This window comes from Centropristis striata, chromosome 7 (genome assembly GCF_030273125.1).
Source record: "Centropristis striata isolate RG_2023a ecotype Rhode Island chromosome 7, C.striata_1.0, whole genome shotgun sequence".
NCBI classification, from domain to species: domain Eukaryota; kingdom Metazoa; phylum Chordata; class Actinopteri; order Perciformes; family Serranidae; genus Centropristis; species Centropristis striata.
Genome location: NC_081523.1, coordinates 34,251,712 through 34,323,800, shown reverse-complemented (window position 1 = coordinate 34,323,800; position 72,089 = coordinate 34,251,712). Strand labels below are relative to the sequence as shown.

At 38.8% G+C, this 72,089-nt stretch overlaps 4 protein-coding genes and 1 pseudogene across 4 annotated transcripts in view; 4 read left to right on the top strand and 1 right to left on the bottom strand.

The window, feature by feature from the left end:
* LOC131974830 (GTPase IMAP family member 5-like) overlaps positions 1-13,280 on the top strand; it is a 16,149-nt gene extending 2,869 nt beyond the window's left edge. The window contains exons 2-5 of the mRNA XM_059337312.1: positions 5,769-5,841; positions 12,284-12,337; positions 12,447-13,094; positions 13,198-13,280. Of these exons, the coding sequence (XP_059193295.1) occupies positions 5,823-5,841; positions 12,284-12,337; positions 12,447-13,094; positions 13,198-13,280 (804 nt within the window). The 5' untranslated portion in view covers positions 5,769-5,822. The remainder of the gene's footprint in view (positions 1-5,768; positions 5,842-12,283; positions 12,338-12,446; positions 13,095-13,197) is intronic.
* A 559-nt stretch (positions 13,281-13,839) lies between these two features.
* On the top strand, positions 13,840-17,548 carry LOC131974829 (GTPase IMAP family member 8-like). The gene has a single exon (XM_059337311.1). It carries the CDS (start codon positions 13,852-13,854, stop codon positions 16,480-16,482), a length of 2,631 nt encoding a protein of 876 aa, XP_059193294.1. The 5' UTR covers positions 13,840-13,851; the 3' UTR covers positions 16,483-17,548.
* A 13,204-nt stretch (positions 17,549-30,752) lies between these two features.
* On the top strand, positions 30,753-47,657 carry LOC131974927 (GTPase IMAP family member 8-like). Its single transcript, XM_059337434.1, has 4 exons — positions 30,753-31,029; positions 38,670-41,254; positions 46,033-46,136; positions 47,504-47,657. Exons 1-4 carry the CDS (start codon positions 30,753-30,755, stop codon positions 47,655-47,657), a joined length of 3,120 nt encoding a protein of 1,039 aa, XP_059193417.1.
* Positions 47,658-52,763: 5,106 nt separating this feature from the next.
* LOC131975231 (actin, cytoplasmic 2-like) lies at positions 52,764-57,721 on the top strand (annotated as a pseudogene).
* A 10,341-nt stretch (positions 57,722-68,062) lies between these two features.
* On the bottom strand, positions 68,063-71,298 carry LOC131975323 (actin, cytoplasmic 1-like). The gene is made up of 8 exons (XM_059337957.1): positions 71,173-71,298; positions 70,956-71,084; positions 70,577-70,687; positions 70,348-70,432; positions 70,059-70,220; positions 69,714-69,905; positions 69,202-69,383; positions 68,063-68,470 (listed from the first exon to the last, which is right to left on the bottom strand). The coding sequence occupies exons 1-8, from the start codon at positions 71,293-71,295 to the stop codon at positions 68,327-68,329; spliced, it is 1,128 nt and encodes a 375-aa protein (XP_059193940.1). The 5' UTR covers positions 71,296-71,298; the 3' UTR covers positions 68,063-68,326.
* Between the last annotated feature and the right edge of the window lie 791 nt (positions 71,299-72,089).

The window sequence follows — 72,089 nt, the reverse complement described above, 5'->3', positions numbered from 1 at the left end:
ACCACAGAGATGAGTGCATAGCACAGTGAAACCAAGAAAGACACAAGGGCAGAGAGACAGAAAGCAACTGACAGACAGTACTGATTATGGGCCATGCTGCTGTCTAAATTCACAATATTAATCTCACACATATCTTCATCACCCTCTGGCACTCAAAATTTTGGGGCTGAAATGTTGTAGTTTTACATTGTTTTGTTATGTTTTGTTGTGTCACAGTACATACATGCAGAAACCAGCACAGTGTACCTGGTGGATCCAGCGCAGAACAAAACAGAGCTGAAGGCCTCAGAAACTGCTGCTAAAAGAATCCCGTAGAGTAATTTTAAGCTACTAATTTTAAGGTAAAAAAAATGATATTTCTAAAATTGTATGGGAGGAAACCTTCTCTATTTTGCTAGGTGTTAACATAACTGTCTGTGTCTTCCTGTTTCTGTTACTAGTGACTAGCTTACATCAGTTCATAAAATTGAAGGACCTTAATTTAAAGAGTATGATGAATATAAACTTTATTCAGGGAGTACTTCAAGATGAGGAGGACAAGTCATGGAAAAATGGAATGGGTGGATGTCAAATGGAAAGGGGGGGTTATGTCCCATCCAGTCCAACAAGATGGAAGCAGCTGTGGTGTCATTGTTGTCAAGGTAAGCCGAAAAAAAATGTTTTTTCATTATGTGAGGTGGGAATTTTTCTTTTGGAAGAAAGAAAGAAAGAAAGAAAGAAAGAAAAATTATAGTGTGAAAATAATTAATTTGTTTAATAGTGACCATGAGTGTATGTCATTTATTATATGCTCCCACATTATTGTTGTAAGTACCTGCATTTGATATTGTTTAGATGGCAGAAGGCCTGATGAAGGCTTTCCCAGAAATCCCTGCGATGGATTTCAACACAACAAAAAAAGAAATGAAGAAGGAGAGGAGAGATCTGGCTCTTAGCATCCTAGATGCCTCTGGTAAATGCAAATTAAGCATACAAGTAAAAAACAAGATACAGTAGATAGTAGATGTATTAAATCAATGTTGTTGTTTTTTTCAGTCTTTGATGAACACAATTATTGTGCAATGTGTGCCACCTTTAAGCCACCAGGACCAGGAACTGCCATTATACAATGGGTGAGTAATTGAAAAACAGTTATAGACATCTTGAATTGTCATATAATCATGAAAAAGTATAGTAATGTTTAGGTGTCAAATAATGACTAATTAATTAATTAACAATAACATATAATTTGTTTTCACCTAAACAGATACAATGTGATGACTGCGACAGGTGGTTCCATAGCACATGTCTGTCCATGGAAAGCGAGGACATAGAGGATGCCAAGAACAAAACATGGAAATGTCCCTTATGCCACTGAAACAAGGGACATGATTCAAGAAGATTAACCCATAAGAACCCAGACCCAGAAATCCTTAAAGGAAAATTATGGGGGATATACCACAGACCAAGTGGACCACATTTCAAGTGTGACAAGTTGACAAGTGTCAAAGATCTGTAATGTGACATATATGTCACATTGGGCGTTTATGGTTTTTATGTTTATGATATTTCCTATTTTTAAATGAATAAACTAGACACATTTTCTGCCCTCAGAGACATAAATTTGCCTTTTTCTTTGCATCTCCACAACATATATCAAAATTACGACATTAATGGTGCTGTTTAACAACAAATTATTTTTCAGATTTGTTTAAGTACCAAAATAATTAAAAATCAATAATAAATAAAAATGAATAACGATTTGCCTTTTTGTTTTCATCTCAATAATATATCATAATTTTGACTTTAATAGTGCTGTTAGACAAGAAATTCCATTTCAGATTTGTTTTTAAATAACAAAATAATAATCAATGATAAATGAATATAAATAACACTGCCTCATTTGGCGGCTTCTCAACAAGCTAATGTAGCTGTAGAACACTGAAAAACACACCTATGTACTTGAGAAAACATAGATGGTGCTAAAAAAACAAAACATGCTGAAGGGAAACAAAACTTTTGTATGATCAGCACCATGTTTGAACAATTTTTCTCAGTTCTTACATCTATTAAGCATCTTCGGCAGTTTAGCCTAGGCCAAAAGGTAAGATTTGAAGCAACTTTTTTTCCTCAGTGAAGCAAAGGGTGATGATTGCATTAATTTGAGAGAATTTGCAGCGGTCACACAAATTTTACAGGCCAGTGTGCAACCTGGTCGGTACGAACTACATCTGAAACTCCGACACAAACTCTCTGGGGCAGTATTGGAGGAGCTGAGGCGTCAAGTGATGGGTGGCCAAACAATGAGGCTAGTGCAACCTCTGGAAGCTCCTTTGTTTCATTGGCTTTGGGACACTATATATATCCTTTATTTAACCAGGTAAAATAATAAAAAATTAAATTTAAAAAATCTCTTTATCTCAATAGATCCCAGGTCATGTCATCAATTGACTAAACATTAGTGTTGGATCATAGCACTCCACTGGCAGAATGAGACACACCTCTTTTTTTTACATTTGAAGTCGTTCATATTTTTTTTATTAATATTTATATCTAAATATTAGCATTTTATCTCAATAGATTCCAGGTCATGTGACCTAATGACTCAAAACCAGTGTTGGATCATAGTACTCCACTGGCAGAATGAGACACACCTCTTTTTATTGCAGCTTAATAATCTTCATATCTTCTATTAATCTTTTAATGTCAAAAAATGTATTTTCAACAGCTGCCAGGTCATGTGACTTAATGACCCAAAATCAGTGTTGGATTATAGTACACTACACTGGCTGAATGGGACACAGTTTAACACTGTCCATATTCTATATTATTTTTTTAATGTAAAAAACACATTTCATATGACGTAATTTCTCATAACCAGTGTTGACATCTCTTTTTATTGTTGTTCATTTCTCAACACTTTATTTTGAAAAGAGGAAGTTGTTACACACTGTACTTTCTCAGCGCTAACGGTCCAGGTATCATAGTATAATTCCTTTTTTCTGTCCAAACGAAAATACGAAAAAAGGAAAACAGTGCCCCCTTTTCCTTTTTTTGTTTTAAACCAAAAACGAAAAAACGGATTTTGCTATCAGCATCAAAAAATGAAATAACCAAACAACCTAAATGAAATAACGGCCGTTATTTGTTTTTTGCAAATTCATTTTTCCTTTTTTCGTTTCTCATTTATTGATATGACGTCGGACACATCGGAAGCGGAAAAATAAAAGTCCCGTATTAATAAGTACTTATTATCAAGCATAAAAAGGATTAAAAAAACGTATAATCGTACACTAGTATAAGCTACTGTTCTCTGAACCATGCATGGTTCACATTTATTAACATAATTATTATTGATTATTAATTATAATCATAACTAATGCCGGCGGGTGAGCCAGGCATTAGTTATAGTAGCCTATACTGTGTTCACTAGCATAGGCTACTGTTCTCTGAACCATGCATGTTTCACATTTATTAACATAATTATTATTGATTATTAATTATAATTATAACTAATGCCAGGCCTAACGCCATAAATGAAAGCTATCGCTATGAAAGAGTTTTTTTCAGAACGTTGTCATATCATTTAATTACAGCCATAGGCGGCGGGTGAGCCTGACGTTTGGGAGGCTATCTGACCACATGTTATACAGCCCGGTCGCCGGTGCTGATCGCTTCTGAAGTAAGGTACTTTTACTTTGTTTATCTCATCACCATGGCAACGCAGCAGCTGCGTCATAATAAATCCCTGGAATATGGGGGAAGCTTGCTCGCGATCGCAGCTCCTTTGATGAGAACGCGCACAGAGCACAAAGCTCAGAGCCGGACAATAACCGGAAAATAACACCAGTTAACTCTAACCGGGGCTAAAGGTTTTGTTGAGCCGGAACATGAACACAGAGCCTGGTTGAGCCTCTTCAGTTCTACTGTTCATGTAATAACTGCGCCACCCTGTGGCTAAACATCAGCACTGAAGCGATAACTTCACAAATTCTCATTTTCAATAATTATTATGTTTATAATGTGTGTGAGGTTGTCGCTGCAGCTGCTGCCCGTTCGTCACTATGCTGACAAGTTGCCGGTGACAACGCGTTGCCATGGTGATAAGATAAACAACATAAAAGTACTTCAGAAGTGATCAGCACCGGCGACCGGGCTGTATAACATGTGGTCAGATAGGCTTCCCAAACGTCAGGCTCACCCGCCGCCTATGGCTGTAATTAAATGATATGACAACGTTTTGAGTGGGCTAATCAAAGGGAATCTTTTAATGTCCTACTTCATTTATCTTGAAAAAAACAAAACTCTTTCATAGCGATAGCTTTCATTTATGGTGTTAGGCCTGGCATTAGTTATAATTATAATTAATAATCAATAATAATTATGTTAATAAATATGTTAATAAACAGTAGCCTATACTAGTGTATGATGTACGACGTCATATCAATAAATGAGAAACGAAAAAAGGAAAAATGAATTTGCAAAAAAACAAATAACGGCTGTTATTTCATTTAGGTTGTTTGGTTATTTCGTTTTTTGATGCTGATAGCAAAATCCGTTTTTTCGTCTTTGGTTTAAAACGAAAAAAGAAAAGGGGGCACTGTTCTCCTTTTTTCGTATTTTCGTTTGGACAGAAAAAGGAATTATACTATGATACCCGGACCGCTAACGCCGTCTCTACCTATTTACTTGTAATACGGGCGCACTCGAAATGTAGGAGCGGCTGACTGGACCGAGCAAAAAGAAGAGACTGCTGGCATGAACGCAGTTGGCTCGACCGCAGTAACAAAACAGAGGTTTACCCGTAAGCGAATGTCTGTCGAATATCCAACTTCAAACTAACTTCACCGCAGTACTTCAACGGCTCATTTTATCTTTCATCACTTTTTATCCAACAAGGTCTGGACAACACTTTGTAGATTTACCATCACCATATATATGGAGTATTGTCAACAGGATGAAGGAAGTGTACATTAACATTTTACACCTTTTATCTCCAACCAATCTATATTGCTTCAGATTCTTAGAGTTTGATAATAAATCTAGTTTTTGCAGTGATGATCCTGAATCTTGTATACATTCAGTTACTTTCTGGACTCGAATGATTATAAGATTATATATTGTGTAAAACTAGTCAGTAACATCAATATTGACTCTAAAAGTGTCGTTATATATTTGAAACATTATATTTAACACTGTAAATCTGATAAATGTATCATAACCTAAATTACCCCCAATTTCATTTGATTTCATATTTGAGTTTAAAGAATATATAGACTGTTCAATTTGTATACATATATATATATATATATATATATATATATATAAAGATTAAGCTGTGACAGTGTATAGCGATCTTGCAGAGGAATGATATGTTTAATTTTTTTATTGTAATTTAAAAATCCATTTACTTCATTTCTATTGTTTGAATATATTTTCTATTAATTTGTCAATGTAAAGTAATTATCTTGTTTATTTGTATTATTTTATTGAGCACATATCTGTAATGTTTATATATTTGAATTCTGTATTTCTAGTTACATTAAAATACCTCTTAATGATTCACAAAAATAGAAATATCTACCAAGATCTTTAACGAACAAGTTAACCCTGTAACCCTGAGCTTTAAGTTCGGCTCAGGACATCTCTAATTATTAGGCTTTTATTATTATTAATATTATTGTGTGTGTGTGTGTGTGTGTGTGTGCTGGGAGGTTTACTGATGTTTAATGAGGCAGCCTAACAGGTAAAGACAAGTTAACAAACATTTGATGCCGTCCTCTCTTTAGGTCGTCAAACTCAGCAGTTGAATGATTGTGTGATGTTTCCAGCAGAGTGACATCATGGCGTCTGCATCAACAGGTGAGTTCAGTCACATTTCATCAGTCTCAATAACTCACTGTCTGCTCCTGATCACTGGGATGTTAACTGCCTCAAATATATCTTTAAATTCACGGTTGCTGTGTTTTTCATATACTTTCAATAGTTCCATAATTTCTTCTCATTTGATATGTATTAATGACAGAAGGTCAAAAAATTACAAATGTAGTTTTACTTCAATTTAAGGACAACTTAACTTTATCAACAATCCATAACTTAACTCATCCTCAGTACAAGAACTACTCAGTGTGCAGGAATGAGTCAAGAGCAGGTTGGCTAAACCTGAAACAGTGTAAAAGATTGTATGTTTTAGGTTTTATAATATATTGCATCTTTCAAAGCGAGGAACCATTTAATTCAAATCAGAATATAGCTTTCCCTTTGTTGGTCCAGGCTGAGAATAAGTCTAATTGCTGCCTTACTGGACTAGATGCATGAGTGAATCTGCCATGTTGTGAAATCAATTCTGGTCATCTCCCGACGTATCCGAGTTCTGGGACAAAATTTATAAGTAATTTTCAGAGATGTACCATGTTGTTACATTTTCTTCACATGTTGTGTTAATCTGAGTTTTGCCTCTCTTTAGACTCCCTTGTCAGGGCTGAAGGCAGGACGTTTTTCTTTTTTCCCCTTTTATTAAAGATTACATTTATATGAATAAATGTTTGGCTTTGTGTACTGGAATTGGTCTTACTTGATCAAACTGGTTGATCAAACTGGTTTCTATGTTATGGCCAGCAGCTCAGTTTTATCAGACTTTAAAGCAATAAATTCAATATCCAAATGTACACAACAGAAAGGATTTTCATGTAAGCATTGGTATAATCAGGAGATAAGAAAACAAGTGATTTCAGTCATGTTTAACATAAACTAATCTAATCATATTTCAGTACAGCTTTAGTAAACAGTGATCTGATATTATATAAACCAAATGTAAAGGTCTTGTAGGCATGCGGTTTTCAGTTATAGGCAAATCTGTAGAAGTGCTGTGAGTGACAAAATGTTCTGAGGTTTCTTCTGTAAAAACACTTTTGGAATAAGTGAATAAGTAAGATAATTTAAATATAAATTATTCTTCCTTCAGGTTCTTAAATTGGTCTTCAGTTGAATTTGTCATGTCTTGAAACAGGTACTTTATGGTACCTGTAGCATCAGTTGAGTCTGTCTTCTCTCTCTGTCCAAACATTATACAGGTGACTAAAGAGCCATGCCCTCAGAACTGTAATGAGAGACAGTCACAGCTGTAGTCAATGCTCAGTCATGATTTTGTCATTACGTAAACCAATAGTTATCTTGTATATAGTCTTTTCTTCACTAACTGACAGTCTGTGCTTCATTGGGGCAGTTTTTCAATTTTAAAATTATATTGATCCCTGACAGGACCTCCAGTAATCTAATATTAACTGTAGAGAGATGTTGAGGCTGCCACATAGTCATGCACCCCGAGCAGAAGAGGGTTCAGAGCCTGGATAATCTGAAGTATACAAGAGGTGAACCGACACCTCTCCAGGTACCAGTCCACACCAAAAAAGCAAACCTAAATTTCCCTGACTTGGCTGCTACCATCTTGCATTGCCGTCATTTGGAGCCAGAGCTTGAGCTGCTGTATCAGCTTCCCATCCGAAAACCCACCCGATCCAATCAGAGCGCAAAGCGAGCTGTTAATCATGGTGTTACACTCCTGTTTTATAGCATAAAATATATTTATATTCAAATCAAAATTAAAACCAAACAGAAAAAATGACATTTGAAAAGACATCAGTGTGATAAGAACCTTTAAATTACAAAAAGTATTGTTGGGTTTCCAAGTCAATGTCTGAGCTGCTGAAGACCCAATGCAAGCCAGGCAGTGCAAGCGTTTGACTTCCACCAAAGATAGATGTGTGTGACCTGTAAAATATATGTAGGAGCAATTTACTTTTTCTTTTGTTAAAATGTACTCAGTCCTAACAGTGAGGGGCAGTTGACATTAAAAACAAGTGTCTACCGTGCCTGGAAACAAGAGAAGACGGGAAAAATCCTGCGCTTATTCAATGCCTCTGTTTTTAAACTGGAGTGGTAGCTAAGCTATGAACACCATCTAACAAAACAAAACATGAACAGCATTAATACAATAACTAATTACTTTCAAAGCTCAGGTGTGAACTAAATGGATCTCAACAATGGTGAAGAGTTAGAAGAGGAGGGTGATGAACGTATGAAGTGTGTTTAAGTACAGCACACCCGGCTGAGTGATGGTCCATTCCTGGGGAAAAAAATTCACAAGTTTCATTTTAGGATTGTAGTTCCATCAAAAACAATCCATGACGTAAGAGCTTGTGCCCCTATCAGCCAGGTACTAGACAACTTTACTTTACATTATCCTTTCAAAATAAAACCATCCGTTTTAATAGGACTAAAGCAACACAACATCACCTATTTTAATAATTTACTGTCTTGCAAATTAAGTTTCACTCACTCTCGTTCGTTGAAGCAGTCTTCTCTGGATGTTGCAATGAACTTTGTGTTCACTAATCCAACTTTTGATGCACAGAACAGTCTGAGAGAGAGAGTAGGTTGCAGGATTCCTGAAACCTGAGTAGGAGATCTCTGCAGGAGGTGGGGAAAGAGGGGGGGGCTTTGGTCCCTGGAGGACCCAGACCTGTGTCCCATCCTGAGAGGAGTGTAGAGGTGTTGTTGCCTTGGCAAGCAGAGGAGAAAGAGGGAGATAATAGGGAGGCTCGGGTTCTTTACAGTAGACCCCATGTGGTGTCAGAGGTCTCCTGACCAATGAGGTGATCACACATCTGTGGGGGCCGTAAAGAGTTTCTTGCCAGAAAATCAAAATAGAGCCTTAGATGCCACTTTAATAGATGGATGGAAATGCTGTGCATTTTAATCCACATCAGTTCAAATCCACAAATGAACCAAAGGTCATATTTGGCAAGATCCCAACACTCTGGACTGTGCTAAAGGTAATTTAAGTCTTACAAACTTACATATTATAATAATAATACATTTAATTTGTAAGCGCCTTTCTAACACTCAAAGACACTGTGCAATAGTTTGAACAAGACATACGAAATAAAACAAAAACACTGTGGTGCGGTGCGGTTACGGAAAATAATAAAACAAAGGAAAAAGAAGTGTGGTGCAAAATCTGTGGATCATTTGTTCTTTCAGTTTTCGATTGGCAATCAAAAATCAATTAATGAAAAATTGACTGGTTATTTTGTTATTTGTTTTTCTATTATAAAACAAAAAACGAAGAAAATGTTTGTTTTTTCAGATTTCAATCTTAGGCTCAGATCAAAAATACGAAATGGAAAATGGGCATCAGGAATGAATATGATTTTAATATTTAATTGGTCTGGTTTACGTGTCCCAGAAGTTAGACTGCGGTCAAGTGAGCCGTCACTCGCTTCTCCGTAGTCAAACCAGCCGTCACTATATAATGTAGTGCGCCTATATTGTGATATTTATGGTAAATTTCATTGGGACTGCTCAGAGGGAGCTGACATGAAGGATAAACACTTTACTGTTATTCTTTCTCACTTTTTTCCAGTATAAAACTCTTACTCCACAGAAAACACAACACGCAGAGAGGAGATGAAGTATTAACTTTATATGAACACACCACGTGAAATAATTAAATTGTGTCGCGCCGAAAATGTATTTGTTGCGTCGACGTGCGGTTGTCAGTTTTCAGAATAAAGTGTTACACAACCAGGCCCAAATACCAGATAAATATGGAAATAAGATTAATTGCATGATATTCACCGAACTGTTCAGTGTGGATTTTTTAAAAAATAAAACGCCTTTGGCTATAGACTGTACAGTAAAATATTACATTATATTAAAATTCATAATAAAATGCACTTGAATATTTACTATACAATAAATATTCAAGTGCATTTTAAACTGATATTCCACAGTGAAACCTCCTGTAAATTTGTGAGAAGATACCTGAGGTCCTCTAGAATGTACCTGAAGTTGAATTAGTGACTGGAAACTGACATTTTAATTTTAATAATTTCTTAATATAATGTAATATTTTACTATACAGTCTATTTCCAAAGGCGCTATGAAAAAAAATCGACAGTGAACAGTTCTGTAAATGTCAGGCAATTAATCTTATTTCCATATTTATCTGATATTTGGGCCTGGTTGTGTAACACTTTATTCTGAAAACTAAAAACCACACGTTGACACAACAAATACATTTTCGGCGCGACGCAATTTAATTATTTCACGTGGTGTGTTCATGTAAAGTTAATACTTCATCTCCTCTCTGCTGGTAAGAGTTTTATACTGTAAAAAGGGAGAAAGAATGACAGTAAAGTGTTTATCCTTCATTTCACCTCTCTTGGAGCAGTTTCAATGAATTTACCATAAATATCCCAATACGGGCGCACTACATTATATAGGGACGGCTGGTTTGACTACGGAGAAGCAAATGACGGCTCACTTGACCGCAGTCAAACTTCCGGGTCACGTAAACCCGACCAATTAAATATTAAAATCAAATTAATTCCTGGTGCCCGTTTTTCCATTTTTGTATTTTTGACCTGAGCCTAAGATTGAAATATGAAAAAACAAGCATTTTGTTTGTTTTTTGTGTCATGATAAAAAACAAATAACAAAATAACCAGTAAATTTTTCATTATTTGATTTTTGATTGCCAATTGAAAATGGAAAGAACGAATGATACACAGATTCAGGACTGAATTTGATTTCAATATTTAATTGGTCTGGTTTACGTGACCCGGAAGTTTGACTGCGGTCAAGTGAGCCGTCTATATCTTATCTGTAGTCAAACCAGCCGTCACTATATAATGTAGTGCGCCCATATTGTGAAATTTATGGTAAATTCATTGAAACTGCTCCTCTCTGCGGGAAAGAGTTTTATACTGAAAAAAAGTGAGAAATAATGACAGTAAAGTGTTTATCCTTCATGTCAGCCTGCTTGGAGCAGTTTCAATGAATTTACCATAAATATCACAATACAGGCGCACTACATTATATAGGGACGGCTGGTTTACCTACGGAGAAGCGAGTGACGGCTCACACGATCGCAGTCAAACTTCCGGGTCACGTAAACCTGACCAATTAAATATTCAAATCAAATTCATTCCTTGTGCCCGTTTTTCCATTTCGTATTTTTGATCTGAGCCTAATATTGAAATCTGAAAAAACAAGTATTTTTTTCGTTTTTTGTGTTGTACAAAAAAGTAAAAACAAAATAACCAGTCAAATTTTCTTTATTTGATTTTTGATTGCCAATGGAAAGAACGAATGATACACAAATTCAGAATCCGTGTATCATTTCTTCTTTCCCTGTTTTCGATATCATCCAGTTTCTGTTTGAGCATTTCAACCTCCTCTCTGGTCGTGGGGGGTTTCTCCTGTAGCTCCTGATTCGCTTCCCCGAGAAAGGATAGCTGGGTCTCAACGTGATTAAGACGCTTTGAGATCTCTGTTAGCTTATTTTCAACTGCAAATGTGGACCTCTTGATGTCTTCAAGCTTCTTATCTTGTGTTTCGGAGGTGTCTTTTATCAGCCTGGACATGTTGGCAAGCTCTCTAGCAACTTCGCTATCACTGGCTGCAGGAGCGTTGCTTGCTGTTGGCTCCTACATAGTCACGTCCACGTCAGCTTTATTAGCTTGTTCGTTAGCCCTCGTGCTAGCAGCGGCAAAACTCGAAAACAACTTCCGGTTACCAGCTTTTTTTGTGCTACCTTGGGGCATCTTGTCCTCCTCCGTCACAAAGTAAACTATGGTCAGACAAAAACTGGTTTTCACAGTGCCATTTAAAGTTTGACCGTCAGGGCAGGCAGAGCAAATCCTTCAAGCAGCCATCACCATCACTTGTGTTACGTGACTCCCAACCATTTCCATTAACTCCAGCGTGTTTGAATGTAAAAATTTATAAAAATTAAAAACATGTTTTGATTTTATATAACATTCTACTTTAATCAATTCTATTTGTGGCATTTTGTCTTTCAAAATAATATTTTCCCTGCGCCAAAAACTGTTTGCTATTTCACTGGTGATACACAAAGATGAGGCACACACATGTATTAACTGGATGGTCTCGCAGCAATCTAACAGCACCAGGAATAACATTTATATTACCAAAATAACAATAAAATAAGATACAATAACAAAATTGTATAAAAATAAAAATAAACAAACATTGTTACAGCCCTAGATCAGATCAATTGTTATTGGGTCTGATCATCCTATGGTCCATTCTGACCAAGTCTGACTGTCCTCAGGTCACTTTTGGAATGGGTCTCTTTTTGTTTGTCAGGTTTTTGATGGGTTTTTCAAGTGTCTGTTTCAGATCTGGTCAAACGTCTTAAAAGATTGCATGGATAATATCAGTGATATTGTTACTTCTACGAGAAAGTCTACTAATTGCTTTGTTCTTCCAATCACAGATGATCCACATCCTCTGAGGCGCAGTAGCAGCTATGAATATCTACCACCTTACAGTGAGTCAAACTCAACTGTGTTATCTTGTAATTTAAGAATATCTGAGTTTACATTAGTTTACAGTATTACTGTACATTCAGTTGTCTTTTTATATACATTTTTTTTCAGTGTCTGAGCTGAGAGTTGTTCTGCTGGGGAACAGCTGGTCTGAGAGGAGTTCAGTGGGGAACTTGATACTGGCAAAGGCTGTGTTCAGCACTGAGAAAGAACCAAACCGCTGTCTGACAGTCAGAGGACCGTTGAAAGAGAAAGAAATAGTTCTCATCAACACTCCAGATCTGCTGCATCCCAACATCTCTGAACACAAACTGACAGAACATGTAGAAAACTGTGTGAGACTCTGTGATCCTGGACCTCATGTGTTCCTGCTGGTCCTCCAGCCTGAAGACTTCACTGAGGAACACAAACTGAGACTCTGCCGAGTTCTTGAAAAGTTCAGTGAGCGATCATATGATCATTCACTGGTTCTGATATCAACACCCAGAAAGAAGAGTCCAGCTTTGATGGAAAAATACATTGGACAGCCTGTGTTAAAAGACATGATCATGAAATGTAGATACAGATACTTGAGGCAGAAGAACCTTGAACGTCCAGAGCTGTTAACTGGTTTGGGTCGAACTGCAAAGGAGAACAGTGGAGAACATGTGAGCTGTGAAATATTTCAGGACCCAACATCTACTTCGGCAGGTGATAATCAAAGAACAAAACACAAAGAAGCAAAGACCACAACCCTAACAGATGCTGTTAAAGCTGCTGGTAAGTGCAAAACATTTCTGACAAGGCCTTAAACATTGTTCACACAAATCCTTTATTAAATAGAAAACTAAGCTGCAAATTAATGGTGCCATCTTTTTTACAGGGCTGCAAGCGTATACTAAATTCAGTGAACAACTCTCACAACTCTCACTCTCAGAGAAAACCCCTGTGCCTCACAGTGAGTAAATGTGTTACAATGCCAAAAACGCAAATTTTAAAACAATTTTATGATTAATAATTTTACATGTCAGTTTATATTTAGTGACTTTGTCTTTATATGGCTGATCAGTTCCACCAAGCTCTACCCAAACTCCACATACTGACCACAGACCACATTTGTGCCCGTACATTTTAATTCCCATCCACACAACCCAAAGCCCACATCACTGCTCTTTATGGACGAAACCTTAATAATAAACTATATTTATTAACTGTAATGGTACTGGTCACTTCAATAGAAGTTTGCCCAAATTCAAATGTCTGACCACCTCAACATCTTTACTTAAAATGTAATTAATTGTGTGAAAAAGCTGTATATGAGCAGAATTTGCAGGACATGTTGACACTTGGAAGAAAAGTGCTGCAGTGATTTCAGCCTCATAATGAGTTTATGCCATTTTATCTTTCTCTCTGTTGTATTACAGCATCTGATTTCAGGATTGTGCTACTGGGAAAAAGTGAAGACAAACAGACAAAACTTGGTAACTTCATCATTAGGGGCCACAGTTTTCATTCCCCAACAAGGCAACGTGTGGCCATGCATGGAGAGTGGAGAGGAAAATCATTAACAGTTATGAAAACTCCAGACATCTTCAGCTTGTCTGAGAAGGAAGTGAGAAGACAGGTGCAGGACTGTGTGAGTCTTTGTCCTCCTGGACCAAATGTTCTGCTGCTGTTAGTGAAGCCTTCTGACTTCACAGAAAGAAACAGCCAGAGAGTGAAGTTCATCCTGAGTTTGTTTGGCGAAGATGCTTTGAAGTTCTCAATGGTCATCCTGACACATGAGAGTGAAATGACTTTCACTGTTAATGAACTCATTCAAAACTGTGAAGGAAGAAACTACAGTTTGTCTGAAGATAACCACAGATCATTAATGGAGAGGATTGAAGAAACAGCAAATAAAAAGATGAAACCAGCTCTAAACATGGTTCTGTGTGGGAGGAGAGGAGCAGGGAAGACCTCAGCAGCCAAGGCCATTTTAGGTCAGACAGAGCTTCATTCAGTCTCCAGCTCAGAGTGTGTTAAACATCAGGGAGAGGTGTGTGGACGTTGGGTTTCCCTGGTGGAGCTGCCTGCATTGAATGGAAAACCTCAGGAGGAAGTGATGGAGGAATCATTCAGGTGTATCTCCCTCTGTGATCCTGAGGGCGTCCATGCCTTCATCCTGGTCCTTCCTGTGGGTCCCCTCACTGATGAAGACAAGAAAGAGCTGGAGACCATCCAGAACACTTTCAGCTCTCGAGTCAATGACTTCACCATGATTCTGTTCACTGTGGAGTCAGATCCTACAGCTACAGATGTTGTTAACTTTCTAAAGGAAAACAAGGACATCCAGGAGCTCTGTCAGAGCTGTGGAGGAAGACAGTTTGTCCTCAACATCAGGGACCAGCAGCAGATCCCAGAGCTGTTGGATGATTTGGAAAGGATGACAGTTAAAGGATCCAGATGCTTCAAAGTGAAGATGTTTTTCAAGGCTCAGGTGGAGAATGTAGTCAAGCTGGAAAACACTAATGCAAGGCTTCAAGCTGAACTGCAAGATGTTAAAAAGAAAAGTTTGATGGGAGGTGATGATAAAAGTCAGAGCGGAGAGTGTCTCAGGATGGTGCTGATTGGAAAGACCGGCAGTGGAAAGAGTGCAACTGGAAACACCATTTTGGGCAAAGAACATTTTAAATCCAGACCCAGTCAGAAGTCTGTGACCAAGTTTTGTGAGAAAGCAACAGGAGAGATTGATGGGCGGCCTGTATCTGTGGTTGACACTCCCGGCTTGTTCGACACGACTCTGTCCAATGATGACGTTCAACAGGAGCTGGTGAAATGCATCAGCATGTTGTCTCCTGGACCTCATGTGATCTTACTGGTGCTGCAGATCGGTCGCTTCACAAAAGAGGAAAAAGACTCTTTGGAACTGATCAAGAAGTATTTTGGCAAGAGTTCAGGTGATTTCATCATCATTGTATTCACCAGAGGAGATGAACTGAAAAACACAACAGTTGAAAGTTACATAACAGAAGAGTGTGATGACTTTGTAAAACAACTGATACATGACTGTGGAGACAGACACCATGTTTTCAACAACAACGATCCAAATCGTGCTCAGGTCAGCGAACTGCTGACAAAGGTTGAGATGATGGTGAGGACAAATGCCAGCAGCTGCTACACCAATGAGATGTTCCAAGAGGCTGAGGCAGCAATAAAACAGGAAGTGGAGAGGATCCTGAGGGGGAAGGAAGAAGAGATGAAGGCACAGAAGGAGGAGCTGCTAAAGAAACATGAGGAAGAGATACAAGCAATGAAAACAAGAATTGAAGAACAAACAGCAGAAATTGAACAGGAGAGAATACTGAGAGCAAAACAACTGAAAGAAAAGGAGCAAAACATAGAAAGGGAGCGTGAACTGAGAAAAAAAGAACAGGAAAAAAGAGAAGAGGAGGACAATAAAAGGAAAAGACAGGATGAATTTCAACAACAAGACTGGGAGCAAAAACTTGCAGCTATGGAGAAAAAAATAAAGTCAGAATCAAAGGAGAAGGAAACCATTGATAGAGAGTTGGAGCAGAGCAAAGAAGAGCTTAGAAAGCAACGAGAGGACTGGGAAAAGAAACAAAATGAATGGTGGGAAAAACGAAATCAAGAAAATGATCAGAAACGACAGGAGGAGAAAAGAAGAATAACAAAGCTACAAGTAGAATACGAGCAGGAAAGAGGGAAACATGAAATGAAAAGAAAAGAAGAAGATCGAATCAGAAGAGAACAGGAGGAGAAGGAGAGAAAAGATCTGGAGGAAACCTTTAACAAGAAACTGGAGGAGATGAAGAAGAAATATGAAGAGGAGGCCAGAAAACAAGCTGAAGAGTTCAATGAGTTCAGACAGAAATACACCAAGGACTTTTCAGCGTTGGTCGACAAGCACATGGAAGAAATCCAGGAATTGAAGCAAAAGCATGTGAGACAAATTCAGGAGAAAGAAGAAAGCCATGGCAAAGAGTATAATCTGTTACAAAACCTCTCGACTTACAAAGAGAAAGTACTGAAAGAACAAATGAGAGAAGGCCGCTCAATGGACAAAGAAAAACAGCTAAAAGAGGCAGAGGACTTGAAGAAAAAGCATGAGGAAGAAATAAAAGAACTAAAACAGAAATACAAAAGCAGATGTAGTATCCTCTGATCACTGAAGTGACCATTGGTCAATATAATGTTAGCATGGAGCATGAAGTGTCTGCGCTGCACTGTCTGCATTAAAACAAAACATTGTAGGAATAATTAGCTTTTTCAGTATCAGGCCATGTATAAACACAGTCACCCAAAAGATTTGTTTTTTTCCACTTTTGCTCAACCAGTTGTGAAGTGTGACCAGGATCCTGGTTTCTTTCTGACAGAGTGACTTAAAAATATTGTTAAAAAAGCACATGAACCTTCCCTCCAGAGTCCAGTAACATCCCATGAAATAAATTAATTCATGGACATGAAAAACAATATAAACAAATACAATACTGTGACACAGGACTGCAATATTTAGAACTTTTGTTTCATACAATACAGTGATGCTGCATAAAGTCTGCGCGCGGGCCTCTTCTACATCAATTTATGTGTAAATGTCTTGACTTGTGTAAGGGAAAGCACATATGAAAGCACCAGCTGACAATAAATGTATAGAATACAGCCCAATCCAGTGAAGCTCTCACGTATTCTGTCTTCCTTTGAAATATCTACTCTATTATAGTATTATTATAGTATTAACGAGGCAACCCTGAATTCACCATGCCCCGTCAGAAGGCAACATGTAGTCCTCAGCGACCACCAAGCACAGCTTCGAAAATAAACAGACATGCATGCTCTCTTTGTAATTCCATTGTTTAACAGATAGTCAAACAAACAGAATGTAGATAAATTATTCCCCAGCTGCACAACTGTGTTGTTAGCCAGCAGTTTACTGCTTGGACTTTGAAATACGGAGATTCATTCACAAGAAAGACTTTTACATCGTTTGTCATTTTCATCAGTCCCACGTGAGGCTGATCATTGCTGAGTGTAGGTTTGATCTGAGTGACATCATTTACATTTTACCTCAATCATCTAACCTAATAAAATATTGGCCGGTGTTCAGCCGACACAATCATGTTATGGGATATCAAATAATGAATTTATCACCAGGATCGTCTACTACGACGGCGTATTAGGGCCATGTATGAAAAAATAAATAAATATGGACCCAGGGGAGAAACGTAAAAACCCATAACATGAGGTGATGGTACTACATCACCACATTTCATTCCTTTCTACCCGCGGCATGTCTCTTCTTCTCCATGACTCACTCTGTTTTGGGTGTTATCGGAGTTATTGTTTATGAGTGATCCGACTGACGCTCCCCTCCTCCTCGCGTTCACACGAAGCGCTGTCTTTCAGACATCGTGGGGGTGGGGGTCGTTTGTCTTTGTTTGGAGGGGAACAAAGAGAGACCTCCATTTTGAAGCATGCTATCAAGAATTTGCCCACAATTCATAATGCATTCAGTCCATACATCCAAATGAAACTTGTGGAATAGCTGTGACCCCTACACACATAGGAAATATTTTTTAAAACATCTGAAATGTTAACATTTAACTTTTTGCTGAAAACAAAATCCCCCAAGCTTTATATGGTGATAACAGCAAGAGTTGGAATACAAAAATCATAACTTACATGTCTGGCTCATAGCCTCCATCACTGCTGCTGCTAGTTGATAGAAAATGTTTGGATATTTGATGAGGTCACCTCCAAAAAGCATCCCTGGTAAAAAAAAAAAAAAAAAAAAAAGACGCACATGCTTTCTCACTATACATAAGTTAACTCAAACATTAAATTGAGTGATAAGGCTAAATATATATTTGCAACATCCCAGGTTTGATTCTGGCCTATGGACCTTTGGTGAAGGTCAAACCCCTCTTACTCTCTCAACCTCATTTGCACACTGATGTCTGTCAAATAAGGACAAAAATACCAAAAATGTTTGTTACAGTTTTACATAATCCAGTTTAAGATAATATCAGAAAGATACATTTTTTAATTTAAAATGTATTTATATAGCCCATAATCACAAATGACAGATGTGCCTCAAAGGGCTTTACAGACTGTACAGGGAAAACAGGAGAAGAGAGGGAAAACAGGGAAAAAAGGTTTAATATATGTATAACAGAGTGCACAAAAAAATAGTGATTTCCGTTTCTGAATGATTTGAGAGCAAGATGAAATAGACAAGAATACATCACACTTGATTAAAAGCAAACCTTAAATTCTGAACAGTAAACACAGAGTCCACAAGAACACAAATTGATAAAGGCTTTAGATCTCTGAAGAGCCTCTCATGTCAAAGTAGTTCCCAGTAGTTCCCAGAAAGATACAACAATGGACGAAGATTGGTGAACCAGACAGAAATGTATGCAATGTATGCAGAGATTGTTGAACTAACTGAAGTTAAAAATTGTTAAAATAATTTGAGTATTCTGCTTCTTTTTGTGACTCCCTGGTGTCTGACTCTGTTCTCTATCTCTGTGCGGGACACAGGTCACTATCAAAGGTCAACCTTGGTACTGTTAATCAGGCAATATGAGTTTGATACAATGATTATGTTTGTGTGTTAATGTTGATTTAGAAACTGTGTTTACTTTGATTACATATATTTAATTTGCTTAAACTGATTAAGATTCTATAATCACAAAAAATATATTGTATTTCATATTTTTTAGACTTTAGAATACATGTAAGACAGTGAAAATCCTTTGGCTACTGTTATATCTCTGTAGAACATAACAAGGCAGAATGTTCTTCATAACAAGTTTGTTAGCAGGTCAGGGCACGGCCTTGTTCCGGGCAGCAAGATTGTTGCCCAGGTGGCATGACGTGTCCCTGTATTGATTAAGACGGGCGAATCAGCGGATGAAGAAGGCGGAACTTCCTGGAAGAAATCTACCAGCATGTTTAGTAAACAATTGTTCTAAATTGCCCGTAGGTGTGAATGAGAGTGTGATTGTCTGTCTCTATATGTCAGCCCTGTGATAGTCTGGCGACCTGTCCAGGGTGTACCCCGCCTCTCGCCCAAGGATCGGTCTCGTCAGCTGGGATCAGCTCCAGCCCCCCGCGACCCGAATGCGGATAAGCGGTTAATGGTAATGAATGAATGAATGTTAGGATTTAATGGGTTCGTAGGGAGAGAGACGGGGTTCAGACTTCACGAACTGACACCCGTCTGTGTGTATCAGGGACATGGAGTTTTTGGACACGGAGATCTCTGTATTGTACATTTTTTGACGTATTGTAATAAACTTTTGTTAAACTGAGGAACTTGGACGTCCTCCTGCTCATCATTCCCCATCAACGATCTGCGGAGAAAAATTGTGAGGATTTTCTGTTGGTGTCAGATTATTCAATTTTCAAGGTTTCCTCATGCAATTTTTTTTAACAAATGGTGACCCCAACGTGATGGGGAGTGGGAGCTGGAGGACGTGAGTAATAAATTCATTTTTTATATAGGCTTGATCTGAAATTTAACCTGTATTTCTCTTTGGAAAATAGATAACAGCCTGAATTCCTGCTGATACAACTGACATCGAGACTTTGTTGACAACAGCCGGGTACCCAAATCAAGAAAGGTGAGCACAAACCTTTTTAATAAAATCTGTGCAAATTGGCCTTATTCCAAAATTGAGTTGTTGTCAATGGAAAACAGATGTCATAGCTAGAACATAATACGTCAAGTAATGTATTGACTAAAGGGTGGACTCGGTGTCCAGCCCGAAAACAGAAAAGGTGGATTTTAAATGATTTTAATCCAGCCTGAAGACAGAGAATTCGGTTCTCTGTGTTGATTTTAAAGGGGGATTTTTTAGGAGGTTTGTTTTAAACTGTTGGTGACTCTGTCAGATTGTATTTAAAACTAGGTGCTGAATTGAGTTAAACTCCCAGAGATTGAGCGCAACATTTCTTATAAATGTTGTAGAAGCTTCTCAATCTGGTTCAAAACACAGGGCAATGCCTCCAATACAATCTTTTGACTCAGCACGTGTTGCAAAGTAATTTATCTGAACATATATATCATAGAAAAAGGTTTTGCATTTCATCCAGCGGAGTAAAAATATGGAATGGGATGTGTGAAGAATTAAAACAATGTTCAAACATTAAACACTTCAAAATCAAATATAAAGAGCATGCCTTCACACAATATAGGGATGAAAACAGGTGTGTGAGATGAAAGTAGGTGGGTGCTGCGTGGGTGTGTGTGTGCTTATGTGCGTGTGGGGGATGGTAACAAGTTATTTAGGTTAATAATGGTGATAATAAGTTTATATGCTACATTACATATAAACATTATAGGTTGAAGTATCCACACACTGGTCAAGGCCGGTCACTACCCTGCTTGTACTCAAAATTTGGATATTTTTCTTAAAAAAAAATACTAGGTCTTACTTAAAATTCCTTTAGCTGGAGATACATCTTTAATTTACTGTTTGTACAAATTTTAATGCAGTACTTGTAAATTTTTTGTTTTTTTGTTTGATTTTCATTTAAATAAGGATGTGAATAATCCTTTCACCACTGCTTAAAGTTTAAAAAACTGTTTCTGTACTGACCCTCCCCCAGAAGTTGTTTTGAGCATGTCTGTGTGAGTGAAACGTTCTTGAGTGTCTGAGTATATTTCTGTAATGAATGTTGAAACTCTGTTTCAGAGGGTTATAAGTTTTTCACTACATATTTAAAAGGTACTATTCCAGATCTGTAATAAGTACAAAATAATTTTGACAGCTGCACAGTCTAATGCAATATTTATTTCCAGTACAACAGCTCTGCCAGCTTCTACTTTTGTTAAATTTCTACCTGCTCAGTTTTTATTTTTATTTTTACAAAGCCAAAGGTGATAATTCGACTTTATGTTTATTACTATTGACAGTGTTCCTATATTTTTCCCCAATAGTGTATATTGGATACAGTGTTTACTGTGTAATACTGTCTGTTTGTAGCAGTGGATTTAATTGCATTTTAATTTAGTTGTGTGATATGTGATAAATATAAAATGCATAGAGTATTGGTTAAATTTATTTGGTGACATTTATCAAAAGAAGCTGGCAATGGTTACCTATTTTTAGTGAGTAATGTAACATAATGTGTAACATAATGCAACCTTGTAAATTAAAAGGTCAAACACAAGAAAATAATTAATATCTACTGAATTACTTCATAACAGCAAATACTACAGATATATAACATGTACTTAAATTGTTGAGTAAAATTATGTTCTTGTTTATGAAAAACAAATAGACTTTACTTAATTTGGTTAAATAAATATAACTTAAAACTTGGATGTAATTAAGTAAATGTTACTTAATATCTTCAGAACTGTTATGTTTTATGGAATGTAAAATTTACTTGATACTGGCAAGTGAGTGTTACTTGAAAATGCAGCATTAAATTTTACTTAAATCATTTGTGTGCAGATACTGACAATATATATTTTTTAAGTAAATCTTATGAGTTATTTTTTTCCAGTGTAGAAAGAAAAGAGAGAAGCAGGCAGAGAGACAGAGATAGAGCGAGAGGTCGCCTGGTGTTCTCTCCTTCAGGCCTGCTACACTCACTCACCCATACTGACTTTTACTGATAATCACACCTCATGGTATCTTTGGTTTATGTTTTGATTGATTTATTATCCTTTATGTGTTGTGCTTTGGGTGGAGGAGTTTTTCCTGGTCTGTGTGGAAGCGTAGTATAATTGTAATTTACTGGTGTGCAGAATGTTACTGTAATGTAAACAAATGTTCCCCTGTTAGGCCAAGTGGCGTTACCCCTATGGGTTTCGTCTCGTTTGTTGTTTTACTAGTGTTGTGGTGGCTCTGGTTAGAGCAATTGTCTCGGGAGCACATCCATGGTCAAGGGTGGGTCGCCCGTTTCTGGTTGCTTCCCCTCGCCATGGGCTTCAGTGCATAAGTACCCGCCGCTGGTCACCACATGAAGACTAGGGTTGAGATTAGTTAGACAGTAATGGTCAGGTAGTCAGCTAGAGGGGTGCATTGTTTACTGTCTAGGCCATAGTGTTTGGCTGGTTGTGCACCACAGAGGCTGCACTGTTCATTGCATTGATTTTTGCACACACACAAGTATGACAAGTGTTGATGAATTATTATTATTTATTTAAAATTGTATTCTTTATTTCTTATTTCTCCTTTAGTGGAGTTTTTTGGCTCTCTGCACAAAAGAGCAGCTGCTAAAATTATCACAACATTTTTGCCTTGACGTTGGTGACAAAAGTATAAAAGCCTTGAAGTCCAGTTAAAAAAAATAAAAGAGGGGGGATTTGTAAGAAGTCCTGTCAGCTGTTTTCACCATGTAATATGTTGTCTCTGCATGTTGCAGCAACAGGTTTAACGTTTAAACAGCAGAGAGAGAGTTGCTTTAGATGCACACAGCTTCAGATGCATAGATAGCATGTTTAAATTTAGTCCATTCATTATATTGCAAATATATATATTATATTTATATAGCAAATTGCAGCCATTTTAAATGCAGTCTATTTTTACCCCATTGGTCAAAGTTATTTTATAATAGATTTTTGAAAAGGCTAAAAGCAGTTTTTGAAATGGATATTTGACTCACAATCTGCCTGAATTTATATTATTGCCCAACATTTCTTGCAATTTATTCTCCAATACTGATTCAGTTATTATCAGTGTACTGAGATATTTTGTGTTTTATTTTGGTTTCATTTCCACTGAGTGTGCTTCACTACCATACAGTAAACGTTTTGAAGGACCGGCCACTGTGGGTGAAAGGGGGGTGCCCCTGGATTTACCACGGTTGGATCATGTGCCTTTTGCTGTACATTAATTGCACTGGAAGCCTTCTGTCTACACAGGTCCAGGAGACATGAGGCATGGGGAGAGTGGACCACCCACACCAGGACACAGAGTACCGTATGGTGGTAATATTATTATATTATTATTATATTATATATAGGAATTGACATATTGACAACACAAGCATAGTTGTGTGGTGTGTTGTGTGTATTTCTCGTATCTGTTCTGTCTGTGTCTGCCTCATCTCCATGGTCATCAAAGGTAAATCCCTTCCCCTTATCAAATGACATTAATCCACTCTGAAATGCTTTGCTGCTCACTGATATTGCTACTGTTGATAATTGTGACAGTGCGGAAGACGAAGACATGTTTTAGTTAGTTGACCTCTTGGATGAGAGGTCAAAAAAGGGAATTGTTAAAATAATTTGATTATTCTGCTTCTTTTTGTGACTCCCTGGTGTCTGACTCTGTTCTCTATCTCTGTGCGGGATGCAGGTCACTATCAAAGGTCAACCTTGGTACTGTTAATCAGGCAATATGAGTTTGATACAATGATTATGTTTGTGTGTTAATGTTGATTTAGAAACTGTGTTTACTTTGATTACATATATTTAATTTGCTTAAACTGATTAAGATTCTATAATCACAAAGAATATATTGTATTTCAGATTTTTTAGACTTTAGAATACATGTAAGACAGTGAAAATCCTTTGGCTACTGTTATATCTCTGTAGAACATAACAAGGCAGAATGTTTGTCATAACAAGTTTGTTAGCAGGTCAGAGCACGGCCTTGTTCCGGGCAGCAAGATTGTTGCCCAGGTGGCATGACGTGTCCCTGTATTGATTAAGACGGGCGAATCAGCGAATGAAGAAGGCGGAACTTCCTGTAAGAAATCTACCAGCATGTTTAGTAAACAATTGTTAGGATTTAATGGGTTCGTAGGGAGAGAGACGGGGTTCAGACTTCACGAACTGAAACCCGTCTGTGTGTATCAGGGACATGGAGTTTTTGGACCCGGAGATCTCTGTATTGTACATTTTTTGACGTATTGTAATAAACTTTTGTTAAACTGAGGAACTTGGACGGCCTCCTGCTCATCATTCCCCATCAACGATCTGCGCAGAAAAATGGTGAGGATTTTCTGTTGGTGTCAGATTATTCAATTTTCAAGGTTTCCTCATGCAATTTTTCTAACAACATCTTCAGGGAAACATCTACATTAAATCGTATGTTTAAAACAGCACAGAGAGTTAGCTGAGATTAATCACTTTTAACTGGCATGAACTCGAAGTGCTAACTTCTAACCAATATTTTTTTTCACTAAAACAAAATTCTTAAAACTAAATCTGGTAAAAAAATAAATAAAAATGATATCACAAAAATGATTACTTACCTTTGTGAGTTTGGTTCATGCTCCTGCATGCTGGTTTCAAACGTGTTTGATATGATCTCAAGTTGCAGTGACGGAACACAATCAACAACCAATAGATGAGCGGGGGAAAGGTCCCCGGTTCCAGACCGGCCAGTAAAACCACTTCCACAGGAAAAAGGAACATCACAATAATGCTAGTAAGCGCAGTCCTAAATACAAATATAGGTATGTCATATATTTACGGCCACAAGCGGGAATTTGGGGGCGCTGTTTCTTAGTAAAGAGAATAGTAAGGAGACCCAGTTAAAATGTATAAATAAATGTATACACAAATAAGTAATAAATAATTGATGATTAGTGTGTGATTGACAAAATGAAAGTTGATAGAGCTGATAAGTATAATTATTCAATTAAACAAATTATAGTTAATTAGGACATAAATGTATATCATGAATTCTTTTCTAAATTTTCCTTTCCTTTATTCTTCCTTATATCTATTTTTACTGTAAAATAGTCAACTTTTCATGTCAGAAAAACAGACACCCTTTTTCAGCTTTGTGAGGGGGCATTTTGTGGCGTCTTCAAGCCACAAGCCACTGCACACACAAAAATTGCATGGTAGGTAAAAATGCTAAAGGGAATCTAGTTGTAGTCTTGTAAATAGTGACCCTGCAAGATTCACAGTCTTTGTAGAATCTCAGTGTGAGACTAGGCTGGGACTAAAAGCTCTAAACACTTGTCTTTAGATGTGAGCAGGTGTGAGCTGATAGTCTTGCAGGAGTCTTTCCAAATCTTTTCAAAGTCTTCTGGTGTATAGGTAGCATTAGTGGGTAAAGCTCAGGAGGTTTGTGCCAGCCTCACAGTGGAACAGAGCTTAAATTATGATGTGGTAAAAACTACTGTGCTGAGGGCATATGAGCTTGTGCCTGAGGCTTACAGACAAAAGTTCAGATCGTGTGTAAAAAGTGTTTGTATAAAGGGGTCCTGTTTGATAAATGGTGTCAGTCCAGTAAAGTCAGTGATTTTGCTAAGTTGTGTGAGCTTGTACTTCTGGAGGATTTTAAAAAGTGTCTGCCGGAGTGCATGGTCACTTATCTGAATGAACAGAAAGTTGCGTCTGGCTGAGGCTGCTGTCCTCTCTGACGAGTTCGCTCTAACGCATAAAAGTGTATTTTTGACCCCTGCGCACCGCGATTCGCCACTGCCTACAGAAAGTAAAAGGAGATCCCCAAGGTTGTCGCGACGTAATGGTACTGCCACCAGTGAAAACTGACAGTGGTTTTACTGTCATAAATCTGGTCACTTCATTGCTGTCTGCCCTGTGTTAAAACAGAAAGAACAGGCCAATAGTAAAAATCCATCCCCAGTGGCCTTGATTCAGTCAGAAAAGGTTGTTAACCAACATAAACAGATGACTGAACTGCTGCCTAAAAAGGTTGATGATGACTTTAAGCCTTTTGTGACACACGGTTTCTTTTCGTTGACTGGCTGTGAGGTGGACAGAGTCCCGATTACCATCTTAAGAGACACTGGCGCAAAAAATTCTGTGGCTCGACGTGGGGTCGTGCCGTTTTCTGATATGTCATATTGTGGGTCTGATTTGTTGGTGTGGAGACTTAAAATGAGTTTATGACCAGGGGTCATAAGGTCCTATGTTTTGTTCATTGCAGTGCCTGGTGCAGGTGTTACTCCCTGCCAGAGGAGGTGCTGCTTCTTTTCTTTGCCTCTCCTTTCTGTTTCCCAGATGGTGGTTGGAGGCGGCTCATTGAACAGCTTTAATATTTATTGTTGTGAACAATAAATCATTGGACTGCCTATCGGTTTACGCTTGTCTCTGGGAGTTGGGGAGGGGGCAGAGAGAATTTATGCTGTGCACTGGTTACCCTAGGCCAGGGCGAACAAACCAGACTTAAAAAAATAATGAAAAATGATAAATGAAATTGCTGTCTGGCCTCAAAATGAGCAGGTTCCTGATCTGTCCATGTCAGGACCAAGGTTATTATAGTTCACGAAAACTAGGGTTGAAAAAACATTTTCATTAACTGAAATAAAAAATAAAAACAAGTTTAAAAAAAACCTGAAACTGTATTGTGTGGTTACAAAACTAACTAAAATGAACTAAAATTACAGTGAAAATGTCCTTCGTTTTCATCTTTGTCAACTTTTTCCACACAGGAAGCATTGGTAAATCTGTTTATTCAGACTGGGATGTTACACTACTATGTGAGTCGATTGTCTTCAAAAACCGAACCAAAATTCAAAACACCCGGAGCTGCAAGAGTTAATAACCTTATTGGGCTTAGATGAATAAGGCAAAGACTAACACTGAGACTAATAAAAACGAAACTAAAATTAAGCATTTAAAAAAAAATAAGAATGAAAAATCTAATAAAAAACTAGCAAACTACTTAAAACGTACTCACTACTTATGTAAAGTAATTTTCTTGTTTATTTGTTTTATCATATTGAGTACATGTCTGCAATGATTATATATTTGAATTCTGTAAGTAAGAACAAGTTAGCAAGTAACCCTGAGCTTTAAGGTCGGCTCAGGACATCTCTAATTATTAGACTGTTATTATCATTAATATTATTGTGTGTGTGTGTGTGTGTGTGTGTGTGTGTGTGTGTGCTGGGAGGTTTACTGATGTTAAATGAGGCAGCCTAACAGGTAAATACAAAAACTAACACTGACACTAATAAAAACTAAATTAAAACTAAGCATTTTCAAAAAAATAAGAATAAAAAAACAAAATTTCAACTATTATAGCCTTCGTAAGACCACTTCCTCTCCTCCTCCCGACTCCAATGAGCTCAGACACACACAATTAGGCCATTACTTATATACTTTTATATGAACAACAATATCTTTATTATATTTCAATATATTTACTGCTAAAATAAAATTAAAAAACAATAGCAGCATTGAACAACTTGGGAAAACTTGTGTAAAAATAAAATATTTAAACTTCAGAACTTCAAGTTTTTAGGAGCACATCTTTCTCTGTAGACAGCCTGTCTTTTAATGAAATGATGTCCGGTGTGACTTTTGTTACAGCCAAACGAAAGTCACTGTGCACATCAAGCCTATTGCGTGCCTTTGTTTTGATGGTGACCAGAGCACTGAATGCAGTCTCTGACAGGCATGTTGTGGCAAATGGCAAGATGAATCTGGTGGTCACATGATGAGCAAGTCTTGAGCGACTCCTGGTCCTTTCACAAGCAAAAACCGATTGTATCCATGTTCAGCATAAAACCGCTTACAGAGAGAATTGGTCTTGATATCCATAAGCTCATCCTCAGCCTGGAGGTACTCCACATCCTCTTCTATTGCGAGAAATGGGTCCATCACACATGCGTCTTTTGAGACATGTTCATTAATATCAAAGAAACGCGAGTGCATTCTTCCTCCTGAAGCTCCTCCATGTGGCCGGTGAACTGTCTGGCCAAAGCATCAGGTAACTTCCCCCCTGACTGTTCCTGTAGCAAAGGAAACTGTTGCAGGTCTCCCTTTGCCAATTTATTATTTCTATACTCCACTTTGCGCACAAACGCATCCACTGTCTCTTTGCACTCCATTACGTTGGCATCGGCGCCCTGCATGCAGTTGTTTGCCTCGTTGTACAGACTGAATATCTCCGACAGATATGAAGTCTTAATGAGAAAGTCATCTGTCATTTCGTCGGATAGTTTTTGGTTATGAATGGTTAAGAATTATTTGCTTTTTAAGTTCCTTGAAACGCACCAACACTCTGCCCCGGGAAAACCAGCGCAATGAGGAGTGTCTGGTGAGCCTCATCCTTGCACAGCTGTGCAAAGATCCGTTTGTTGACTGGACGTGCTTTAATAAAGTTTACTATTTTAACCACAGTCTTTAAGGTTACGTTCAGATCTTCACAGAGGTATTTTCCTGCCATTGCCTGTCGGTGTATCATGCAGTAAAACACTAAGCAGTGGGGCGCCTTCTCCTTCAAACGGCTGTTGAAGCCTTTATTTTTCCTCATCATTTTGGCGGCTCCATCTGTGCAGCATGCAACTACATTCTTATAGGGAATATTGTGCTTGGTGAAGTACGCATCAACTACACTGAAAATGTCCTTTCCTCTTGTGGTGCCTGTGAGATTAACAGACATAAGAATCTCCTGTTTTAGCTTAGTTTCCTCGATGTACTGTACATATACAATGAGAATTGCCTCCTCTGCCACAGTGGTAGTTTCATTCAGCTGGATTGAAAACGGGCCTGTTTTTTGACGCAACCGTTTTTTTTGACGAGTGTGTTCTCAACGTTTCCTGCCATTCTGTGGATTCTGTCTTTCACTGTGTTATCGGACAGTGGTACAATCAGTATAAATCAGGTCTTAAATTTGTTAGCCACCTGCGGTCCACATAATATCTCAGCCATTTTAATGCAAGCAGGTTTAATCAGTGTTTCCCCAATGTTGTGTGGCTTTTTGGCTTGCGCAATAAGGAGTGAGCACTCAAAAGACGCAACCGTTGACTGCTTCTGGTCACTTCCAGCTATATTAACACTGTCCATAATATTTTGGGGCCGGTTTGTGACAACAAGTTCCCTTTTTCTGAGGAAAAACTCTTTGGGTTTACCCACCGTCTCGGGATGTTTATTTGTCTGGTGTCGCTTCAGCTTGCAGGATTTCAAACTTTCATTTGCCAGTTTCTCACTGCAAAAGATGCATTCGGCTCTAATTTTGTCCATTGCTTCTATGAAGCCAAACTCAATGTAACTTTTCATATTCAGCATTCTTGTCTCCCTGACGCTTCACCATTTTCCATTAGCTCTCTGTTTCTGTTGCTAGGTGAGGTAACCTCTGTGTATACTGCAGCAGGGATATTACACACGCCTTTATTCTCGTGATATAGCCCAGTGGTTTTCAAAGTGGGGGCCGCGGCCCCCTGGGGGGCCGCCAGGGGGCGCTAGGGGGGCCTCAGAAAATTGGAGGGAAGATGAGAAAAAAAAATTTAAAAAATCAAAAACAAATAATTTTTTATTTTTTTATTTTATTTTTTTAATAACCATTTGTCCTGAACCGTACAATACGTAAACTGCCGTAATCGTCGGATTCTCAAGTTCAGCTGCAAATTCGGCATGACGACATCATAATCTGTGTAGACCGTTGTTATCAAGCTGCTCTGCTCCTCAAGCTAGCGTGTAGCTAGCTAGCGCAAAATGGACAGGTTTTTGACAACAAAAAGACCAAAGGAGAAGACCAACAGCCCTGCCGTGGAGGACTCGTTTTTTTGTAGCATTGTCGGTGGGTTTGGGGGTCCCCGGCCAGAAGCTAATGCTATTTGGGGGGCCTTGGCATGGAAAAGTTTGGGAACCCCTGATATAGCCTATAGTGATTTTTTAAATTTAATTAAATGAATAAATGTTTGATGTAGCCCTTATTTAGTTGTTTTTTGTCACACTAATGAATTAAATGCTGACTCATCTATATTTAACACATTAGATTTATTACACCCCTTAAAATCAAGAGGGCTTCACGACCCCCCATGGATCTTTGGCGCCCCCCTGGGGGGTCGGGCCCCCCTGGTTGGGAATCACTGCGTTAGAGGACCACAGCCCGAGTCAGTTGTAACGTCAAAACAACAGATGGACTACATGGGAACATGTGAAATAAATTATACCTCATTGAAAAAAATATAGAAAATGACTAAAAAATGTAGCTAACGGCTGTTTAGCTAGCTAATGTTATACCATGAAAATTTAAAATGAAGGAACGTTTGAAATACAGTACATTAAGTCACTAATATTTAGATATAAATCTCAATAAATCACTTTACAACAAACTAAACACGACTAAAATGTCCACAGACTCAGTTACAACAGCAACGGGAACATAAAACACATTAAAACCGTTTGTACTCACATAAATGAAGTTAATAATCGTTTTTTATCCATAGATTTTAACGGAGTTTGTTGCCGTTGAACATAGACAGAAGTGTTGGGGTCCACCAGGCAGGTTTGCAGGGGCTCAACAGGATGAAAACCTAATGCAAACACAGAGCTTCAAGTTTTAAAACATTTAAAATGCATATATTTAGATCCTGACTCTTGATTCAGTGGCAGTAAAGTTAATATGCTAGTTGGAGGTATGGTTTTAATGAGTTTAATCTTTATTTTTGAAGACCAAAGGGAAGGAAAGTTTATTCATAAAGCACATTTCAACAGCAACAAGATCATTCAAAATGTTTCACATTAAATTTAAGCATCAAGAGAAAATGCTTAATATAAGACATTTAAAGTTAAAGATCCTCCTCACCACCTACAAAGCCCTAAACAACCTTGCCCCTTCATACCTGACAGATCTCCTCCATCGCCCCATTCACCCCCACCGAACACGCTCCTCTGACGCCAACACCCTCACCACCCTCACCACCATCACCAGGACCAAATACCGCACCATAGGGGACAGAGCTTTTGCCATTGCTGCCCCTACCGTCTTGAACTCCATCCCCCTGGCCATCCGAAACTCCGACTCACTGCCGTCTTTCAAAAGTCAACTCAAAACCCACCTCTTCAACATCACTTACAACACCTGATAAATCATTTTCCACCCTCTGTCTTCTTATCTCTTTCCTATCCACTGTATTGTTGTTTTTGAATATTTGTATGTGTTTGTATGTATGTATGTATGTACTGTATGTATTGTACATTTGTATTCTTTTTCACTGTGTTTTTTTGTAAAGCGTCTTTGTGTATTCTGAAAAGCGCTATATAAAATTGATGCATTATTATTATTATTATTATTATTAAATAAATATATTGAAATCCTGAAAAAACAAACCTGTAAAATATGATTGCCTTGAGATTTGACCCTCTAAGTTAGAAAAATTCCTTTATTTTCTTTATATTTATAATTTTTGTTGATGTCTTCTTACAGTGTGCAGTTTGAATATATGTACTCAAACTACCTCCAGTACTTCAATCAGGTGTGTTAGCATTTCTTTATGCAATATAATATAAAAATACTTTTCTCAGTGTAATGGTGCAATTTTAAATGAGTCTGTCTGTATTGTGTATATAAAGCGTTAATGCTTTTAAAAAATTGCTTTAATTATTTTATTCTTTATATTTCTTGTTAATATTGCTTGTTTACAATGTCTTGTTATTTTAGTGATGCTTCTTTCTATTATTGCTGCTGTTTTTTCTCTCCTTGTTAAAATATCCTAGTTGGATTGTTGTTTTAATTGTGTTTAATCTTTATATTTTGACCGAAGGCAAGTAAAGTTTATTCATATAGCACATTTCAGCAACAAGATCATTCAAAATGCTTCACATTAAACAATCAAAACATCAAAAGAAAAACCAATAAATAGCCAGAAGAATCAAAATAAGAGCATGTTAAAATAGAATAAAACATGTATAATGATGTGAATCAAATCTAGTAAAAATGCTGCTTACATAGATGCATCATCAATAATAATAATAATGTAATAATATCTTTAGAATATATATATTTAAAAAAATCTTTATTACGAGTACTTTTACTTTTGATACTTTCAGCGCATTTTGATGCTTTTGTACTTTTACTTAAGTAAGTTTTGAAAGCAGGACGTTTGTCTATCAGTGTGTATTAGTAATTTTACTGCAGTAATCTGAATACTTCTTTCACCTCTGGAAATCCCATGATGCCAATCTGGCATAATGTCAATACATTTGTCAGTGACATGTTGTCTGACTCAGAGTGAAATGTTGAAGTCTGAGATTCCTCTCGGATCCACTTTAGAGCACCTCTCTCCCACTTTGTCGTCTCTACTTTCCCTTTCTATCGTCTCGGGCTGGTGACAGACGACGGAGCATCAGGTGAGTTTCAGCTCAGGTAAAAAAAACAAAAAAACAATAACGTAGAAAAAGTAGATAAAATAAGTGATTATTGATCAGAACGGACCTCAGTACTGCAATGAAAATGGAATGAATCGATCAGATTTATAGATTATTATCACGTTCATTTAGAAGCTGTTTATTCTGTCAATTCTGTTCACTAACACATGAAACTGACTGACATAAATACGCGATCAGTTTAATTAGAAAATCTATGAAATCAAGCCGTGTCTTTAGGCAACTCCGACAAACGCTGTGAAAAGATTTTCGAAGTCTCAGGTTGTTTTGCAGTCTCTCCTTCCTCGTGTTTTAGTTGGGTGTGTAGCCAACTGAAACATGAGGAAGGAGAGTTTAATTATTATACTTGAGTTTGACGTTTAGTTTATTATATTTCGAAGTGAATGTCGATGAAGCAGCTGTGCAGCTAAAGGCAGTTAAGCTTTCTTTATTCAGAAAGAAGCATTTTAACACACAGTCAGCTTCAGATTTATGACTTCTGATAAATGCGCAGGTGAGTTACTGCGGTCCAGTGAGCAGTCATTCGCTTATCCGTAGTCAAACCAGCCGCTCCTTTATGATGTAGTGCGCCCGTATTGTAATAGGCCTATTTATGGTAAATTCACTGAAATTGCTCAGACCGAGCTGACATGAAGGATAAACACTAAACTGTTTCCATTCACAAATTTCACTTCAATACATTCTAGAGGACCTCATGTATCTTCTCGCAAATTTACAGAACGTTTCACTGTGGAAATTCATAATAAAATGCCCTTAGATATCTACTGTACAGTAAATATCCATTGGTATTTTATTCTGAATTTGCACAGTGAAACGTTCTGTAAATTTGCAAGAAGATACATGAGGTCCTCTAGAATGTATCAGACATGGAATTATTGAGTGGAAACAGTTTTATTTTTATTAGTTTTTAATATAATGTAATATTTTACTGTACTGTCTATATATACTGTCTATAATATATATATATTTTATATAAAAAAAGTCCACAGTGAACACTTCTGTGAATATCATCCAATAATCTTATTTCATTATGGAATTTGGGCCTGGTTGTGTAACACTTTATTCTGAAAACTGAAAACTGCACGTTGACACAACAAAACCATATCAATTTCAATTTGATTATTAGCCTACATGTGGTATGTCTACGTAAGGTTAATACTCCATCTCCTCTCTGCAGGTTTTATACTGAAATAAGTGATAAAGAATGACAGTAAAGTGTTTATCCTTCATGTCAGCTCGCTCTGAATTTACCATAAATATGACAATACGGGCGCACAACATTATGTAGAGACGGCTGGTTTGACTACTGAGAAGCGAATGACGGCTCCCTGGACCGCAGTGGTGACTTCAGGTGTCAACAAACAATACGCAAGAAAAAACATGCTTTTAAATATTTTTCTTTTTGTCATTAAGTATACTACAGGTATATTTCAGTGTTTAACAAGAGGCAACTATCTAAAATGATATAAGGATTTGTTTAGACTATTACACTTTTATACACTTCAAGTCTCCAGCTTAGATTCCAGGCTAAACTGGAAAAACCAGCAATGCAGTGACACACCCATGATTAGTGGAGGGAGAAGTATTCAGATTACTTTAGTGAAAGTACTCATTATGCAGAATGGACCCACTCAGATTGTTTTATATAATCCAAATATATTATTGATGCATTTATGTAAGCAGCATTTACATTTTGTGAAGGTAGGGCTCATTTAACTCGGCCTACTTCATATATGAGGTTTAATGGGGCTAATAATCATTTTTAAATGAATCATGTTTCTTTAATGTTAAATCTCGACGTCTAAAGCTGTCAGCTAAATGTAGTGGAGTAGAAGTATAAAGTTACTCAAGTAAAGTACAGGTACCTCAAAATTCTACTGAAGTACAGTAGTTGAGTAAATGTACTTATTTACCACTACCCATGATCAGCAGAGACCGTTCCATGGATGAACACATACTCACCAAAGTAAATGTTGGACCCATTTTTTGTTTTCTGATCAGTGGTGGAATTGACTTAGACTTTGTGGGGAAAAATCTTAACTTGTAAGGAATTCAAATAATAAGATGTCAAATAATTCTAGTGAAGTAAAAAAAAGTGCAATATTTTTCTCTGAGATGCAGAGCAGAAGAAGAAAGTAGCACAGAATCTAAATGCTCAAGCAAAGTAGAAGTAGCTCAAAGTTATACTTGAGTAAATGTACTTAGTTACATTCCAGCAGTGGTTGTGAAGGTAACCGACACATTTCAGCTTGCACTTTAAAAAACATTTTCATGTTTCTTTGACTTGTTTTTTTCACCCATTGGACCTCAATGCAGCAGGTTGTCTGCAGCATTTGGATTATTATCTGATGTTTCCAGCTGAATGACATCATGGCGGCCGCAGAAACCGGTGAGTTCACTCAGACTTCATCAGTCTTCTCTGACCGTCAGATAAAAGCATGTTGCCCTCAGATCTTAAATCAGATTTCTGAGCCCCGGAGTAAACTCAGCTGACTGGTCGGTCTCCTTTTCATGCTGAACGGACTGCATCTGTATAGTGCTATTGTAGTCATTGCAACTTGGGGTACAGTTCCTGTAGACTACCATGGCCAGGGATCGAATCATCGACCCTCCGACGGTGGGCCTCCACTCTACCATCTGAGACACTGTTAATCTAACAAAACATTAATGAGGACCACTATAAACTGCAACTCACAGACTGAACTGACAGCAATCAGCTGAGTCCTTGATTTAGCTCGAACTTATTTATCATCCTTTAGCTAGTTTGACAGTTTCTTCTCCTTATACTTAAAATAATCATGTTTTCTGTTGAGCTTTAGGGACAATGGATTGCTATTTACTGTAGTTTAGTGTTAGCAAGCTGATGTTAGCAAGCTGTTAGCTATGTGTTAGCAAGCTGATGTTATCTATGTGTTTGCAAGCTGATGTTAGCAAGCTGTTAGCTATGTGTTAGCAAGCTGATGTTATCTATGTGTTAGCAAGCTGTTAGCTATGTGTTAGCAAGCTGATGTTATCTATGTGTTAGCAAGCTGATGTTAGCAAGCTGTTAGCTATGTGTTAGCAAGCTGATGTTATCTATGTGTTAGCAAGCTGATGTTAGCAAGCTGTTAGCTATGTGTTAGCAAGCTGATGTTATCTATGTGTTAGCAAGCTGATGTTAGCAAGCTGTTAGCTATTTGTTAGCAAGTTGATGTTAGCTATGTGTTAGCAAGCTGTTAGCTATGTGTTAGCAAGCTGATGTTAGCAAGCTGTTAGCTATTTGTTAGCAAGTTGATTTTAGCTATGTGTTAGCAAGCTGTTAGCTATGTGTTCGCGAGCTGATGTTAGCTATGTGTTAGCAAGCTGCTAGCTATGTGTTAGCGAGCTGATGTTAGCAAGCTGATGTTAGCTATGTGTTAGCAAGCTGATGTTAGCTATGTGTTAGCAAGCTGATGTTAGCTATGTGTTATCAAGCTGATGGTATCTATGTGTTAGCAAGCTGTTAGCTATGCGTTAGCAAGCTTTTAGCTATGTGTAAGCAAGCTGATGTTATCTATGTGTTAGCAAGCTGATGTTAGCAAGCTGTTAGCTATGTGTTAGCGAGCGGATGTTAGCAAGCTGATGTTAGCTATGTGTTAGCAAGCTGATGGTATCTATGTGTTAGCAAGCTGTTAGATATGTGTTAGCAAGCTGATGTTAGCTATGTGTTAGCAAGCTGATGGTATCTATGTGTTAGCAAGCTGTTAGCTATGTGCTAGCAAGCTGATGTTATCTATGCGTTAGCAAGCTGATGTTAGCAAGCTGATGTTAGCTATGTGTTAGCAAGCTGTTAGCTATGTGTTAGCAAGCTGATGGTATCTATGTGTTAGCAAGCTGTTAGCTATGTGTTAGCAAGCTGATGTTAGCTATGTGTTAGCAAGCTGATGGTATCTATGTGTTAGCAAGCTGTTAGCTATGTGTTAGCAAGCTTTTAGCTATGTGTTAGCAAGCTGATGTTATCTGTGTGTTAGCAAGCTGTTAGCTATGTGTTAGCGAGCTGATGTTAGCAAGCTGATGTTAGCTATGTGTTAGCAAGCTGATGGTATCTATGTGTTAGCAAGCTGTTAGATATGTGTTAGCAAGCTGATGTTAGCTATGTGTTAGCAAGCTGATGGTATCTATGTGTTAGCAAGCTGTTAGCTATGTGTTAGCAAGCTTTTAGCTATGTATTAGCAAGCTTTTAGCTATGTGTTAGCAAGCTGATGTTATCTATGTGTTAGCAAACTGATGTTAGCAAGCTGATGTTAGCTATGTGTTAGCAAGCTGTTAGCTATGCGTTAGCAAGCTGTTGTTAGCAAGCTGATGTTAGCTATGTGTTAGCAAGCTGATATTAGCAAGCTGATGTTAGCAAGCTGATGTTAGCTATGCGTTAGCAAGCTGATGTAAGCAAGCTGATGTTAGCTATGTCTTAGCAAGCTGATGTGAGCAAGCTGATGTTAGCAAGCTGATGGTATCTTTTTGTTAGTAAGCTGTTAGCTATGTGTTAGTAAGCTGATAGCTATGTATTAGCAAAGCTGATGTTAGCAAGCTGATGTTAGCTATGTGTTAGCAAGCTGTTAGCTATGTGTTAGCAAGCTGATGTTAGCAAGGTGATGTTATCTATGTGTTAGCAAGCTGATGTTAGCAAGCTGATGTTAGCTATGTGTTAGCAAGCTGATGGTATCTCTGTGTTAGCAGGCTAATTTTAGCTATGTGTTAGCAAGCTGATGGTATTTATGTGTTAGCAAGCTGATGTTAAATATACTGAGTTTCAGGATTTATTTGCTGATGTCTGTATATGTCGGCATCCACTATATCCTCTTAAAAGTTAAATATTTTGGTCCATGGTCGTTAGATTTTAAAAACTTAGTTCTGGGTTATTTACCCTGTCGGTAGTAAACATGTTGTTCATGCGGTAAAACAGTCTAGCCACTTTCTTATGGTCAGGAGAAAAGAGGGGTCTTCAACATTACCACCGTACATACTGTAACTTCCAACAAAGGGACATTAGAATGGTACTATATTTACGCCTGGTCCACACAACAGCTATCTAGCTGAACTACTGCAGCTCAGACTGGAGCGGTGTCCACACGGACGGTGTTTCTGCTGCTGGGCTGCTGTGTCGCTGCCGGCACTCTACAATCCGTCATTTTTTCACAATCAAAAGAGGGTACTCTACTAATTTCCTTGAGCTGTGCAATTGACTAAATTTCCCACAAAACGGTCCTGCAAATACTTCGTAATAAAAGCATTGGGGTAACAAATTAAGGGATTCTGCCCACAGAAACCCACTGGGCTTTTAATTTGAAAGATAAACAGTAAAGTTGAGCTAACATTGTTTTAATACCTGTGACCCTATCCTACATATACAGGCACAGAAGCACAGAAACTGCAGTGAAAGGTGTACTCTTGCTGGTATGACGACTGGTATATGACTGTAAAATTGCACACATAACACGAAAAAAAAAGACCATGGACCTCCGGATGTGGCGTGGCTGTCACGCAGCCAAGCAAAATAAAATCTCTGTATGGTTTCTGGGGACTGAATCTGGCTTTTAATTGTGCATATATGACGAAAGAGATTCAATAATTTCTGCTCACTATCACAGGCAGTGACACTGAGTGGAGAAGAGACAGGTAAAGTGAAGATATATAAGTATGTAAATGGGATTGGTAGCAAATTACACAATCTTATGGCTGAGCTAGCCGAGAGCATATTCCGGTAAAACTGGTCTGTGATGTGTTGTTTTGTGGCCACGGTGCATATTTTGTGGAGTCAAGTTTTAAAAAATAGCATTCAAATATTACTTTAGTTGTCAGCAATCGGTCGTATGGTAATTTTAACATGGGGGTCAATGGGGGATTGACTCGCTTTTGGAGCCAGCCTCAAGGGGCTAATCGTGAACCTGCAGTTTTTGGTACTTCTGGCTGAGTTCAGTTTTCAAAGCTATTGGAGCTACAGTCACAAGATTGTTAATTTCCTTATTTAAAATCTACAAAATATGGTGGTGTCATCTGCAAACCCAACGACATAGTTCTTTCCTGCATCATTGTCCAATATAAATGAGTAAATCCATGAATAAATTATATGTATTTTTGTCTTTATAATCAAAACAGGTGATTTGCAACCCCTGGAGCGCAGAAACAGCTACAATTTCCTGCCACCCGTCAGTAAGTTAAATTATATCAGATGTACAATAAGTTTGTAAGGTTTTGAAATCAACCAATTTTTTTTTTACGTGTTTTCAATTTGGAGATCTACATTGAAGGGATTTTCTGATGTAATGTTTTCTTTTCAGTGTCTGAGCTGAGAGTTGTTCTGCTGGGGAACAGCTGGTCTGAGAGGAGTTCAGTGGGGAACTTACTGAAAGAGACTGGTTTCAACATTGAGGAAGAACTAGATCGCTGTCTTACAGTCAGAGGACCGTTGGGGAAGAAAGAAATGGTTCTCATCAACACTCCAGATCTGCTCCATCCCAACATCTCTGAACACAAACTGACAGACCATGTAGAAAACTGTGTGAGACTCTGTGATCCTGGACCTCATGTGTTCCTGCTGGTTCTACAGACTGAAGACTTCACTGAGGAACAAAAACTGAGACTCTGCAGAGTCCTTCAACTCTTTGGTGATCAATCATTTGATCATTCATTGGTTCTGATATCGACACCTCAAGAACAGAGTCCGGGTTTCATGGAAAATTCTATGCAACATCCCCCCTTAAAAGATATAATCAGAATGTGTCAATACAGGTTTTTGTGGCAGAAGAACCTTGAACGCCCAGAGCTGTTAACACGCTTGGGTCAAATTGTAAAAGAGAACAATGGAAAGCATGTGAGTTGTTGTGACGTTATCATGAGACCAAAGTCTGAACACATGAAACCAGCTCTAAACGTGGTTCTGTGTGGGAGGAGAGGAGCAGGGAAGACCTCAGCAGCCAAGGCCATTTTAGGTCAGACAGAGCTTCATTCAGTCTCCAGCTCAGAGTGTGTTAAACATCAGGGAGAGGTGTGTGGACGTTGGGTTTCCCTGGTGGAGCTGCCTGCATTGAATGGAAAACCTCAGGAGGAAGTGATGGAGGAATCAATCAGGTGTATCTCCCTCTGTGATCCTGAGGGCGTCCATGCCTTCATCCTGGTCCTTCCTGTGGGTCCCCTCACTGATGAAGACAAGGGAGAGTTTGAGACCATCCAGAACACTTTCAGCTCTCGAGTCAATGACTTCACCATGATTCTGTTCACTGTGGAGTCAGATCCTACAGCTCCAGATGTTGTTAACATTATAAAGAAAGATAATGGCATCCAGGAGCTCCGTCAGAGCTGTGGAGGAAGACAGTTTGTCCTCAACATCAGGGACCAGCAGCAGATCCCAGAGCTGTTGGATGCTGTAGAAAAGATGAGAGTTGAAGGATCCAGATGCTTCACAATGAAGATGTTCACCAAGGCTCAAGTGGAGAAGGTTACAAGACTTAGAGCCGAACTGCAGGATGTGAAACAGAGTGTAATAGGAGGAGATGATCAACATCAGAGCAGCGAGCCTCTCAGGATAGTGCTGATTGGAAAGACTGGCAATGGTAAGAGTGCGACTGGAAACACCATTTTGGGCAAAGAACACTTTCAATCTAAGGTCAGCATCAGTTCAGTCACCAAGTTTTGCGAGAAAGCAACTGGAGAGATTGATGGGCGGCCTGTAGCTGTGGTCGACACTCCCGGCTTGTTCGACACAAATCTATCCAATGATGACGTTCAACAGGAGCTGGTGAAATGCATCAGCATGTTGTCTCCTGGACCTCATGTGTTCCTACTGGTGCTGCGGATTGATCGCTTCACACAAGAGGAAAAAGACTCTGTGGAACTGATCAAGAAATGCTTCGGCAAGAATTCAGGAGATTTTATCATCATTATATTCACCAGAGGAGATAACCTGAAGAATCAAACATTTGAGAGTTACATAAAAGAAGACCATATAGGCTATTTGACAAAACTGATACATGACTGTGGAGAAAGATATCAGGTCTTCAATAACAACAATCAGACAGACCGCACACAAGTCAGGGAACTGATGAAGATGTCCTACAAGATGCTGAAGGAAAATGGCGACAGCTTCTACACCTCAGAGATGTTTCAAGAGGCCGAGGAAGCCATACAGAAGGAGGTGGACAGGATCCTGAAGGAGAAAGAAGAAGAAATGCAGAAACAGAAGGAGGAGCTGCAAAGGAAACATGAGGAGGAAATGGAAGCAGTGAAGAGAAGAATGGAACAACAAAGGTCAGAAATTGAACAAGAGAGAGCCAGACAACTTAAAGAAATGGAGAATAACATCAACAAGGAGCGTGAGGAGAGAAAGAAAGAACTGGAAAAGAGAAAAGAAGAAAAAAGAGACAAGCAAAGCCAGGAAGAACTTCAACAACAAGAGTGGGAGCAAAAACTTGCAGCTCTGGAAAAAAAAATAAAGTCAGAATCAAAGGAGAAGGAAACCATTGATAGAGAGTTGGAGCAGAGCAAAGAAGAGCTTAGAAAGCAACGAGAGGACTGGGAAAAGAAACAAAAAGAATGGTGGGACAAACGAAATCAAGAAGATGATCAGAAACGACAGGAGGAGAAAAGAAGAATAACAAAGCTACAAGAAGAATACGAGCAGGAAAGAGACAAACATGAAAAGAAAAGAAAAGAAGAAGATCGAATCAGAAGGGAACAGGAGGAGAAGGAGAGAAAAGATCTGGAGGAAAACTATAAGAAGAAACTGGAGGAAATGAAGAAGAAATATGAAGAGGAGGCCAGAAAACAAGCTGAAGAGTTCAACGAGTTCAGAAGGAAATACACCAAGGACTTTGAAGCTTTGGTCGAAAAGCACATGGAAGAAATCCAGGAATTGAAGCAAAAGCATGTGAGACAAATTCAGGAGAAAGAAGGGTGGCATGACAAAGAGTATAATCTGTTAAAAGACCTGTCAAGTCACAAAGAAAAAGCACTGAAAGACGAAACAGAGGAGTTAAAGAAAAAGCATGAACGAGAAATAAAAGAACTGGAACAGAAATACAAAGAAAAATGTGTCATTCTGTGATCTTCACACCAACTCGCTATCAACATAATGTAATTATTTGAACACCATCATCAACACTGGGCAGTTATTACCCAACAATGTGAACTAAGGTCACTGAGATCTTGACCAAACCTGGCGTTAAAATGTGTCCTGGGTGATCCAATCACAAATGGGCAGATCTTAGTTTGTAGGTTCCCATCTGACATTAGAATGCGTCTCCACATATATCTTGAGTGACCATGTGATCGATTCTGACTTACCCAGTGTAAATGCAAAAAAACACGGAGTAAACAGAGGTTGATGCAAGGTAACGTGATAGGAATGTCAGTGGTAAGACCCTACATATCCATGAATTCCGTTGCATTTTATGGACCTTAAACTTATATGGTGTTGTCAACCGCCGATCCCTGCAGACGTTCGTGCTACTGACACCGCCGGATTTGCCGGGAAGCAGCCTGCACAGACCTTTAGAGAGCCAGGGAGTGCAATGACAGATCTCTGTGGTGAACCAGAACAAAAAATACTGAGCGCACAACAGACAAGATTCACTCTCAGTGGTTTCCTTGATATGAGAAATACAGCAGCAGCAGGCAGCAATGCAACTCCCATGCCCATAAAGCACAAGTCTGCCTGTCTATTTCTATGAATAGCAGGGTGACCATCCTAATCCCAGCAGGACTTCAGTTGCTTAGGTGGTCCTTAATGTGCCCCACATCATCTGAGTAATCAGATCTTAAAGGCCCTGTTCAGAACTGGTATTAACATGTCCTGGTTGACCCGATCACAAGTGGACACTTCACAGTACAACCAAGACCACCTCCAAATGTGGTTTGAGTGATGAGTTCACATCCGTACTTAAAGCTGTCCCCTTGTGATCGAATAAACCAGGACATGTTAATACCAGTTCACTTTCATCTCAAGACTAACTATCCACTCAGTCTTCACTCAGAGAACCAAGTTATGTTGTAACCTTTGTTCTTTATCGTCTCAAGACTATCTCTCCAGCTCTGTAATGGAGTGGAGAGATAGTATCTTCACTCAGAGAAGCAAGGTTACAACGTAACCGTACGGTCTGAACAGGGCTGTTGAGATCGGATCACTCAGACCATATTCAGAGGTGGTCTGGCCCACATTTGACCACATTCTTTTAGCATGTTGAATCCGAATGTGTCCTTGGCCGAATTAAGGACAGCCTACTCAACTGACATCCTCTGTGTATGCAGAGGAATACTTTTTCTGGCTTTGACCGTGGTGTCTGAAAATTTCAGGAAGACCACAGAGATATATTATGCAAAAGAAACAGAAATAGGCCCAGTCTGTATTGGCTCGATTTCTTCAGTGGCTTGGTGTGGCTGTTTTTGTATTATTTTAATAATTTTTTCAGTATTCTGAAAGTAAGTCATTTTGTCTGCGTCACTGATAAACAGCGACCTTATATGTTTAGGTTGATAATCCATACATACTTAATGACTTATCCGAACATAGAGACAGACAAGACAACCATTCACGCCCCTATAGGTAATTTACAGTCACCAATCAAACCTGAGCTGCATGTCTTTGAAATGTGGGATGGAGCCCGAGGACCCGGAGAGAACCCATGGGTAGAACATGCAAACATGACCCTCCTGAGGCAAACATGTTAACCACTAGTTTCAAAATATGTACTTTAATTCACACTTGCGATCGCATCACCCAAGACATTGCCAGGTCTGAATAGGGCCCTAAGAAAATGTTAAAATACATTTATTCTAGTATTTTTATATGAATATGTTTTAAAAACTAGTCACATTTTGTTGTTCCTATGTATGTATGGTTTCTGGAGAGCCACAAATATTGTTTTTATTGTTTTCAAAGGTATCTCATTGTGGCTAACTAGCAGTAGTTTCATCCTTTTTCAGAGGTTACAGTAAGACGGAGCAAAAGAGGAAATTATTTGAAGGCATATAAAGAGCAATAAGGTCCGTTTAGGGAGGACAAGTTGATGGGTCACAAACCCACCGGAGACCCGCATGGAACTGAATGTTGGTTTTGTTACGTGGTTACGTAATGTTGTAACGTTCTGTGACATCATGTAACGTAATGATCGTCTTCTATTAAAGCTAACCAAGTCGTATTGTTGCCTTTCACAAAGTTAAAAATGTAACAAGCTTTTTGTTAAACAGCTACTTTGCCAATGTTGAACCAGTCTTGTGTTACCCCAGTGTGGGAAGTTTGTTTAGATGAACAGTGTTTTATTCCCAGAGAGAGGGTTTTGGGGGATGGCTTTCAAGGCAGCATATATTGTTTTTCCAACCCATTTGAGAAACAATCACGCCAACTTCAATGTGATTGAATTATTGGCTTATACTCATCACTGTAAACTAAGATAGTAATTTAACTTTTCTGTTTTTTTCTCCTTTTACAACATTTCGTCCCCTGGTGTGGTTGATTGTAATTGCAGACTCATTTTGTAAACACAAGTGGCCTGTTGCCACTGTCATCAGCATTTATAAATAAAAAAAACATGGTGTGTTCAGTTACATATACTGTAAATGTTTTAAATGAAGAGTTAAAAGAATAGTAGTTAATAGAAAATATCTTTTTATATATTTCTTTGTTGAATGAAATGCTGGAAATAATAACATTAAGTTTTTTCATTTCATTAGTAATCAGAAGCAGATTAGTTGATTATACATTATCTTAAAGTACTTGTGTATAATTCTCCTTCCTGTGACCATCATTTACATAATTATTTTTTACCATGATGAAGAGTTGTGTTGATCAATATATATATTTTTGTACTGTTTTACTACTTCACTACCAAGGTCAGTTTAGTAGCGGTTCTGGAGCTTTGAAAGATGTTATTGAGTGTTTTTTTGTTGTTGTTTTAAAAAAAAATCTTATTTCACACTCTTTTACACTACTTAAATATCCAGTTCTGTCTCATGTAAAGCTCTTCAAAGCTTTGGTTTTTACAAATAAACTTGCTGTTACACAGTTGGGATGTTGTGTGAAATATTTCAACAACTATTGGATGTTTTGTGATGAAATGTTGATCACTCATGTTCCCTAAGGATGAAGTGGAATACATTTGGTGATCCATTACACTAAAAATGACTAGTTTAAGTCCCAAACTGCAGTATATTTGTAAATGTGATATCTATATAACAGTAAGACTGTGACTTCTGCCAGGAGAGGGCACTAGAGAAGTGCTGTGGATCTGTAAACTCTGTTAATGTTGCAGCTCATTTTATTCACTTCATATGCAGATAGGTTCATTATTAATAATGTATACTCTGTAATAATTTATCAGAAATCAGAAATTTCAAAAGCCGTAGACTCTAAAAGTACATTAACACAGACAGAATCAGTGAAAAAATGAAAAATGAAAAAGCCCCAAATGTCCTGAACCATGCAAAAAAGTTAGCAACATCAACAGCCAAAATTGTAGAAAAAATAGAATAAAAAATCCCCAAACATTACTAGAAATGCACAAGAGTTAATACATTTAAGAACCAAAACAATATACAAATTAAAAATCCTAAAACATTAACAGTAAAATTATAGAAAAATTACAACACAATGCATGATTTTCTGCTTTAATGGGATCCAAAATTGTTGTTTTAACGTGTTAAAATGGGCCTTTTTTGTCCTTAAGAGTGTCTGAGTGTCTGGATTTAAGATACACAGTTTATCATAGACTTATTATAGGAGCTCAGGCTACACTTAAAGCACTGAAGCGGCCAAAATTATAGAAAAACGTAAAATAAATATGCTCTAAAATGTCCCAAAGGATGCATAAGAGTTAATGACATTACCAGCTAAAATTATAGAAAAATTAAAATTAAAAAAGCCCAAAATGTCGCAAAAGATGCACAAGAGTTAAGAATATTAACAGTCAAAATCATAGAAACATCTAAAATATAATCCCAAAATGTCCAAAAGGATGCACAAAAGTTAAGAACATTAAATGCATGATTAAAACACAATGCATGATTTTCTGCTTTAATGGGATCCAAAATTGTGGGTTTAATGTGTTTAAAAGGGACGTTTGTGTCCTTAAGAGTTTCAAGAGCCAAAATTATAGAAAAATGTAAAATTAAAAAGCTCAAAATGACCCAAAGGAGGCACAAGAGTTAACAACATTACCACATCCAAAATTATAGAAAAAATAAAACACAATCCATGATTTTCTGCTTTAATGGGATCCAAAATTGTGGTCTTAATGTGTTAAAATGGGACTTTTTCGCCCTTAAGAGTTTCGGAACATTAACAGCCAAAATGATAGAAAAATGTAAAATAAAAAAGCCCAAATGTCCCTAAGGATGCAGAACATTTAAAAGCGTTTTACTTGGAGTAATTTTTACAAACACACAAGCTGTAGATTTGTGAATGAGTTGTTTCTTCTTCTAGTTTCAGCTCATTTGTGTGTAAAAGACAAAACCTGCTGTGAATCTGTCAGTCAACAGGTCCTCCTGCACTGTCAGACTGATGCTGCTCTGCATCACCACAACACAGAGCTGAGGTGGGTCATTATCTCCGCTGCATGTCTCAAGTCTCTGCACGCTCAAATAGAAGAAGAAGCAGTTTAACTCTTTGCAGGCGGAGGAAGTTCCTCCTGAGCTCACACCTTTTTTGGTCAGGTTGGCAGACTGGCTGACACTCCTCAGGCTGCTGCAACAGGCCCGAACCAGCCGGAGAATGTGGACAATGTGTGTGCTGCCTGGCTGCAGGGCGCTGATCTCAGGTCAGAGCTGCAGCCGCACGACAGGCTGCAAACTGCTGCAACAACTGGAGCCAGTGAGGAGGACAAGGACTCTTCTTCTGCATCAACAGTTTGGTGTAAGACGCAAAACTACAGAAACATAAACGTAAAGTTCAAAAATAATACTTTTTTATTTCATTTTTCACTTTTTTGTAAGTGGTGTTTTTAAAAGGTGCTATATAAATAAATTATTATTATTATTATTAGATATTGATGAGGATACATACACAATTTATTAAAGAAATTTAATTACTTTTATTTGACTTATTTACTTATTTATTTATTTATTTAATTATTATTATTAATTCATAAACCTATCTTTTAAATGTATTTATTTCTTTTTATTATTTTTATGTAATGCCACATTATTATTATTATTACATATTGATCAGGAGACATAAAGAATTCATTAAAGACAGAGAATTAATGCTTTTAACAAATTATTTATTTAATTTATATTCTTATTAATTCATTTTTCAATTTTGTTTATTAATTTATTTTGTTATGGGTATTTATGAGGGGGTTTTTATTACCACAGTTATTATTTTTATTGTTATCTTGATTATGATTTATTTTATTTTAATTTTATATTTATTTATTTATGGGGAAGTTGGGAAATTGCTGCCATATTGCAACAATGTATTTTTATTCTTGTTTTCATTTTATTATAAATATATATATATAATATATATATTGGATATATATATATATTATATATATATATACATACACACACACATATATTTATTTATTATCTATTTATTTATATTTATTAGTGAATAGTTGGTAAACAGTGGAAAGTCCCATTAAACCTTAATAAAAAATTAATTATATATCATCCTGTCATTAAGTGTCCATAATCCATTCTGACCCTGATTTTGGTTACCCCTGCAGAAGCCTCTTGACTTGGACAACAAAGTGGATATAATAATAATAATAATAATAATAATAATAATAATAATAATAATAATAATATTTTATTTATAATGTGCTTTACATTAAAGGAAATCTCAAAGTGTTTAAATTGATCAAACTTTACTTTAATAAATGCTTTGCATTTAATGCATCATTTTTATCATCTCATTGTTTATTTTGCATGTTAAATCGGAGCCTGGAGAGCCTCGTACCGGCGTTCTTCAGGTAAATGTTGAGTAAAGCTGAAGTGCAGCAGCAGACAAGACACATTCAGCCCATATAAGGAGAGCAGCAGCACCAAGTCAAAACATTCAAAACAACAGTGAAGAACTATTTCCTCCACAGTGTTACATTATTCTTTACTATTTTAACTTCATGTTCTTTGATAGAGTTTAAAGGTTCAGAATTTCCTCATTTTAACCCCACATCTGCAGAACTTCTGCACCTTTCGGGGACATGTGTCACAATCTGCAGAGTTCAGCAGAGAACCGAACTCTGCAGCTGAAAGTAAGTCCTTACAAGGACACGATGGAGAGCAGCAGGAGGGGGCGGGGTCACACCTGTGAGGACGCAGGCCACGCCCCCTGAATCCTGCGTTACGTTTGGTCGACTTAGAGGTTTAAAAAGAAAAAATATTTCAAGGTTCTGCTATGCAAAAAAAAAGGACATTGTTGTGTGTTTAGTGCTGTGATTTAAGGTGGAGACGTGTCTCTGCAGGTTCAGGGTGTGGACACAATAACAGGAACACCTCCGCAATGTAAAGACACCAAAACAGCTGCAAAGCAAGAGCAGTTTCTCTGTTAGAGTTAATAAAACTGTAAATATATAGCACACAACTTAACTAAAAGGAATGATTGATAAGAAGTGAGCAGTAAAAGAGGATAAACTTTAAAGAAAAGAAGAGAAAAAGAAGAGATAGGAGGAGAAGTGAGGAAATACAGCAGAAACTGAGGCAAAAATTAGAGAATAAAAGAGAAAAAAACAACCGGCTCACTAAAATAAATATGAACATTATAACAGGTAATGTTAAAGTTTGATCCCTCTCATCCAATAAACACATAAACCTGCCACCAAAACTGCTGCAAAGCATGATGAGTTTCTCTGTTAGAGTTAATAACACTGTAAACATATAGCACACAACTAAACTAAAAGGAATGATTGATAAGAAGGTCGTAGGTTCAGCAGGTAAAGAAGAAAAAAGTGAAAAGAAAAGAAGAGTTAGGTGAAAAAAAAGTACAATAGTGAGAAAATAAAGGCGGAAGAACAACCGGCTCGCCAGAATAAATGTCAACATTATAACAGCAAACGTTAAAGTGGATTGTCTCTCTAGTGCTTTTTTATTTTATTTTAAATTTGATCAACTTTAAACTGTTTATTTTGGGGGTTTACTTTGGCTTCGTTTGCAAAAAAACCCTGAAAAAAGCCATTTTTAAATGAATGAACAAGCAGCAGTTTGTTTGAATTGTTTCACTGAACTACATCTAAAAAAACACACAATTCAGAAAATAAATCAAAACGGAGATGTCGGTTTTGTCTTTTAACTTAGAGTCAATCAGGTGAAAACAGCAGTTTTTATCAGAACTGTTTACTGGAAACTTTAACGTTATCCACTAAACCAGTTCAGTCCTTCATTATCATCCTCTTCTTCTTTCCTGAAGACAGCACATTAAACACGCTAAAAGCAATGTATTAACCCTCTGAACCCCAACGAGCTGTTTCAGGGCATTTTTTTGCTCTTTTTACATTCTCCCCTCTGTGTCCTTGTGTCTCACTGCAAAATATAAAATGTATATAAATCTATAAGTCCTGCAGCTCTATGGAATCAGCACAATCAGAAACATTTCTTGGCTAAATTATTTTGAAAATTTTAATAATATGGAATTTATATAAAAAAACTCTTCCAGGTGCCCACAAGTGTCACGAATGTTGATACAAACACAAAATTACCAAAATAAAAAGACAAAAAATTACAAAAAAAGACAAAATTACCAAAAAGGCACGTAAAATTAACAAAAAAAGTTTTCTCCACATATTGTACATATTGAAGTATTGTCATGTTTGCAGCCTCTCCTCTCTGCTCTGTGTAAACAGCCTCTCCTGTCCTCTCCTCTCTGCTCTGTGTAAACAGCCTCTCCTGTCCTCTCCTCTCTGCTCTGTGTAAACAGCCTCTCCTGTCCTCTCCTCTCTGCTCTGTGTAAACAGATTTTCAGTGAATATTTGTCACGTGACTGTTGGTCTCAACAGAATCAATCATGTCTTCTCAGTGTCTCTGAGGAGCAGAATTTAATGTTTTTAACAGGATCTGGTTAGTGGAAACGCTTTTGTGTTTTTTTAAGACATTCTGACACTAATATCAACATTTAACACAAGTTTTGGTCACTTTCTATCACAGAAATGTTCAGTACTGATAAGGGTTAAAGAAGTAAACAAGCTTTTGGAAGAGCTACAAGTTTGATAAATCACGTGTTATTTAAAACATATGCACGGCAAAAAAAAAGAAGAGCTGTATGGTTGTTGTTAAAAGTTTTTGAAATGCTCATAGATTATAGGAGAAATTAGAGAATATTTGTGAAGTTTTCCAACTGGTGTTTTCCATCCTCACCTCACATTATTATTTTACAGACGTTAAGCTGCTCTTCTGTCATCTTTCTCTGTAGCGTTTCCTGTTTGATTCCATTATTTTGCAATAAAAACGGTAAAAAAAAACCAACACATGCCAGAATCAATAAACAGAATTAAAAAGCTCGGAAGCAAACGATTCTGATGGATCAGACGATTTGAAATCAGTTTAAAGTTTCCTCAACACATCATATATTATATATTAAATACTGTAAATCTGCAGTTTCATGTGGGCTTATCATGACAAACAGCCAAACATTCCTGTTCACACCCGTTTCCAAAGAAAAAACAAAATGTAGAACAAGCTGTGCATCTCAACTGTATCAGCAAAGAAGAGAGAATAAAAGTGTTAATGCTGCGTGTGGAGCGTCCTGATCTGCAGGATTTACCACAAACACTCAGAGTGGAGTTCCTGTTTTCAGCCTTTTGTTTCACATCAGATAAAAACCTGACGGGCAGAACTCAGAGAGATTTACATTAAAAACTCTAGAGGGAGTGTCCGTCTACTTGTTAGCAGCCTCAAAGTGACATATTATCATATATTCTTGCCCCAATCCTCTCTCTTCTTCACCTCCTTAGAGCCAGTTTGACCTTTTTAACATGTGAAGCAGCAAATAATTCACTCAAACACAGTGAATCTAAGGAACCATCCACGCCACGTCAATTAAGATCTGAAAATCACACAATATCTAAACAAACGCGCTGGTGGTAATGTTAGACCAGCCACTAAAATGGCTATTTTTTATCAATGGAGTCTGGTAGAAGTGTATTTTCACATAAAACTGACATATTTTGACATATTGTTATCCCAGTTGTCTCTATTCTTCACCTCCTTAGAGCCAGTTTGACCTCTTTAACAAGTATAGCAGCTGAATAATTCACTCAAACACACTGAATCTAAAGAATCAAACATGAAGACAGCCACACCACGTTCATTCAGATGTGAAAATCACTCAATAACACAAACAAACGTGGTTGTAACGTTAGAGCAGCCACTAAAATTGCTGTAATTGTCAATGGAGTCTGGTGGGAGTGTATTTCCACTTTAACACGTAAAGCTGCAGAATAATTCACTCAAACAAACTGACTCTAAGGAACCAGCCACGCCACGTGAGTTCAGATCTGAAAATCACTTAATAACAAAACAAACTAATGCTACCTATACACCAGAAGACTTTGAAAAGATTTTGAAAAGACTCCTGGAAGACTATCAGCTCACACCTGCTCACATCTTAAGATGAGTGTTGAGAGTTTTTAGTCTCAGACTGAGAATTTAGACAGACTGTGAATCTTTTAGGGTCACTATTTACAAGACTACAACTAGATTCTTTTAGCATTTTTCCTACCATGCAATTTTTCCCATTATGCTCTTAGAAAAAACTTACAAATGGAGGAGAAGCAGCTTTTGGCTCCAGCTGCTCTAGTGTGTGCAGTGGTTTGTGTTGGAAAAAACAACAAAAAAGAAGAGGAGACGCCACAAAATGCCCCTCACAAAGCTGAAAAGGGTTTCTGTTTTTCTGACATGAAAAGTTGACTATTTTACAGTAAAAAATAGATATAAGGAGGAATAAAGGAAAGGAACATTTAGAAATGGATTGATGATATACATTTATGTCCCATTTAATTATAATGTGTTTAATTGAATAATTATATTCATCAGCTCTATCAATTTTATCTAGTTAATCATACATTAATCATTGATTATTTATTACTTATTTATGTATAGGCCTACATTTATTTATAAATTGTAACTGGGTCTCCTTACTGTTCTCTTTACTAAGAAACAGCTCCCCCAAAAATCAAAATATATGACATCACTATATTTTTATTTATTATTTATTTATTTACTGAGCTTACTAGCATTATTGTGATGTTACTTTTTCCTGTTGAAGTGGTTTTACTGGCCGGTCTGGAACCGGGGACCTTTCTTTTCTATTGGTTGATGATTGTGTTATGTCACTGAGACTAGCTATAATATCAAAGACGAAGAGTTTGATGTGATCCAAACCCAAGACTAGGAAAAGACTGATATGAAACAGAGCAGATTACTACCTTAAACTTAACCATGGAGGTGATGGGAGCGCCGTGACTCCAGTAAAACTCCTAGATTTATTAAAGACTTTCAGTTTTTAGTCTGGGACTGGGGAAATGGTTTGAAGTAAGCCCAGCAGAATGAGGTGGTAGTAACATGAGAGCAGACACTGACATATTGTAACATATATTCTCATCCTTGTCCTCTCACTTTGAACTTTCTATCACATAAAGCAGTAGAATAATTCAAACACACAAACAAAGCAATACAGTTAGACCATAGACTGTATAAATAATAGTTTCAAGCAGGCCTTCTTGTGTAATGTGAGGTAAAATCGCTGTTTTTATCAATGGAGTCTGGTGGGAGTGTTGCTCCATTTGTTTTCAGCCTAAACTAACATATTGTAACATTTCCTTATCCAAATCAACAAGTAGAGCTGCAGAATAATTCACCAAAACACAGTGAATCTAAAGCATCAAACATGAAGACAGCCACATTTAGATCTGAAAATCACTCAATAACTAAACAAACATGGTGGTGATGGTAACATTAGAGCAGCCACTAAAATTGCTGTAAAATGGAGTCTGGTGGGAGTGTCGTTCCACTTATTTGCAGCCTCAAACTGACATATCGTAACAATCCTCTCTCTTCTTCACCTCCTTTAAGCCAGTTTGACCTCTGTAACATGTAAAGCTGCAGAATAATTCAGTGAATCTAAAGAATCAAACATGCAAACAGCAGGAAAACAAAACAAAAGCTCTCTGCAAACAAAAACTGCTTCAAACTTCTTTGTTTTTTATTTTCTGAAAGTTTACAGTGTGTGTGTGTGTGTGTGTGTGTGTGTGTAACAAACATTAAACCTCACTCACCCTTCCGGTCTGACGGGCCAATCACAGACATCCTGCTGCTCCTCGTGCTCTCAGCAGGGACCCCTGGGGGGGGGTCTGACAGATGCCTGCTGCAGCCAATCAGGAGGCGCGCTGAGAGGACCTTGCTGCCAACCAGGACCAATCAGAGCGCGAGCAGAGCAATCGCTACCTTTTATGGACAACGCGTCCAGTCCCGCGAGCGCCGTTAAAACCGACGCGGGTCGTCTCGAGACGCTGCATTCACCGAGCTCACCTGGGGCCGAAAACACCTGCCGGACCACCGAAAGACACAGCGACACACCTGCACAGGTAACTGCACCGGACACTTATTATTATGATTAAAGGATAGAGGTATTCAGCATCACTGCAGCTGTTTCAGATGATGCCAAACAGGTTGTTTTTGCTTTAAACTTAAAACACGTGATTTTGCAATGAAAATAAAAGGTTAAACTTAAAGCATTAATTACATCATGTCCTGCAAAGTTGTTTTATACAAACATTAAACCTTTTAAACAATGTTTCTGGGTGAAAAACGCTGCAGACTCAAAGTGATTCTCACAAAGGGATCAGGATGTGAGACAGGAAGGTGATGTTGAAATTTTAAATAAACTTTGTTTGCTTCAGAAAATTTTAATTTATCCTGGAGAACTTGCAAAAGAGGTTGTTTTGCAATTAAGATAAATGGATTAACTTCATGTATAAATCACAATCTCCTGAAAAGTTATATTCAAAGATTCTAATTTTTCTGGCTCAAAAAATGCTGCAGATTGAGTGATTCCCTTTTTAAAGGGTTAACTGTAATCTAGATGTGTGTGTGTGCAGGTATGAGGATGTTCACTTCCCCCTCAGAGTTTCTCAGCAGTTTGAAACTTTTAACTTCCTCTTTGGAAATATTCTCTGAGCCGGTTTCCTCACTAGTGTGAAGAAATGTACAAAACCAGTTCAACTGACTTCACAGTCTGCTGTGGTTAAACTGTAAATGCAGAATAATAAAATGTCTGCAGGCTTCCACAGAAATCTAAAGGCGGCTATAAAATGATTTTTAAACCAAAAATGCATCAAAATGTAATCTGGAAAATGTTTAAACTTTTCTCACTCCAAAAAAATCCTTAGATTTTCATTTCTTCCCCCTCCACGTGATCTAAAATATTGAGCATAAAAGATTAATTATAGAAGAAAGTTTTCCAAACTCCACGTTGCAAGGATTTTTTGTCTTACAAGCTGAGAATAAAACAAGAGTGAAGTTAATTTAAAAAAAAGTTTGTATCAAACCAACACAGGGAGGAAAACTTAATTTAAAGGACACGGAAGTTAAAAGTTGCACAAGTGTTTAGTCAGATGTGTGTGTGAGAGAGACGCCCTGAGGGAAGGGCTGCTCCTCACTTCCTGTTTCAGACCCTTTTTAACAAAATAAAACCTCCTGAATTATCACTTTAACATGCAACGGTCATGTAAACCAGGTGTTTTTGTTTTAATTTAACTTAAAAAAAAAAAAAAAAACTATAAAAAAAAAAGGATTAATTTGCTGCTCCGTCAGACGGATGCTGTGGTAACTAAAGAGGAACTGTTTCTGCTCTGCCTCAACTTGTTTTAACGCCCTGAGGGGACGCAGCCTGAGAGGAAACGAGCCGAGTCGGTCTGGTTAAACATGTTCAGTCACAGCCACTGCTTCACTTTGTCTCAGTTTAATACGAAGATCAACTCTGTTACATCACTGAGCTGGCTCTGAAACCGTCAGAGCTGCCAGGAAACTTTTCACCTTTCAGACGCAGCTCTGAGTGATGAGATGGAGCAAGTGAAGATGTATATATTTTTTTTAAAACTACACTAAAAACAAGAGAGAACTGAAAGGATACAAATTTAAATGTTTTTTTTTTTTTCATAAATAAGCCAATAAAATGTCTATAAACCTATAAATTTTCCTAAAATGGTGCAATCTCTACAGTTTTAATTCTCTTTTATTAATGTTAAATTTTGTAGATTATATATTCTCAGGGTGGGGTAGAGTGGCACAATAATCAAATTGCAATATGGACAAATCCAATGTGTTATTGGAAAATGGAAATTCCATCACTAGGTGGGGAAAAATATCAAATTTTGACGATATTATGTCAGTGCATTGATGCCACATATCAAAAGTTTATTATGGAAATGAATACATTTCTCAACTCTGCATCATCTAGTGGATTATTGTACCAAAATGTTTAACTTTTTAAAATGTATTATAGTTTCAGATTCTTCAATAAATTATAATACTTAATAATAAATTAGGACTTTAGTATTATTATCTACAAAAGACATTTTATTCAAATAAAAGCAGACGGAGCTTGATTATGCTGCAGGTACCATGATATTATAAATTAATGTGATATTTGTTTCCTTTCAGACATGGATGACGAAGTTGCTGCCCTCGTTGTCGACAACGGCTCCGGCATGTGCAAAGCCGGTTTCGCCGGAGACGACGCCCCCCGCGCCGTCTTCCCCTCCATCGTCGGTCGCCCCAGACACCAGGTACCAACACCAGCATGAACGATGTGAGTCACATGACTAACCGCCAGGTAAACGGTGTGACTGTAAAGGTGTGTCTGTGTGTGTACAGGGTGTGATGGTGGGAATGGGACAGAAGGACAGCTACGTGGGAGACGAGGCCCAAAGCAAGAGAGGCATCCTGACCCTGAAGTACCCCATCGAGCACGGCATCGTCACCAACTGGGACGACATGGAGAAGGTGAGGACACTACGTCACGTGTACCTGAGTTTACACACCTAGAGTTCAGATACACATCAGGTTCAGTGTAAGTCACAGCTCTCGGGCTGATATCATCCCAAGTATCAGCCAAGTTGACAACTGAGCGCTGCCCGACTTGTTTCTTTCTGGCGTGCAGAGTTTGGGCCGATGAGGGGCCAGGTCAATTTGGCTACCTGGGGAATCTTCCAGCATGTATTAGCCAATTACAAATCTTCACGCAGTTCTAACAAACTGTCCTGTGCTGCAGATCTGGCATCACACCTTCTACAACGAGCTCCGTGTTGCACCTGAGGAGCATCCAGTCCTGCTGACCGAAGCTCCACTCAACCCCAAGGCCAACAGGGAGAAGATGACACAGGTGTGTGCACGCTTTGGTCAAAATCACTTTGAACACATTGCACTGAACACATTGAACTGGGGAACCTGCTGCAGGGTTTTCGTTCTCTATGTAAAGCAGCATCAGTGGCTTCCACAGTGACGCCTGTTTGTCTTTCTGGTCCAGATCATGTTCGAGACCTTCAACTGTCCCGCCATGTACGTGGCCATCCAGGCCGTCCTGTCACTGTACGCCTCCGGTCGTACCACAGGTGAGAACTCAGACAAACACATCTCTCTAAACATCTTCTCAAATCTCAATCTCAAATGGAAATTGACCATGATGCTTGCTGATCTTTTTTTCCCCTTTCTGCAACTGTTTTGTTCTGCAGGTATTGTGATGGACTCTGGTGACGGTGTCAGCCACACTGTGCCCATCTACGAGGGTTACGCTCTGCCTCACGCCATCCTGCGTCTGGACCTGGCTGGCAGAGATCTGACTGACTATCTGATGAAGATCCTCACTGAGAGAGGCTACAGCTTCACCACCACTGGTACGACTTAACTCCTTAAACAAAAGCTCAAATTTATAATCTGGAGCTTCAAAAACAGAGCTGCCTCCAGAAGGGAATTTGTTTTCTAAATCTCTGCATCTTGTCCATTTTGTAATGAAATATTTCTAATCTTGAACTCCAGCTGAGCGTGAAATCGTGCGTGACATCAAGGAGAAGCTGTGCTATGTGGCTCTGGACTTTGAGCAGGAGATGCAGACGGCAGCTTCCTCCTCTTCTGTGGAGAAGAGCTATGAGCTTCCTGATGGACAGGTCATCACCATCGGAAACGAGAGGTTCCGCTGCCCAGAGGCGCTCTTCCAGCCTTCATTCCTCGGTGAGTGTTGGCAAGGCCAATTCTGACAACATGAAAGGGCTAAAAAGTATTTTTTTTCTGGGGAAAAAAAAGACTATTTAAAAAAAAAAAAAAAAAAAAAAAAAAATATATATATATATATATATATATATATATATATATATATATATATATATATAATTATTCCCTCACATGCACCCAGTCGTGCGCGTTAACATGCATGCCATTACTTTTTTTTTTTTTTTTTTTTTTTTCTTCCCCCTGAACAGATTTTGATTGCACTAATTTAAATCACAGTAACTGCAAGATGCTTAAATTTTGTAGTTTCTTTGCATATGCATCACCAAGTTCCATCTTTCCTTGGGTTTTCTTAATAATACCCCATGTGTTCAGGAATGGAGTCCTGCGGCATCCATGAGACGACCTACAACAGCATCATGAAGTGTGATGTGGACATCCGTAAGGACCTGTACGCCAACACCGTGCTGTCTGGTGGTACCACCATGTACCCCGGCATCGCTGACCGCATGCAGAAGGAGATCACTGCCCTGGCCCCACCCACCATGAAAATCAAGGTACAGTTTGTTTGGTGCATGGAAAAAACAAAACTTGGATCTTAATCACAGTCCACAACTTTTCCAGGAAAGGTACTTGTTTTCCCACCAGCTGCCTGCTCTTTTACTTCATATTTATATAAAATATCTTTTCTCCTCACCTCCAGATCATCGCTCCCCCAGAGAGGAAGTACTCCGTCTGGATCGGTGGCTCCATCCTGGCCTCCCTCTCCACCTTCCAGCAGATGTGGATCAGCAAGCAGGAGTACGACGAGTCCGGCCCCTCCATCGTCCACCGCAAGTGCTTCTAGAAAGCTCCACCTCCTCCTCTGCACCATCGAGGAAGCTAACATGCTTTTCAACTGTTCCATCCAGCTAATCTTGTGTGAACGGACTAAAAGAAGCGAGACGCTAAAAACAAAGAAATTTAGCGACTGTTTACATTTTAATATCTCGTCCTGACAGATCCTCCAAACACACCACCTGATGTTCCTGTAACTCACAGCTTTCACTCATTCTGGTGATGACTACTGATGGTCAAAGAAAATAAACAGTATTATCACAGAGTATCTTTTTCTACTTGTGTCTCCAACAGATGTTTCAATATGCCAGTGTTTACTGATGAATAAATGCCAATTTGACGTTTACACCGACTGTTATTTGCTGCTTCTTTAAATTAAAATCTATTTGGGGTGTGAATTTTTATTGGGATATGATTACCATGCAATATTATCGTTCCGTGATATTCAAATATTACAATTGGGCATTCTGAACGATGCAACTTGTACAAAATCATTATTCAACTGCTGAATCTAAAATATATATGTTTTCAGGAGAAAAAGTGGTTTTAGTTTTTTCTTTAAGGTTATAGTGGAGCGGCTAAGTGCTCATTTTTGTCAGAATCTTTCAGTTTATGATACAAGCGTGAAAATTGGCATGGACACTCTCCATGGGTCACTTAACAAGAAAATTGTCCGACATTTGAAATTTTAAGATGGTGGCCATTTTTCAAGATGGCCGACACCTAAGTGGAGCAGTTCAGTGATAATGGTTTATTTGGTGATACAAGCATACAAATTGGCATGAGCAGTCTCTGTTGGTAACTTGACAATAACCCACCCACAGTTACTTGAAATTCCAAGATGGCGGCCATTTTTCAAGATGGCCAACACCATAGTGGAGCAATTAAATTATATAATGGTTTATTTGGTGATACAAGCATAAAAATTGGCATGAGCAGTCTCCATGGGTCACTTGACAATATGCCACCCACAGCTACTTGGGTTGACAAAAAAACACTCCCAGCCACTTGAAATTTCTATTTTCAAGATGGCCGCCCCCTGGATCCTCAAAAGATCAATTTTCTCATAGAAATGTATTGGGTTTTAGATTATTCTGAAGAACAAGTTTTAACACATAATACAGTTGTGTTGATTTGTTGATCATAGACAGATTAGACAAGACTGAGTATCTGCACTACCAGGGCACACTGGTGATATATGACTGCTGTTAAACTCAGAGTGGGGTTCAATGTCAGCCAATTGTAAAGTTAGTCAAAGAAGAGACAACTCTGAGTAGTTTTAGTTAATCGGGTGGTGTACAGATCGCACGGGGTATGAATGGCATTGGATGAACGATCGGACTAAGTGTAGGGTTAAGGCATGAACTAAGTTGTATCCCATACATCAAAGTGCTTATTAAAAGGTGGTAAAAGGATAAACCCTTGGCCTCTGCCTATGAATTTGCTCCAGACATTGCAGAAGCCATCATAACAGTTGAGAAAACAAACTGGTACAGATGTTTCATTTGTCAGCAGGACACCAAGATCATACTGGTTTTGATACCATTGCAAGAAATGTTCCATTATTTCATAAAATAAATGCTCTTCCTATCTTACGTAGTCCAACCCGACTAGATGAAGGTGATAGCATAGAAAGCACATTGACAAGAAACAGAGCAAAATATAATTCAAGCTGTAAACTTATGTTCAACAACACACAGCTGGAAAGGGCACAAAAGAGAGCATCTACTGCTGCTAAAGACACTAAAGATAGCAAAGATATCCATGTCAAGAGGTCAAGAAGGTCCCAGACTTCTTATGAGGCTGGATATGTATGGGGACAGGCATTGATGAGACATCCACAAATGCCGAGCCCGTCCGACTGGGGATGGGTTAAACAGGATAAGGAGTGGAAAGTCTTCTGGACTCCAGTTCCACCTATTGCGGAGAGTTGTTGTGAGTTGACAAAATGTGGGTGCACCAAGGCTTGAACTGGAAAGTGTAAGTGCTACAGATATGGACTCAGTTGCACATGCTTATGTAGTTGCCACTGCTAGAACTTATTTGCTCGTTTTTCTTTTGCCAGTGTTACTCCCTGTTGTCCTTTGTGTTTTCAAGTGTAGGCCTACGGCTCGGCTTCCCCTCGCCACATCGGCGCATTATGTTCTACTTTGTCACCAGCCTATTACTGTGACATGTTCAGTTGTTACTTTGTAACATTGCTTTCACATTTTCAGTTTAGTTCCCTAGTATAGTTTCAGATACTGTTTGTCATGGTTCCGTGTCAGCCAGAGCTGCTGTTGCCTCTGGATCTGTCATTATTGCCATTCAGTATTAACCATTGCTCAATTATTATTTTGGAGCGCTGTCCGTTCAGCACCACAACTGTGTTTCCCCACCCCTTAGTATTTATTTGGCATGTTTAATGGCAGTAGTAATGGTTAGTTTGAAAAAAAAAGTAATTTAAAAAAGTATTTTAAAAAGCCCTCATGGTAGGGAGCTTGTGTACCTCGGTGAACCCTGAGAGCTACGCCGGTGGGAGGGAACTCCTGTCAGGTTTTACCAAACTGGACAGGTCGTGGGCAAGGAGTCAGACAAAGCAGTCAAACAACCTCTCTTGAGGAACCCAATACATTTCTATGAGAAAATTCATAACCACATGGCAGGCGGCAGTCATCCTGAAAAAAAAATTGCCGCCTTGAAATTTCAAGTGGCTAAGGCTGGCTTATTGTCAAGTGACCCACAGATACTGCTCATGCCAGTTTGTATGCGTGTATCACCCAATAAACCATTGTATCACTTAACTGCACCACTAAGGTGTCGGCCATCTTGAAAAATGGCCGCTATCTTGGAATTTCAAGTAACTGTGCGTTGCTTACTGTTAAGTGACCTACATATACTGCTCATGTCAATTTTTATGCTTGTATCACCAAATAAACCATTATATCATTCAATTGCTCCACTTAGGTGTCAGCCATCTTGAAAAATGGCCGCCGTCTTGGATTTTCAAGTAACTGTGGGTGGGTTACTGTCAAGTGACCCACAGATACTGCTTGTGCCAATTTTTATGCTTGTATCACCAAATAAACCATTAGATAATTTAATTGCTCCACTAAGGTGTCGGCCATCTTGAAAAATGGCCGCCATCTTACAATTTCAAATGTCTCGGACAATTTTCCTGTTAAGTGACCCATGGAGACTGCTCATGCCAATTTTTATGCTTGTATCACCAAATAAACCATTATATCATTCAATTGCTCCACTAAGGTGTCGGTCATCTTGAAAAATGGCCGCCATCTTGGGATTTCAAATAACTGTGGGTGGGTTATTGTCAAGTGACCCACAGATACTGCTCATGCCAGTTTGTATGCGTGTATCACCCAATAAACCATTGTATCACTTAACTGCACCACTAAGGTGTCGGCCATCTTGAAAAATGGCCGCTATCTTGGAATTTCAAGTAACTGTGCGTTGCTTACTGTTAAGTGACCTACATATACTGCTCATGTCAATTTTTATGCTTGTATCACCAAATAAACCATTATATCATTCAATTGCTCCACTAAGGTGTCGGCCATCTTGAAAAATGGCCGCCATCTTGGGATTTCAAGTAACTGTGGGTGGGTTATTGTCAAGTGACCAACAGAGACTGCTCATGCCAATTTGTATGCTTGTATCACCAAATAAACCATTATATCGCTTAACTGCTCCACTTAGGTGTCGGCCATCTTGAAAAATGGCCGCCATCTTAAAATTTCAAATGTCTCGGACAATTTTCTTGTCAAGTGACCCATGGAGAGTGTTCACGCCGATTTTCACGCTTGTATCATAAACTGAACGATTATATCACTTAGCCGCAATTCAATCATATCTGGTACAGCTAAAGGTACATTTGTTTGGACAAATATACCAACAAAATCCATGGTTTTCTTGATAATGATTTTGGTTATCAAGAAAACCATGGGAAATTATATCGGCTCTTAAATTAAACCCTTATGAGCTATTTTTGTTATGTATACTATTATGTATAAAGCTAAATGTAAAAAGTGAATGTAGCAGTAGGTCACCAGGAAGCAGCAGAGACCAATCGGAGGAGAAAGGAGCTGGAGGAGAGGCTGATTAACAGCAGGTGTGACTATCACAGTCACTCTCTGGAAACTCTTGGTTTGAACACATGGCTGTGACTGGTGACTCTCTGCATTGTTTTAGAATCAGGATAGCATTTTAATTGTTAGGGTAATTTAGGGGTGCATGCAACCTGAGGTATTTGTATGCAATGATTTTGATGGATAATGTGCTATTTAATTTTGCTAAGGTGAGTTAGAATCCAGCTCTTTTTTTATAGGTAGCTGTGATGTAGTGTTCACTTATTCAATGATGTTCCCCACAGTAGATAGGAGATGCGACTCATAAAACGCCAGGTATTATGTTTATAAATATGTGACGAATCTGCTGACAGAGGGGGGCCACAGCTGCGGATGTTGACGCACGCATGCATACGGAAACCAGTTGGTGTGGAAACCAGTAGGGATATAACACAGGCAAAAGAGTCAGCAAAAGGACGCTACACAGTTTCAACGAAAGATAAGAAGCTAGACTAGTTTCAAACCACTTCATTAATTGGAAACATAACATGATCATTTTATTAGTAGTTAATGTGATTTTTTTCCCCAAACAGAACGGATCATAGATGTTTGTTTCTGGCTTTCAGTCTTTAATAACATGTTACCAAACTTGAGCTGGCAGACCCTCGAACCGTAGTAGGTGGACCCCCCTTGGAGAGCTCTCTGTTTAGCTCGTTGGTAACACAAAAATGATCATGACCACATTGGAAGAACTGCACTTTTATTTTCCAGCACACCTCACAGAAGAAAAATACAATACAACACTGGCTGCGGAGTCGGTCGCACATGTGTCTGCCTGGTACCCAGATAAACAATACACACACCTTCCCAGAATGCCCTGCTGTCATAGCCATGTAAACCCTAGCCCCTCCCACATAAGAAAGTTACAGTAACAGGCTGAGCCTGTAACACTAACCCCACTTTGGATGATGATTATGATGCCCCAGCTACCCCAGTCAGGCTGAACCTTAGCTGCACGGCCATAGTGTTTTCAGTCCAGTGATTGACTTCAGCACAGCTCTCAAACTGGTAGATAAAGTCTTTCCATGCACCAGTCCTATCAAACTGACTTGGCCGCAGTGTGGGAATCCTCTCTCTGTGTCCATAATAGCATTCATCATCACTGCTGTCTATGGGGCCACTGTGGCATGCGGAAAATGATGGAGGAGGGGGAGGTTCAGTTCTTGGGGAAATATGGTCATAAGTCTTGCCCTACACTGCATGGCTTGGTGTTACATGTGAGGGCACACGTGAGGTGATTTGTGACACAGTCTGTGGGTGAAAAGGTGCTTGGGCACGGGAAATGGGTACTGGTTGCAAAACAGTCACTGTTCATTTGGGCGAAGGGGTTAATAATTTGGTCAGTGATGTGGGGGGAGACTGTGGGGGTAATGGTGTAGCAGGGGTATGGTTGACACCTGCAGGCGCTGCAGACTCACCAAGGCCTTCCTTCTGCTGCACCGCTGCTTGGGTGAATGGGTTTGTAGATACTGACGGCGGTGGAGGGAGCAGCCATCCCGTGTCCAGCCGTGGTGGTAATGTGGGGACCGCTGCTCCGTTAGCGGCCTGTGTTAGCTCCATGCTAGTTATGAAGGGATTAGTTGGACTCCAGCTGCAGGCGGCGCACCCGCCATCCGCCATGTTAGCTCCAAAAGTCACAGCCATGTCCGTTACAAACGGATTCATGCTGCGTCATGTGTTAATTACCTCCGCTCCATCTCGGCTGGCGGTGTTGTTTTCCAAGCGCACTGCCATTTCGTCCTGCGCTGTATGGCTACTGTCGCTGCTGAGCGCAGTCTCTTTCTCTGCAGTTTTCTCTTTCTGCTTGCTGAATAAAACAATGTCTCTTACTTCCAGACGATCCTGGACGAGCCCCCAGTGTTACCAAACTTGAACTGGCAGACCCTTGAACTGTAGTAGGTGGACCCCCCTTGGAGAGCTCTCTGTTTAGCTCATTGAGGTAACATAAAAATGATCGGAACTGCACTTTTATTTTCCAGCACAGCCCGCAGAAAAAAATACAAAACAACACTGGCTGCGGAGTCGTCGCACATGCGTCTGCCTGGGGCCTCTTGGTACAATACTAGTGTGACCAGGGCAACTATAAGCCCCTGACACTGGATATGACAACGCCACCCTGGGAGTTTCACCCAGGGAAATACACATTTACTACCTCGGTTCTTAATATAAAAGGAGGAGCAGAGACGTGCGTTTCCAGGTATAGACAAATAGATGAGATTTTATTTAAGTATAAAATAATGCACACAATACTTAAAAATGCGCAACAGTGACAAGCTAAAATGGCTACCAGTACAAGGGAGGGGGTGTCAGGGAAGTCTGCAGGAGGGAGTGAGTGAGGGGAAGGGGGAACCACCACCAGGCCGGGATAAAGGGAAGTCAAACGCACTGCAACACAGAAGACACGCAATAAGTTTCACACAAAGTCAAAATAATCATGCAAAATGCCATAAATTATACATGCAAAACACAGGCAGGGGAGAAGCAGACAAAAAGGGAGACCTCCACCATGTGACTCACCGCCTACAGAAATATGGCCGCCCACCTGTACTGGCACCAACAACTATATAAAAATCACTCACAGGTAGTAAACTAAAGCAAAATAACCCGAAAAATATACAAAGTAAATTAAACGGGGACAAAAACAGCAGTAGGTCAGAGCTCCTCCTTGGCAATTGTCTTACAGCAATTAGGTCATGCAGCAATCACCATCATCATCTCATTCCTATGTGATCTGGAATACAAATGCACTATGTACTACACAGCACAAGGAGGGGAGGATAGCAGCCACTGCGTCCACATATAGCTCTGATCCTTCTGGGACAATATTGCTCCACCAGGACGGCAGGTAGAGAGAGCAAGGCCAGCCTGCTGCAGGCTGCTTGCAGCTACATTTAAAAGGGACTGTGGTGATTAGCACTCACCTGCTATCAGTTGGGTTGATTAAGGGGTGTGGCTGCACTGGCAAGAGGAAGGGGAGAGCCCTACTCATCACACTAGGATAAGGGATTAAGCCGGGATATCTTGGTTATCCTGGCTCAACTGATTCATGATCCGGTTGCACAAAAGCAGGATAGGGGGCAGTAGGATATGTTATGGCATAAGTTACCATGGAGATTTATTCTATGGAGCTAGCCTGCTCCAGACCAGGCTATGTTCCAGGATCTATTTAATCTCATCTCTTATCTCAGTCAGCAGTCACCACACACGGACACCAATAGTTATTCCACTGCCCTTTACACATTGTTTTCACATAGAACTAGACCCACTGTCATTATTTAAACATTTGTGATCATTCATTTCAATGATTTTGGATAAATGATTTTAGATGATGTTGCAATTTACAGTTTCCCATAAGGCTATAAATAAAATGACGGAATATTAGGGCCACAGAGATGAAAAAAAATTCACCGACTTTGAGAATAAAGCCATAAATTTATGAGAATAAAGTCATAATATTGTAACTTGTTGTTTTAGAGAAGGACAATTGTTAATTTAAAAATGAGGGCTGTGGAGCATTTCATGGAACTGTACTTCAGTATAGGTTTCACAAACAAGGAGATACTTCATCTTTTGGCACATGAGCATCACATTGTATCAGGACTTTAAAAAGAATATGCAAGAAAATACATCTTTTCCGCAGAAAGAACCAGTCTCATAAATGTATGACTTTTCTTCTTCCTCAGCCCTAATACTTCGTTGTATAAAATACACATCATATATATATATCACACACACACACACACACACACACACACATCAAAGTGTAATATTATGTTCCTTTATTGAATAAGGATAAATCAAAACAGGTAAACCATCAGCTCCTTTCAAAACTGAAGACACACAGTGACTCTACAAGATAGAAAGCACAGAATCAAAGCATATACAACACAAGGATAAATACACATTCACAGGTCTGTATATAATACATGTCTGCACACTGAAATAAATGCAGGACAAATCCATACACATTGAATGAACAGATGAATGATGCAGTAGCCTCCCAGCAAGCTTGTATACACACTGTATACAGCACAATCATCATAAGAGGCCAAATCAATTTAAATAAATAAAAAAACACAAATTACTCAGCCACTGCAGGACATATTTAACTTAAATTTAAAGCATGCATATTAACTAAAATAATTTAACACATATTGGTCCCTGTCGACCACTGTCGTCATCAGGGAAGATTGCAGGATTGTCCCAGTCCACGGCTGGGGGCACTTTGGGGGCCCTCTGGGAGATAAAGACACATACACACTAAATATAAGAAAAGAGAAACTTTAATTATCCCACAAGTAAATTCAATGAAGTCAGTGAACGACCATGGGTCCTTTGAAAGGAGCTATATAAATTAAAGTTGTTATTACCATTATTAGCTCATCTGTTTATCAAAGAATAATACAGTCTGAAACCCTAGCCCCTCCCACATAATAAAGTTACAGTAACAGGCTGAGCCTGTAACAAACATTAGTGTAGCTAGCACACTAGCGAGCTTTCATTTCCAGGGATCGTTCCCTGGTTTCAGTGATGGAGAGGCTTATAGGGAAGAGTAATTTTAGAAAATATAAAATGAGCTGTGGTGAAAGTGAATATTCTGCGATGATAAAGGTGTTTAAAAATGCTAGCATATAAGCTAACGTTAGTGAAAATTTAAAGTCAGTTTCTCCACTTTTCACAGTTTGCTGCGTACATAATATTCATTAGGGCCACGGGGCAATCGCACCGAGCACTGGCCCTTACATCAAAGCACTATTCCTCTTCTGGACACAATTTCGTCCCGCTACAAGTCCTACAACTCAAAGAGTTGCATGACAAATTATATATATAAAACGTGCGGTTTGATCGGGATCGGTGTGCTATTACTTTTCTCTACGGAATACGAATTTTTCGCAACGTAAGTCACGAAAAACTACCCAAAATTTTGCATTGAAGTAAATGGGACGGCCGAAAAAGAACTATAATTGGAGATTTTCAAACGTGTACTTCTCCAGCATGATTTGACCTAGAGACTCCATTTAAATTTTTAACAGAAGACACAAGTCTTGTGTATTGGTGTATTAATCCACATTTCAATAGGTCATATAGTTTTTTATCAATCCCTGTTCAATGACCATGATCATTTTTGGAGAAATTCTGAGATTATAATGGGTGTGTATTGCACAGAATGTTCGTGTCAGAGTGTGTGATGTCATCGCTCAGAGTGTAGAGGGAGAGAAAAATTGTCAAAAAATAAATTTGAAAACTGTGCTCCAGGCCGCAAATTCCACTCTACAGAAATAATTTATACATAAAAACGTAGGAAGATTTGTCTTCTCCATCACAATCCTCTGGTAAAGCTGTCAGAGTCATCAACACACATCAACAGCCCCATTGACTCACATATTAAAAATGCAGGAAGATTTCTGTAGAAAAGCATATTTAACAGTTTTTCAGATCGCTCTTACAAAGCTATTTCTTAATTTTTCTTCACAAAAAACATATGTAGCTGTTCAGAAAGAACTCAGGACGCTCAAAGTGAAGTCGGATCAATGATAGGTATAATGGTTTTGCCAAAAATGCTTTTTGTTTGAAGCCAGAAATTCCAGTCTGTCCACCTCTGGCTACTGTCATTGTTACGGAACATTTGACAGGTGGCAGTTAATTCTGTTGATTGCTCTGCTCTGATTGCCACACACACACACACACACAGGTAACTTTATGTGATTTTCATTACAAACACAAATGCGCGCGTAAGCGTGCACACTCCTCCAGATACACGTTTCTCACACACACACACACACACACACACACACACACACACACACACACACACACATACACACACACACTTTCAGGTTAAAGGTCATAGGTTGCTGTATAAATAAATACTTGAAAAGGAATGCTTGTTGTAGGTGTGCTCCTTGTATATAATATAGTATCATAACATTACTAGTATTAATTGTTTGAAATCTCTGAAGAATCTCATCATAGTGTACACACACCGGCAGTAGCCCCCGTATTATTATTGCATTGGTATTATTTATGTTATTAACTGGGCCATCCCATAAATGTGTAAAGACATATCAGGCTGACAATAGGATAATGTAAACAACACTGCCAGAGCCGCAATGAGTTTATTGTAGGTGTGTGAATGATCAACAATCAATATTATTGGCAGAAATAGAGGGCCCCAAAATCGAATTCTGCTTAGGGCCCCATGGAGGCTTGGGCCTGCACTGATATCATGGCATCACATTGTTGTATTGTATTATCACTATTGGCGGATCTGGAGGCTGGTGTTTATATATGGAGCCAACAGTATTCTGGGGCGGACTGAAGATTTTAGTGTAAAAACTGTCAATCATGGACTAGAGACACAACCTGCTGACTTTGTCCTCTATAAAACATCTTTAGTGATTTATAAAAGAAATATTATTGTACTGGATGCACAAAACACCCCAGATAGATTTTAATTTGAACAAGCAGCAAATGACAACATCAGAGACGGCGTAAGCGTCAAATTTTGGCATTTTGAATATTAAAACATCTGTTGGAGGTAAAGAGACACAAGTAGAAAAAGATACTCTGTGATAATACTGTTTATTTTCTTTGACCATCAGTAGTTATCACCAGAATGAGTGAAAGCTGTGAGTTACAGGAACATCAGGTGGTTTGTTTGTTGGAGGATCTGCCAGGACGAGATATTAAAATGTAAACAGACGCTAAATTTCTTTGTTTTTAGCGCCTCGCTTCTTTTAGTCCGTTCACACAAGATTAGCTGGATGGAACAGTTGAAAAGCATGTTAGCTTCCTCGATGGTGCAGAGGAGGAGGAGGAGGAGATTTCTAGAAGCACTTGCGATGGACGATGGAGGGGCCGGACTCGTCGTACTCCTGCTTGCTGATCCACATCTGCTGGAAGGTGGAGAGGGAGGCCAGGATGGAGCCGCCGATCCAGACGGAGTACTTCCTCTCTGGGGGAGCGATGATCTGGAGGTGAAGAGAGAAAGAAGGGTAAGATGGGAAACAATGAAGGCAAATATATTTGATTAAAATTCATGAAAATTGGGGCAGGTTTTATCATACATCACTGCCAGTAAATCTTTAAATTTAAAAACTAAATATTTTCAAGGATTTAATTGGCATTTTTTTTTTGGTTGAGGAGAAATTTCACTATCAACAATGGCTGTAAATGGAAGTTTTTTAAAAATCCATTCTTTGTGACTTTGTGGCAACCTGTGGGCAGTGCAGGATTTGACAGGTTTGTATTATATGTTAGGAAGAAACAACTTTACAACACACTAAAACATCAACTTGATGACACGTCAGTCTATAAAGAGGGTCGGCTTTCAGTGAGGAAATTATCTAATCTATTGGAGGACACAGGTTATTATAACTTTGTTATAATATATAACTTTGTTATATTATAACTTCGTCAAGTCAAGTTTAAGTGTGTCTTCAATTCGATGTTTTAATGTTTTGTCAAGTTAATGTTTTAATGTGTCGTTATGTTGGTAATATTTTCTATATAATATTTTCATTGGAAAGTTGATGAAGATGCTTCTTCATTTGCTTGATCTAACTGATCTACAATCTACAGAGGACAGACATTTAGGAACGGTTACATTTTTATCCAATTCTCCAGAAAACTGACAAACAAATTTTTCCACTGGGCCACTGGTCATCCTTAATAAATCTGCAGGAACAAATTAAACCTGTACCTTGATTTTCATGGTGGATGGGGCCAGGGCGGTGATCTCCTTCTGCATGCGGTCAGCGATGCCGGGGTACATGGTGGTGCCACCGGACAGCACAGTGTTGGCGTACAGGTCCTTACGGATGTCCACATCGCACTTCATGATGCTGTTGTAGGTCGTCTCATGGATACCGCTTGACTCCATTCCTGAACACACGGGGACAAATCAATGATCAATTCAACTTCACTGTTTAGTCTCATGTAAGATAGAAATCATGGATGAAGCAACAAACACCAGGAGTGTTTAGAAACTTTGTGCAAGAAGAACATTATTTATTTGGATCTTTAAATCATGGATGTTGGCCAAATTTGCTTTAATGAAATGGGAATAACAGCTCTATCATCCCACAGAATTTATCAAGAATGAGGAGAGATGAGGCAAAGCCAGATAAAATTCAAATTTTCACAGCATCAGCCAACATTGGTTTTGAATAATTTTCTCTCGCTGTAGTGAACAGGCCAACACTCGTTACTCACCGAGGAATGAAGGCTGGAAGAGCGCCTCTGGGCAGCGGAACCTCTCGTTCCCGATGGTGATGACCTGTCCATCAGGAAGCTCGTAGCTCTTCTCCAGGGAGGAGGAGGAAGCTGCCGTCTGCATCTCCTGCTCAAAGTCCAGAGCCACATAGGACAGCTTCTCCTTGATGTCACGCACAATCTCACGCTCAGCTGGAGTTCAAAGGCAGAAATATTTATCACACAACGGAAAAAGATGAGAAGCAAAGATTTAGAAAATAGAAAAAACCTTTAATCTGGAGGCAGCTCTGTTTTTAAAGCTCCAGATTTTAAATTTGAGCTTTTGTTTAAGGAGTTAAGTCGTACCAGTGGTGGTGAAGCTGTAGCCTCTCTCAGTGAGGATCTTCATCAGATAGTCAGTCAGATCTCTGCCAGCCAGGTCCAGACGCAGGATGGCGTGAGGCAGAGCGTAACCCTCGTAGATGGGCACAGTGTGGCTGACACCGTCACCAGAGTCCATCACAATACCTGCAGAACAAAACAGTTACAGAAAGGAAAAAAAATATCAGCAACCTTCATGGTTGTTTTGGCTTTTGTGACATATTCCCTTGAAGTTTAAAGATGTTTAGAGAGATGTGTTTGTCTGAGTTCTCACCTGTGGTACGACCGGAGGCGTACAGTGACAGGACGGCCTGGATGGCCACGTACATGGCGGGACAGTTGAAGGTCTCGAACATGATCTGGACCAGAAAGACAAACAGACGTCACTGTGGAAGCCACTGATGCTGCTTTACATAGAGAACGAAAACCCTGCAGCAAGTTCCCCAGTTCAATGTGTTCAGTGCAATGTGTTCAAAGTGATTTTGACCAAAGCGTGCACACACCTGTGTCATCTTCTCCCTGTTGGCCTTGGGGTTGAGTGGAGCTTCGGTCAGCAGGACTGGATGCTCCTCAGGTGCAACACGGAGCTCGTTGTAGAAGGTGTGATGCCAGATCTGCAGCACAGGACAGTTTGTTAGAAATGCGTGAAGATCTATAATTGGCTAATACATGCTGGAAGATTCCCCAGGTAGCCAAATTGACCTGGCCCCTCATCGGCCCAAACTCTGCACGCCAGAAAGAAACAAGTCGGGCAGCGCTCAGTTGTCAACTTGGCTGATACTTGGGATGATATCAGCCCGAGAGCTGTGACTTACACTGAACCTGATGTGTATCTGAACTCTAGGTGTGTAAACTCAGGTACACGTGACGTAGTGTCCTCACCTTCTCCATGTCGTCCCAGTTGGTGACGATGCCGTGCTCGATGGGGTACTTCAGGGTCAGGATGCCTCTCTTGCTTTGGGCCTCGTCTCCCACGTAGCTGTCCTTCTGTCCCATTCCCACCATCACACCCTGTACACACACAGACACACCTTTACAGTCACACCGTTTACCTGGCGGTTAGTCATGTGACTCACATCGTTCATGCTGGTGTTGGTACCTGGTGTCTGGGGCGACCGACGATGGAGGGGAAGACGGCGCGGGGGGCGTCGTCTCCGGCGAAACCGGCTTTGCACATGCCGGAGCCGTTGTCGACAACGAGGGCAGCAACTTCGTCATCCATGTCTGAAAGGAAACGTTTTATATCAAAATAATATTTTGATAAAATTCTGTTTGCAGCCTCTTTGTGTGAAGATTTCCTGTTTTTTTGTGCTTTATTATGTTTGTTATGATATTTGTTTGTTTGTTTTTACCATTTTTTCAAATACTTGAGGGCCTTTTAATGCCAGATATTTACACGAAAGACCCAAGAAATGATACCTGTTGTTAGCTTGTTGGGAAGTGGCCGATAATGCCATAAATTTCCATCAACATTTGAATAGTAAAAAACTGGCAAACCCATTTTCAAAGGGGACCTCTTACCTCAAGATATTAAAATGGAAATTGGTTCTATGGTTATCCTAGTCATGCCCACTTTATGCTGATAACATACAAGAGTATTCATATAAGACATAATTGAGCATGGAAATTTACTTCACGTACTCCCCCTTTACCCCTGTCCTCCCCTGTCGTCCCTCTAAAAAGGCAGTAAAAAGGGAAGGGTGGAGTTTAGTAGTGGGTGGATCGATCTCAAATAATATATGTTATATATCTAAAACATAAATAAGCATTTAACCGCGTCAGCTTACCACTGACGTTTTGAAACTCATCCAATGTTACAAAATCAGGAATGCACCTCAGTGACACAACACCTCCTGGCACGACGAGTCTTGAGGTAACTTCTCAGCACAGATTTTAACACATTAACATCAAAATGAACCTAAATATTATAAAATGATCAATATAAAATTGGCCTACTGAGACAAAACTGTAACTAGTCCAACTCTCTGCAAATCTTTTTTTCACCCTCCTCACTTG

Coding starts and splice junctions, on each gene's coding strand:
- LOC131974927 (XM_059337434.1), top strand. CDS start 30,753: ATGCTTAATATAAGACATTTAAAGTTAAAGATCCTCCTCACCACCTAC. Junction 31,030..38,669: donor CTCACTGCCGTCTTTCAAAA/GTCAACTCAAAA, acceptor TTTTCTTTTCAG/TGTCTGAGCTGAGAGTTGTT. Junction 41,255..46,032: donor AGGAATTGAAGCAAAAGCAT/GTGAGACAAATT, acceptor TTTTTTGGTCAG/GTTGGCAGACTGGCTGACAC.
- LOC131974829 (XM_059337311.1), top strand. CDS start 13,852: ATGCATGGAGAGTGGAGAGGAAAATCATTAACAGTTATGAAAACTCCA.
- LOC131975323 (XM_059337957.1), bottom strand. CDS start 71,295: ATGGATGACGAAGTTGCTGCCCTCGTTGTCGACAACGGCTCCGGCATG. Junction 70,688..70,955: donor ACTGGGACGACATGGAGAAG/GTGAGGACACTA, acceptor CCTGTGCTGCAG/ATCTGGCATCACACCTTCTA. Junction 70,433..70,576: donor ACAGGGAGAAGATGACACAG/GTGTGTGCACGC, acceptor TTTCTGGTCCAG/ATCATGTTCGAGACCTTCAA.